Genomic DNA, 72,089 nt, shown 5'->3' on the forward strand with positions numbered 1-72,089 from the left:
AAAAATAAGTATACATATTTATAGTAGGTGGGCATAAGTGCTATAAAGATAAATAAAGCATGGACTATTACCCAGCCATCAAAAATGAAATTTTGCCATTTGCAAAGATGTGGATGGAACTAGAGGGTATTATGCTAAGCAAAATAAGTCAACTGGAGAAAGACAACTAAATGATTTCACTTGTGGAATTTTTTTTAAGAGATTTTATTCATTTATTCATGAGACACACACACACACACACACACACACACACACAGAAGCAGGCTCCATGTAGGGAGCCCGATGCGGGACTCGATGCTGGGACTCCAGGATCATGACCTGAGTTGAAGTCAGATGCTTAACTGCTGAGCCACCCAGGCATCCCCACTCATGTGGAATTTAAGAAACAAAACAGAGGAGCATAAGGGAAGGGGGGGGGATAAAACAAGATGAAATCAGAGAGGGAGATAAACCGTAAGAGACTCTTAATCATAGGAAACACACTGAGGGTTGCTAGAGGGGAGGGGGATGCATAGGGTACCTAGAGCATGGACATTAAGGAGGGTACAGGATATAAGGATATAATGAGCCCTGGATATTATATAAGATGATTAATCACTCATCTTTACCTCTGTTAATTGAATTTAAATAAAATTTTACAAAATAGTCCTAAAAAAATAACTAGTTTTCCCTTATGTTACTGATGAATCACTGAACTCTAGTTCTGAAACTAATAATACACTATATTTTAATTAATTGAATTTAAATTAAAAAATAGCCTGTTGATAAAGCAAGAGAGAGAGAGAGAGAGAGAGAGAGAGAAAGCAAAGTGATAGGGCTGATTTGATGGGGTACTTTTTGAGTAGGTCTATTTCAGGTTGCTTGGTCACTGAATACCTTTGTAAGGTGGGAATATTTGACCAGGAGTACTGGTATTGTCTTTGTCACAAAATATAGACTTCTCTTCCTTCGTTAATCATACTTTTATCCCATGGAATAATTTTCCCAAGAGAGCAGTTGGCATATATTACTCTTTAAAAAATCAAATCCCCCAAACTCAAAGTCCAAACAAATAAAACCGTAAACCTGCAGTGTCTCCTTAGTATGTAGAGGATAAATTCTAAACCCTTTATTTAAGTGTTCAGGGCACTCATATTCTGGTACCTGCTTCTTTTGCCAACCGCATCATTTACCTGTTCCCAAGATATAACTTCCATGTCAAACATATAGATTTATTTCTTGGCTGTGAACATGTTATATTTCTTCTTCAGGCATTTCTTCCTTTTTTCTTCTGTGATGCCTTCCTTTCTACTTTTCCAAATATCTATTTTTAAAGACTCACCTTCAACCCACTTTCTTAAATAATTATTTATTGAATTTGGATTTATGAAGAATGATTTTCTTTGATGGTTATTCTAAAGACATTTAAATGTATTCCTTTATCATTAAATATATGTTAACTCTTCTTAAATATCCATAATTTGCTTCTTACATTCTTAAACACATAAATAGTAACATCATTTAATCGGTCTTAGTGAAACTATGCTGATTTATATCTTAGTAGCACTTATATCTTAATTGTTCATTTGGTGGCAGTTTGTCTGTCTGTATAAATATTCATTCACCTTCACTCCCTGCATCTATTCATCAACCTGTAATCAATCCATCCACCCATTCTTCTCCATCCATTCATTCCCCCACCATCCATCATTCTTTCTATGCATCCATCCTTGTATGCATCCATCTATCTATCATTTTTTCTGCTCATCATTTATTTATCTATGAACTCATCAATTTACCTCTACTAATACACACACAGTCACCCTACTTTGGATATGAAATATATTATAAAGAGCACTTATATTTTTCTCTATATTTTAACCTTGATATAATTACCACAGGCGTCTGTGGTCTCAGCTTCTAATACAGTGACAGGTTTGTATAATAAATGTTCAATGAGTATTAGTAAAGGATAAAAATCCTAAGTGGAAAATATTAATGAAATGCTAATGAAATGTTTGTGAAAGGACCTTCTCTGGATCATCTATTTTTATTTAAATTAATGACTTAGGTCCTGTTGGTATTCAGAGGGAAGAATAGAACTTTTCTGGTTCTATGATCCAGTGCATCTCACAGTAGCTGGTAAAAACAGTACTAGTCACTTTACTTCTTAGTGCTTCTTTCAGCCCATTTGTAAAATAGGGATACCTATCTTTTATCTCATCTCATAGAAAGATGGAAGGAAAAGATAAAAGGGTATGCCTAAAAAACCCATTAGTTCTTTAGACTAGAATAAGTAGGTGCTATAATACCTATTTAGCCTCACAGAAAATTCACTCTTCTAAGTTAGTGCTTTTCAACTTATTTTCTGCAAAGCCTAAGGATCCCTTTCCTTGAAGAATCTTCAAGGGCAACTAGGGGTATAAATAGAGGGTTGGGTTTGAATGGGATATCCACTGTCTCTTGAAACAGAACAAGCACTCATTGGTATGCTGTATGTATGCTTCCATAAAAGTTCACCTCTGGAGAAATGCCTCAGTTTCCTCTTCTGTAGAATGAAAACAAATAGTAATTGACATTCAGAAAGCTGTTATGTGGATTAAATGAATTTTTATAGGGAAAATGCTTGGAACAGTGGTATGTGGTGTTAGAGGAGGGTTAGCTGCCATTATAATTATTTACACATCTTTATCTGACACTAAATCTCCTCAGCTTCATGTGTCTTTTTGATGTTTGCCACTAGAAAGTAAGCCCTGCAAGAACTGGATGGCATTTTTGTTGTTGTTGTTGTTGCTCAGTGATTGTCCTCAGTTCCAAAGCAATGGTGGCACATAGTAAACACTCAGTGAGAATTTGTTGAATGAATGAATTTTATTTTCTCTTTCCTTCCTGGGTAGCTCTTCCTCTCTCCCTGCTCTCATTATACCTTCTGACAGCCTTTTCCCCTTCTGACATGATACTTTTATTGTGTTATAGGCATGGTATCTAGATATATTGGACTTTTAGAGTTGTATGTAAAATAAAAATATTTTGCACTTGACTTTAAACTTCATGACAATAGAGACCCTTTTTGCTAATAATTTTATGCCCACTGTTTGCACAGAGCCTGGCCTACAGTAGAGCACATGATTTATTTTTAAAAAAAGATTTTATTTATTTATTCATGAGGGAGAGAGAGAGAGATGGAGAGAGAGAGAGAGAGAGAGAGAGAGAGAGAGAGAGAGATGCAGAGACACAGGCAGAGGGAGAAGCAGCCTCCATGCAGGGAGTCCGATGTGGGACTCGATCCTGGGTCTCCAGGATCAGGCCCTGGGCTGAAGGTGGCGCTGAACCACTGAGCCACCAGGGCTGCCCCGCATAATTTCTTTTTGATGAATAAAGAATGAATGTGTCAATAAATGAAATAGAGTGATAATCTTCTTGGCTACTCAGAAACTGAGTTTTTGGCTGTGTTTCCCAGAGGCATAGCTTTGAGAAAGAAAATCCCAGATAGGAAAAATATTGTAACTACAAGATAATACTATTATTATGCATATTCTGCTATATATTGTGACAAATCACCACAGGAGAAAGTTTACAGAACTTGGAACTTGTCTACTTGTTTCACCTTTCATTTTAAAGTTATTAAATATTCTAATTCCTAGCCTCGATGAAAGTAAAGAAGCTTAAAAAAGAAGTTACAGAATATATAAAATGTTTCCTTCTGGAGTATCCCTAAAAGAAGAGAGTCATAAAATGTATGTGTGAATCCATCTGTTTTTGCAAATTAAGTTGATTTGACATCTTAAAAGCAGAGTGATTGTTTCAATTTACAGGGCCCAAAGACAGTAGTCACTCTCAAGGGAAAGTTCTTCACTTAATATGGCAGAGCCCAAGAATCTGCTAATTAGATACTTGACTCCTGAAGGCACATTTGATTTCTAAGTGGTGAGGTTGTGTGGTTCCCCACAATATTCCAGGCATCTTCAAAAGCTGACGGGCTTTAGATTATGCAGTGATTGCTGTTTACAGTAATGTGGCTCCTCAGGAACAAAGGCCCATCCCACATATGAAACAATCCTGCTGAAGGACTCAGTGTATTCTGGGTCACTTCTGGTTTCCTTTAGCACTTTTCATTCACTTAGGAGGGTGTTTCCTGTGTCTCTACTCATAGCAATGTTTCCTGAATTGTTTCTGAATATCTAGTCTGAAGGGATCATGAATAATTAAACCTAATAAGAAAATTCACAATTAAGCCTAAGAAATCTGATCCTGAATTCTTTGTGCTTAAAAGCATTCCACCCAAGTTTCTGAAGAGATGAGTTAAATGGTTAATTTAAAAGCTTTGAATGCATAAGTGAATTAAAGTTCTCAGAATATTTTTCATATATGCTCCATATATGTACATGCACTATGAAATGTAAGAATTAAATTCATATGGGAGAAAAAATGTAATGAATATTTTATCCAGAACCTATTTCTTTTTTAAAGATTTTATTTATTTATTCATGAGAGACACAGAGAGAAAGAGGCAGAGATGCAGGCAGAGGGAGAAGCAGGCTCTCCGCAGGGAACCCAATGCGGGACCCCATCCCGGGACCCCAGGATCACACCCTGAACTGAAGGCAGGCACCCAACCGCTGAGCCACCCAGGCATCCCACTGGGACCTATTTCTTTTGTCAAAGTAAAGTTATCTAAAGAGTGAGGGATGCTGGGACTATGCTGTCAGAGAGAAGAAACTTGGGAATATAGCATAGGAGAGAGGGATGCTAATACCCTTCCAAGTGATGGAGTCTGGAAACACCCATTAGAGTGAGGGATCCCAGAAACACGCTTAGAGAGATCTGCTTCTCCTCAAAGCACTAGGGCCTGGTATTGCCGATCCATAGAGTACTTAATCAGAAGTTTAAGTGTGTAAAGGGAAGATCCTGAGATCTTTATGGCATTAAATATTACAGACAGGAATATTCTGAGAAGTTTAGGGGTGATGGACTTTTAATCTTATACTTATTTAAGTTCACATTGTCTTTGAGTAATGTTGATCTTAAAAAAAAAAAGAGAGAACTAGCTATTTTACCAGCAAGATGAGTTTATTTGGGAATAGCAGAGCATTGCAATTTGGGACAAGAAAATTATTGTGGGCCACAGGCAGGGCTGCACTGGAGGAGGAGTGATTGTTTTTATAACGAAAGGGAGGAAGCTAGGAGGGTCTGTTATGGCTTCTCATTGGCTGAATGTGGTTTCCCATTGGCTGGGCTGTTGCTGGACCAGGAGAAATTCTTCATTCCTCCTGATGAGTTCTGTAAAGTAAACTTCTTTTTGTTGGGGAATACAAGGTATATTTCTTACAGCAAGTGGTAGTGCATGAAAGCCCTCTCTCCAGCCCTTTCTGACTCCATTTTTGATGCAGTTTCTTGGTTTATTTTCACAATAGCCAGGTTAAAAAAAGGAAAAAAAGTTATCTAGAGGGATCAAATGCAATGGAAAGAATCAGGAATCCTAGATTTCTTTTCCTCCACTGATCAACTTTTTATTTCTAGTAAAATATTTAATCTCTTTTATCCTAGGTTTCAAATAAAAATGATATTTTTCTTATTTTTGCCATAGTCTGTTGGGGAGGAACAAGTGAGGAAAAAATGCTTATGGCAATTTTTCCAAAATGCTATACAAATATAGTCATTTTATCAAGAAGACGGTACTGGAATATCCTCACCCTACTGACTATCCATGAACCATGCAGTACAAAATAATAGTCCTTGTAAAAACGTTTGAATTGTTTGCTTCTTTCCCTAAAGCTGCACTGACATATGTTAGATAAAAGCACAGGTGAAGTATGAGTGAAAAGTGTTGGTTCAATACAATGACTTTCAAATTTCAAGGGTACAGAATTCTTTGTCAAACAACATTTTTTTGTGGAAGTCAAATATAATCTACAATAAGCAAAATTGTTTTTGCTGAAGGGGCAAAGCAGGCATTCAGGTGCTCCAATTAGTCTCTTGCTACCTTGCTACTGAATTCAGTTTGAAAACAGCATAGTCTGAAGAAAGGCCCCAAGTTATAAAGCCACTCTAAAGGGCAAGTTACAGTCCTGTGGTCAGGACAGGACTCTGCCTCCCTTGTCTGACAATCATACTTACTGACTGAGCTGCAGGCTTTCTATTGTGCTTCCAGATAGCATATCTCAAAGTGCAAAATCTAATAACTCAGAACCACTGTTAGGTATGGCAACATTAGAATTTAATATTTCAGTCAGTAGTAACTTAACAAGCATCCAATCTGGTGGTTTTCAGACTGTCCTGGAGGAGCCTCTTTGGGATCATGTGAGGGTTAAGGAGAGATTGGCATGGGGACTGCAATGACCTAGACCTGTTGTATAGTTGGTATTCTTGGTAAGGCATTAGTTGAAAAATAGGTTCTCCTGATTGATGAAAAACCACTGGTATGATCAGCTTCCTCTTTTGACATATAAAGCTAGGGGGGTCCAGCAGGTTATTGACTGACCAAGGTGACAGACTTCCCAGGAGCCATCCAGGTGGCTGGACTCTCACTTCACTGCCCTTTCAATTGTGATGGGATGTTCAGACCAGAAATAAGAAATTTGGTCATTTTTAAAACAATTTGCCTTCATCTTCATTTATGAGGGCTGGCTAGGAATACCAAAATTAGAAGACTTCATTTTCTGGCTAACGTACACTTTTCCTAAAGGAGAAGTGAATGTAAAGAAAAGATGAAAGATGCCAGATTTGGGAAAGATGTTAAGTTGTAGTTATAATGTGACCAAAAATATTCTAATTTAGCATTGGCTCAACTTCAGTTCTGTTTCCTGGCAGCTGCTTTTTGAAGAGGGATTTTGTTTTTTTCAGATCGTGTCTATTAAGATTTTCATCCCTGAGGTGCCACTCTTTCTAATATTAAGCAACAATGATAATAGCTTTCATTTGGGGAGAGGTTAGATAATAGCTAAGGACTACATGTGTATTTTCTCATGCTCCTGCCTTATAAAGCATCCTGGAGGTAAATATGATTACCCAAGTTTTAGAGATGAGGAATCTAAGACTCTGCTAGTCTCATGAGCTTTCCTAAGTTCTGCTGGCTAGCAAGTTGGAGAGTCTGGAGTCAAACTGAGGGGTCTGCCCTCAACATCTGGGCTCTTAGCTGTGATGTGCTACTGAATTCTATGTCCTATTAAGGAAGAGGATCCTCAGCAAACAACTAAACCAAAATCCTCTTGAATTGTTTTAAAGATAAATACTACACTACTAAATTCTTATAATACCTATTTCATTGCAGCTTAAATAATTTTTGATAAAGGAGCTGAATGACTGTAGGAAATATAGAGCAGATCCTTAGGTATGTGCAGGGATCATTAAGGGTTGGCAGTTGTGAAAACTAAGTCCAAGGGCCAGTGCAAATTGGCACATAGAATCCCTGTTCTGCCTGACTTGTTATAGAATCATTAATCTGACTGGAAGAGTGAGAAACATGATAAATATTCAAGAGCCAATGGAAACTCCAGTATTCCCTTGACACCAACTACAACTTTGCCATTGTGTTTGCAAACTAAACTTCCCCTAATAATTATGATATTTGATTCTCACAACTTTTTACATGAATTAAACTAACTACCAGCACTACCACAATAATAAACCTTCAGAAGAAGTTGAGATATTCAATGGATGGAGAGTCTTGCATTTGAGGAAGTACCCAAATGATATACCACTATCTTATAAGGTTCTAGCACTTTTTTTTACAAACACAATATGAAATATGTGTATAAGACATACTGAATAACAAATGCTTGCTACCTTCTGTTCCCCAGAAAGAATAGTATTTTCATCACCATTCTTAATATCATTAAAATTGTATTAGAATTTTCTCTCTTGAATAAAGTCTGTAATATCCCAGTCTCTATTTCCTAAATGGTTGCATTGTGTTCTAGAACACATGTCTAGAAAATATATGTTTATCTAGAAATAAAGGAGATAAAGAATTATTGAATAAGTGGTAGAAGATGGAGACTTATAATTCCCTAACTTGAACATGATTAAACATAACATTGTTATAACAATTAACATTATATGTTATAACATTAACATTAATTGATTCTATCCTATTGAATATTCCACCTTTCTTTGACAAATACATGAATAGTATGACATATTAATTACTGAACCAGTTGACTAACACAAAGAGAAGCAACTGCCACCCACATGTCCCGACTTTCAGTGTCATTCATGAACATTTGAAAAGAGCTGGGGACGCCTGGGTGGCTCAGTGGTTGAATGTCTGCCTTTGACTCAGGGCATGATCCCAGAGTCCCGCAATCAAGTCCCACTTCAGGCTTCCTGCATGGAGCCTGCTTCTCTCTCTGCCTGTGTCTCTGCCTCTTTCTCTGTGTCTCTCATAAATAAATAGATAAATAAATAAATAAATAAATATCAAAAGAAAAAATTAAAAAAAAAAGAAAAAGAAAAGAGCTGATATACCTCACATAATGGCTGACTGGTCCAAATCTACCTAGCACACTTTAGTATAGAATAGATACCAACTTTTCAGTTTGAGTGTGTAGCTTTTCAGCAAGCCATTCCTTATACTTATTGAATAATATTATTTCATTAAGTATTGTTTTTTAAAGATTTTATTTATTTATTCATGAGAGAAGAGAAAGAGAGGCAGAGACATAGGCAGAGGGAGAAGCAGGCTCCCTGCAAGGAGTCTCATGTGGGACTCAATCTCAGACGCCGGGATCACGCCCTGAGCCGAAAGCAGATGCTCAACTGCTGGGCTACCCAGGCGTCTCCTCGTGAAGTATTGTTTTGTTTTGTTTTGTTTTTTTCTTATGAAGTATTGTTAAAGTTGAATTTGTTTCTAAAACTATAGAAGGATGGAACTGTATTATAGGTAAGATGGCATCATAGAAAATGGCCTATTATTTTGTAATTTGTATTATTTTGTAATCAGTGTACTTTCTTACTGATAAACACATGCCTATTTTGGACAGTCAGGAGACAGTCTTTAAAAACAAAATTAGGCTTGATTTCAAATAGTTGGTCAGACTCCATATTTCTTTAGTACAAGAATTATGAACAAAAACAATATTCTGAAAAAGATTGTGTTGTTTTTTTTTCATTCAATAAATATTTATTGAGGGTCTGGGTATTAGGCATACAGCAGCAAACATGAAACATACATTCTGGTGGAATTCAATTTTTTTTTTATTGAAGTTTGATTTGCCAACATATAGTATAACATCCAGTGCTCATCCCATCAAGTGCCCTCCTCAGTGCCATCACCCAGTTATCCCATCCCCCTACCTACCTCCCCTTCTGAAACCCTTTGTTTGTTTCTCAGAGTTAGGAGTCTCTCATGGTTTGTCTCCCTCTCTAATTTTTCCCACTCATTTTCCCTCCTTTCCCTTATAATCCCTTTCACTATTTCTTATATTCCCCATATGAGTGAAACCATATAATGATTTGTCCTTCTCCAATTGACTTACTTCACTCAGCAGGATAATATCAGGGTATTAACCCTCCAGTTCTATCCATGTTGAAGCAAATGGAGGGTATTTGCATCTCTAGTGGCTGAGTGATATTCCGTTGTATACATATATCACATCTTCTTTATCCATTCATCTGTTGAAGGACATCAAGTCTCCTTTCAGTTTGGCTATTGTGGACATTGCTGCTATAAACATTGGGATGCAGGTGTCGCTGTGTTTCATGACCTCTGTATCTTTGGGGTAAATACCCAGTAGTGCAATTGCTGGGTCTTAGGGTAGCTCCATTTTTAACTCTTTGAGAAACCTCTACATTGTTTCCCACAGTGGCTGTACCAGTTTGCATTCTCACCAATGGTGCAATAGGGTTCCCCTTTCTCCACATCCTCTCCAACATTTGTTGTTTCCCATCTTGTTAATTTTCACCATTCTCACTGGTGTGAGGTGGTATCTCATTGTGGTTTTGATTTGTATTTCCTTGATGGCAAGTGATGAAGAGCATTTTCACATGTGCTTGTTGCCCATGTCTATGTCTTCTTTGGTGAAATTTCTGCTCATGTCTTCTACCCATTTCATGATTGGATTGTTTCTTGGGTGTTGAGTTTCATAAGTTCTTTATAGATCTTGGATATTAGCTCTTTACCTGATAAGTCATTTGCAAATATCTTCTCCCATTTTGTAGGTTGTCTTTTAGTTTTGTTGACTGTTTCTTTTGGCGTGTGCAGAAGCTTTTTATCCTGATAAAGTCCCAATAGTTCATTTTTGCTTTTGTTTTCTTTGCCTTCGTAGATATATCTTGCAAGAAGTTACTGTGGCCAAGTTCAAAAAGGGTGTTGCCTTGTTCTTCTCTAGGATTTTGATGGAATCTTGTCTCACATTTAGATCTTTCTTCCATTTTGAATTTATCTTTGTGTATGGTGCAAGAGAATGATCTAGTTTCATTCTTCTGTATGTGGCTGTCCAATTTTCCCAACACCATTTATTGAAGAGACTGTCCTTTTTCCAGTGGATAGTCTTCCCTGCTTTGTCAAATATTAGTTGACCATTTCTGAATTCTCTATTCTGTTCCATTGATCTATGTGTCTGTTTTTGTGCCAGTGTCACACTGTCTAGATGATCACAGCTTTGTAATACAGCTTGAAATATGGCATTGTAATGCCCCCAGCATTGGTTTTCTTTTTCAATATTCCCCTGGCTATTTGGGGTCTTTTCTGATTCCACACAAATCTTAAAATAATTTGTTCTAACTCTCTGAAGAAAGTCCATGGTATTTTGATAGGGATTGCATTGAACACGTAAATTGCCCTGGGTAGCATAGACATCTTCACAATATTTATTCTTCCAATCCATGAGCATGGAATGTTTTTCCATCTCTTTGTGTCTTCAATTTCTTTCAGAAGTGTTCTGTAGTTTTTAGGGTATAGATCCTTTGCCTCTTTGGTTTGATTTATTCCTAGGTGTCTTATGGTTTTGGGTGCAATTATAAATGGGATTGATTCTTTAATTTCTCTTTCTTCAGTCTTATTGTTAGTGTATAGAAATGCCACTGATTTCTGTGCATTGATTTTGTATCCTGCCACATTGATGAATTGCTGTATGAGTTCTAGCAATTTTGGGGTGGAGTCTTTTGAGTTTTCTATATACAGTATTATGCCATCTTTATGAGGGAGAGTTTGACTACTTCTTTGCCAATTTGAATGCCTTTTATTTCTTTTTGTTGTCTTATTGCTGAGGCTAGGACTTCTAGTACAATGTTGAATAACAGTGGTGATAGTGGACATCCTTGTCATGTTTTGGTCTTAGGGGAAAGGCATTCAGTTTTCCCCCATTGAGAATGATATTTGTTGTGGGCTTTTTGTAGATGGCTTTTAAGATATGGAGGAGTGTTCCCTCTATCCCTACACAAGGTTTTGTTATTTATTGGAGAATCAAATAATTAGGTGCCTAGGTGTATGGCTGCCATTCTTTTTTCCTTATAATATGAACTATTACATTTAGAGCACAATGATTTACCCATGGTAAGTGCCCCAGATGCTAGTGATGATGGCAGTGTAATGTCAGCCTCACATAATCATCTCATGCGTTTTCCATTTCTGTGACATATGTGGCTGAAGACGCAACTGATTTCCACAAAGAAATATACCACTCATGTGAGAGATGAAACATGAATTTTGATTGACTGCATGGTCCCAAAGTATTCTGTAATGTGTTTCATTAACTCTAAAATAGTTCCAGGTATAAAAGCAAACCTAGGCCTTTCCAGCATCTGGAATGAGTGAATCACTCACACACTGCTGGTGTAAATCGATATAATCTCTTTGGAAAACAGCTTGGCCATATCTAGTAAAGCTCAAAATATACATAAAACATGGTCCAGAAATTTCACTTGTAGATACATGCCCCTTGAAATGTATGTCCGTGTGTGTAAATCTATTTCTCTGTCATTCCTTTTTATCTAATGACATTGACTAGCATAGCCCCAATTGGGAAACTACCCAGAGACCCATTAATAGTAAGATGGGAGAATACACTCAGGTATATTCACACAATGGGGAGCAATAAGAATGATTGGAGTAAAAGGAGACTATAATTAGAATAAATCTCAAACATGATATTGAATGAAAGAAGCCAAGCACAGAAGAAAACATACTGTAATTAATGTCCCCTTTTTATAAAATACAAAACCATGCATTACTGCTGTTAGAAGTCAGGGTAGTAGTTACTCTGGAGGAGTAGTGGCTGGAAATAGTGACTATGAAGGTGCTCTCTTGGGTTCCTTACTCTGAGAAGCAGTTCCCTGAGTGTGTTTGGTTGTAATAATTCAAGTTGACACTTATGTGATCTTTCATTATGTGTATCACATTCTGAACTTGTTCTCTTTTTCTCCGTAGATATTACTGGGTGAACACCATGATAACGATTCTAAAGTCTCCCAAATTTACTGCACTGAAAAAGAGATGTTTGGTTTTACCAAACAGAAAGTTGATTAAGTAATTACTTGAATATTACCTGAGGTTTGACCTGTACTATTTTCTGCTACTCTGTTTATTTGGTTGTTATAGTCTATCAGATGTTGAGATAACTTAAAATGAAAAAACAAACAAAAACAAACCAACACTGGTCAGTAAATGCAATTGAGGATTTTTATCTCCTATGCCATGGGAAGCATGCAGTATTCCCTCCTAAGTCTGAGTCAGGGAGGTAAAGGCTAGTAGGGTTCTACAGATGATATCTGCTCTACATTGTAATGCGATGTCTGTCTTCTCTCAGTCCACCCTTCTCCTGCACCAATGCCCACCCTCTTGGGCAATTACAGTAAAACCTTTATAAAACAGAAATCTGAGCACATAACTTTCCTATTTCAAATTATCCAGTGGTTGCCCATGTTCAGGTCTCTGTCCACTTTGATCACATTTATCTCCCTTTACTTCTTGTTTACTCCCCGGAGTCATTCTAGCATTTAAATATGGCCTCTTGAACCAGCCAAGCTGGCTCCCACCTCTAGGATAAAGCACTAAGGGCATGAGAATGCCCTTTTTTTTCAGGTCTCTCTAGGCCTTCTCCTCATTCAATCCTCTATGGAGAGTTGCCCTTCCTGGAGAGATCTTCCCTGACTTCAGAGTTTCTAGTAGCAGCCTACCTCCCTGTGACACTCTCATATTTTACATGCTTTTAAAAATACTAGATAAAATCATCTTAGTTCTTTAATTGTTTGTTGTCTGTATCCTTTAACTCTCCACTTTTCCAATAGAGCAAAGATCTAGGAAACTATCTTTTGTTTTCTGTTGCATCCCAAGGCGTAAAATAGTTAGTACATAGTAAATATGTAATAAAAACTTGTTAAATGTATGGGTATGTTATAATAACAGTGGTGAGAAATGTTTCTGCTGTTTGTCATTTTGGGTTTTGTCTAACAAAACCATTTGAATTTATTAAGTTTATAGACTCTTAGAATCTTATGTTAGATGCTCATGTACATTGTCTAGCACCCATATATCAAATACACTGGATAGGATTATTCTTTGTCTTTCCCTTAATTATACCCCTATTCATGGGAGGCAGTAACAGACCTTGAGTAAAAGTACTCCCAGGCAGAGGAACCTGTATGTCATTAGCTGATAACTAACGGAAATGGAAGAGCTGTGAGCCATTACATAAACCTAGCCAGAACTTAAACTCTGGGGGAGAATATTAGATCCCCATTAAAATTGGGGAAATGTAGTTGATTGAAAATATGTTTATTTTCCATACAAACCATTCTGTCAAACTTACCTCATTTCTCACTGAGTGCTCCCTTAGAAATGTTGCAGACATTTACAAAATGCAGAGAATATAAATATAAATACATATGTCATATATTTAGATATTATTATATATTTATATATATAAATATAAAATGCAGAGTTTGTTTCCCTCTGCCTTACTGCCTTGTCTTTGCATCATGTTTTGTATGTGTTGATTATTTAGCATTAATTGACTAGATGACCAGTTAGATTGGTCCAGTTAGATTGTTTGTTTTGGATTTGTTTGGGTTTTATAAAATGTGTCATATTAAATGACTGGTTTACCCAAAGGGATAGAGTGAAACCTGTGCCAGGATCAGATGTTCTGCCTTTTATTTATATAAGATGGGTCTTCAAGTTACAGTCACTAAACTCTGGGACTCTGCTCTGCTTATAAATACCATTAACACAAATTTTTCTCATGTCTGGCTGTTAATAGTCAAATACGGTAGTATTGGTTGGATAATGCATAAGTAAAATAGTTTTGTCTATGGGGTAAATGGCCATCTTGGTAGCATGGGATGATGGTGCTGAAGTTTGCCCCAGACATTCTTAGGTACTTAGAAATAAACTTTTGGGCCAGAGAAACGCATAGCGCTATGCTTCTTCTAGTATCACCTTGGGCTTACCTGAACCTGGCCAGTCAGCATAGGCTTACCCTATCCCTCTGTGTAAATCAGTCATTTACTATGACATATTTTATCAGTACTTACAAACCAAAAATAAAGAATACAATTGGTCAATTGGTCATCTAGACAATCACTGCTGACTAGTCAATGCAAATAAAGCATGATTTTTTTTTTTTTTGCTGGTCACTTGCAAGGACAGAGGTCACTCTGAGGTCAGACTATCCTCAGCAGAATGAGACTTTCTCTCAATGCATGCTAACAGACAGTGAATGTAAGCTGGCTATAAATATCTTTATTGTCTCATCCATACCAGCACATACAGAAGGATGAGTATATTAGGCTTCCCGGAATGGTTGTGGTAAAAATAACAGCCATCATTTATGCAGTGAGTTTTCATGTGCCATTGTAAGAATTTTATTTTTATTTATTTATTTTTTTTTTATAAATTAATTTTTATTGGTGTTCAATTTACCAACATACAGAATAACACCCAGTGCTCATCCCGTCAAGTGTCCCCCTCCGTGCCCGTCACCCATTCACCCCCACCCCTCGCCCTCCTCCCCTTCCACCACCCCTAGTTCATTTTATATCTATTCTCTGTTTTAAGAGTTTTATGTCTATTATTTAATTCCCAAAACAACTCTATGATAGGTACTATTGTTATTACAATGTTGTAGTTGAGGAAACATAGGCAGAGAAAGTCTAAGCTTCTAGCAATTTTAAGATGGTCTTCAAGGTTGCCGCTCCCTTGTGTACATGCCCTATATAATCTGCTCCCCTTGAGTAATATCATGTGATGAGATATCACTCCCTTTATGTTATGTTAAATGGCAGAAAAGACTTTCCAAATGTAATTAAGGTTCCTAATCAATTGACTTTGAGTTAATAAAAAATGAAACTATCCTATGTGCTTCTAAACTAATTGAGTGAACCTTTGAAAGAGGTCTGAGGTATTGAAGGCAGCAGAGATTTTTCTGCTAGTCTTGAAAGAGCAAACTGCAATGTTGTAGAGAGGGCCACATGGCAGAGATGGATTCTCAGAACTGAGAATGGTCTCTGACAACTATAAAGAAAACAGAAAACTCAACAGAAAACCATCTTAAAATTTTAATGAACTAAATCAACCAACAACTATGTGAATTTGAAAGATTCCCAGATCCAGAAAGGAATGCAATCAGGCCCATGCACTGAGTTTAGCTGTAAGACTCTGAGCAGACTGTAGTGATATGAGCCATGATGTGCCCGGTCTTCTGACTTACAGAATTGTGAGAAAATAAATGAGTGTTGTTTGATACACCTAAGATTGGGGTAATTTGTTATGCAACAATAGAAGATATGACTTTTCCTATGTGATAGGGTAGTTTAAGTCCTCATGAGACAGACTGTTAATAAATAACTCATTTCTTAATCTTGCTTCTCTGTATTCCTGACTGGACCTCTCTATGAAAGTACTGAAAAGTAATCTCCTGAGACAGTATATTCTAAAAATTTAAGTAGGAAGAACAGATGTTCTTAACCATAATATAAAGCAAAGGCTGCCTCTCTACAATGCAGACAGTGCTCACATTATTATGCAGCAATTGAATCCCCCGCCTGGTAATTATGCCCCTTGGGTTCTAGCTGAGTCATATTTCTCCTAAAAGCCACTCTCATAGCTACACAAGTACCTTGAAAGAAACTTTAAAATACTTACCTGTAAATCATTGATTAAGTTCTTTAGCAAAGATTCATACTTCTCCCCAATCTGTGTGTGTGGGTTGGAGTGGGGAGGGAAGTTTATTTCAGTTGGTAGCATCATATATGATCTCTGTGCACACATGCATACATACATAAAGATATGTTGACCTTTACCATCCCACCATGAATTAGGTTAAGGTTTTTATTACCTTTCAGTATTATTTGGGCCTTAACCATTCCTTATAAAAGCAAGCAATATATTTGAGTCTAAAATTCTATTATTAATCATGGGAAGTTAAGTACACTGATGGAACTGAAAAACAATATTTTCTTTGGCATTTGAGCTACTAGCTTTTGAAGTACTGTATCAGGTGAGATATTTTTTTTCCCCTAACTGGTAGAGAAATGTTTGGTTTGTAGTAAAATTAGTGTGGGGCATATAAGTGTTTTGTTCAGATTTGCTTTGTTTTAGGGGCTGTATCAGCTCCAAGAAGATGAAAAGCCAAGTGTGGCCTAGTTTATTGAGTGAAACACACAGCTGTGAAACAAGCCCGAGGTTGTTGGGGCGAGAGAGTGAGCAGCTGTGAAGTGAACTGCCAGGTAGGAGCTGAGACTGCCTTGCTGGTACTGATCCCAGTCCTAAAAGCCCAATGAAGGTGAGATTAGGGAAAGTGCCCAGACACCAGTGGGAGAGGATCTCAGTTACAGCTCTATCCAAGGCACAAAATAAACTGAAATTTTAAAACAAAAACCCTCTCTATGATTAGGAATGGGTTTGGATGCATGCAAAGGATCTTTGGATGGGAAATTTTCATGTAAAAGTAGTCCCAAAATAGTTCCATCATTATTGGAGATGAAAAACCTTCAGGTGTTTTCAGTAGGGGCAGTAGAAGTGATGAGCACAGTGCCTGGCACGTGGCAGGTACTTAAAGAATTTTTGGTAACTAAGCGAGCAATGTCTGAGGCTTTATCGTGTTTTTTTTTTTTTTTTTAATTTATGGTAGGTTGATAGGAGATCTGCTTCTCAGTGCAAAGTTTCTGTTTTTGAAACAACCCCGATGTTTTGTCAAATTGTGTGCTAAAATGAATAGAACTTAATACGGAAAATAGAGTGAGGATGAGAAAAGGCCACTCACACAAATGCAACTTTGTGACCGGAATACAAACCAAATGAGCAATTGGTTATTTGAGAGATAGCAGACCACTCAGGCAGGCAGGTTAGTACAGCTAGAAGCTGTCCCAGAGGATATGAAAATGTACAGGAAAAAAAATACAGTGGAAATGCTGGCGACTTTTTAATTAGCCAAGGGCGGGCAGTATGATGCAAGCAGAGATTCAAACCAGTAGGACTGCTCTGAACGTGTGTGCAGGGAGGAGTGCAACCTGTCCTAGGAAGAGCCATGGAAGGCTGGAATGCTCCCTATGGAGGGAGTGCCCCGCACAGGACTTATTTTAATTTTTTGAAAGTAGAACTGAAAGAGTTCCTGTTGCCTGAGCAAGCATGGGCTGAGGGCTTTATCCTTCACTGTTGTTGACAAAACACATTCTATAGTAGAGCAGACTTTTAGTGACCTGGAATTTTGCAAAGAATGAATCAGACCCCTTACTATTAGATGCATGGGAATCCTAGTAGCCATTTAACAAGTCCTGATTTACAATTGAAGCAAACAGAGAAATTGCCTGCTTGATGCAAGGCCCCTATAGTAATTTAATATTTACTAAATTTAAAAAAAAAGTAAAAATCTATAAGACTGGGTGAACTTTGCAAACTTATGTTGGGTGAGAGAAATAAAATGGAATGTTAAAACCTCTAATTAAATGAATTCATTTCAAAAGGAATTAATAATTGCCATTTTGTACAAATATTCTGGTTTTCTTGATGGCTTTATGGACTACTGAAGCAAAAATTGCACTGGACCAACTTAAACAGGCAAAGGGGGACTTTATTCAAGATTATTTCAATATGGAAGAAAGGCAAACAGCCTGAGCCCAACTCCATGGGAACAAAGGGCTGGAGAATTAAGAGCCTTCTGTGTTTGCTGATTAGCCTCACACAAAGGAAGAGTAAACTGTCTCTTATCATTGAAAAGGAGGCAGTTCTGGCCCTCCCATTCTGACTGAGAGACAGAGGTGCTGTCCTTGATGATTACCTCCAAAGGTGGTTCCCAAGGTCCTTGGGAAAGATAGTCCTGGATTGTAAAACTGGCAAGAAGCTTTTCAGAAAGATGTACCTCTCAAAGGGTCAGAGAAAGAATTTACAATTCCAAATTTTCTAAAGTAAATGATCTGAGGAATGGGAAACCAGGAGGCTAGAATCAGGTCTTCCTATCTAAAATTTTGTTAAGCTGAAGGAAACATGGAAGCCACTTTTATCAGCTGTTTGCAACTACCAGCTCTTTCTATGACCTGGTGTTGACCTTTTTGGTGTCAGGTTTGATCCGATTAGTAGTGAAATGAAATAGAGGGGCCAGGCAAAGGTGTGTTGAGGCAAGCTTTTAATGGAGGTGCTCTTGGGCGAGGTTCCGCAGCCCACAAGGGAGTGAGACCAGGGAAGTCGCTTGCAGGGATAATACAGGTAGGCTTTTATAGGGAAGGGTAGAGAGGGGCCCGTAGACATAAGCAGCCCATATAGCTGCTTATGTCTATATATGGTATGGATTAGGTACGGTTGGGTTTCTGTTTTCATGCATAGGTCCTGTTCTCCCCATGATGAGGTATCCTTAGGTGGTCTGCTAGTGGCAGGAAAGTCCCGAGGGAGGATGACAAGATGGAGGTCCACTGCCATTTTGTTGGTGCCTCCCCATCCCCCTTGATCTGCTGGCCCAACATTTGGGACTGTCACATATTCTCATTGTTTAATTATTCTAGCTCTCTCTTCTTTAATATTAGGTCTAATGGTTATGTATTTATCTGTTACAAAAAGGGACTTGAAACTGTCACACCTTGCTGGCAAGGGGATAAATTGATATAATCCTTTGCTAGGACAATTTTTCCATGTGTCAAAAGCTCGAAAAGTCTTCATACTCATAGCCTTTTTAATTCTACTCTAAGAAATAGCCCTAAGTAAATAGTCAGAGACGTCCTTAAATACATTCACATGAGTTTAATGATTGCAATAGTTGTTATAACTCTGAAAAGCTGGAAATGAGAGGTTCACAAATAGAAGATAGCTCAAAGGAAAAAAAGGTAAAAAAATAAATTCACATTCATATTACTGATGCCTCAGGCTGGGTCCAGGAACACAGAGCAGGTCCTGCAGGGCCAGCCAAGAGGGTCCTTGACTTTTGAGCAGGATGGAAGTCAAACTTGATCCAGCAGGATGTGAGAGCAGAGTTTATTGAAGATATAGAGAGACCAGATACAGATGGAGCACTTGGGAGGCTCAGAAAGGAAAGGAGCATGAGTCTCGTCTTTGTTCAGGGCCTGGGGTTTTTTACTGAGGATAGTGGTCCGGTATACATGTCCTAGCAGGAATAGAAGCAGGAAAAGGAGTAGAACGGCAGATTTTTATGGAGTCCTTCAGTTTCCCTGTCTCAGATTATGGAATTCTTTTCAGCTATTAAAAGCAGAAAATAGAAAAGCACTTGAAAACATGTTCATATACTTTACATAAAAAAGAACAGAATTTCCTGGGATGGCTGTGTGGCTCAGTGGTTGAGCATCTGCCTTTGGCTCAGGATGTGATCCCAGGGTCCTGGGATTGAGTCCCACACTGGGGTCCCTGCGGGGAGCCTGCTTCTCCCTCTGCCTATGTCTCTGCCTCTCTCTGTGTGTCTCTCATGAAAAAATAAATAAAATCTTTAAAACAAAGAAGAGCGTTCCCTCAATGTTGTTGTGTATTTATATATACATATATAATATATTCTATGATAATGTCATATGGAATTTATAATATGATCGTACACTTCCTGAAAGTTTATATTCTCATGGTTCCTTCCTTTCAGATCTGTTTTCTGTAGAACCCTAATGTTTGCCTTCTGCTGTCCTTTTATTTCACTCCAAAAAATTGTGGAGCATATTTTGATTTCTCCTAAGCATAATCAATATTAGATAGCTGTATATCACAGACCACTTGTATTGAATGTTTGAGGACAATTGAGAGGGATTCTAGTACATCAAGCTCTCAACCTAAAATTAAAGGATAACATTCCTCTTCTGAAGGTCTCTTAGCCATTTCTTCCACCAGGCATTTCTCATAATTTGTTCCTTCACCTTGGGCAGTTGCTTCCTACTGACCTCTTCGCTCTTCTCTCTAGACCTCTTCAGCATTATCCTTTTCTAGACACCTGCATTCTTTTTTTTTACAGATATGTTTAGAAAACTCCAGATTCTTGGTAATGCAAAGCAATATAGCTCTCTCTAGTTTTATTTCTCTGGCTTCTGGAGCATGCCCTGGGGGTTACTATTAGCAAAATGGCTCATTGGTTTCCTTTCTTAAGAAGAGAATAGAATTTTTTTCCCTACTATATACAAATATACTTCATGAGTTTTGACAGCCTGTGCAAGCATGTGGGTACAAATGGACTCACAGTTACAGTACTGATCTGTATTTCTCAGGTTCTTTCCTTTTCTCTGAAATAGGACACTGCTATTACTCCATAGTCTTCTTTTTATTTCCTGGAGTTCCCATGCTGCTGATATATTACAGCTTTTGAGGTAGCAGTGCTACTGAGTGGTCTGGGATACTCAAGGCCAAATGTGTATGTCAAAGTCAGACTTGTTTTTGCTGAAGTAAGAATGTCCTCCCTCATTCTTAATGTAATGCAGTCAGTTGGAGAGGGATCAGAGTAGAACAGTCTTGCATCCTCAATATCTTTATGTGATCCTGGAGAAGGTAGTCTTTAGTCATTCATTTGTAGCATCCTGCTTCTTGGGATTCATTTGGAGCTGGACCAGGGAACACACCTAAGTGACAGCCTCCATTCCAGACCTGATGTCCCTCTTTGCTGTCTACTGTTTTTTTTGGTAGGTCTAGTTGGTTTTGGTTCCTTCCTTCCTTGAGATACATTATTCCCAGAAGCTACATAAATGTTCTTAGAAATAGAATCCTGACTACTCTACCCTACCCTACCCTATCCTAACAGTTTATTAGAGAATCCTGAAAATGTCTGAGTATTGGTAGTAGTTAACCTTAAAGACAAGAAAGAAATACATCAAATCTTTGAGTTATCTTCATTTCTTCTCCTCCTCCTCCTCCTTCTTTTTTTTTTTTTAAGTGGGGCTTGAATTCATGATCAAGGTCTGAGCTGAGATCAAGAGATCAAGAGAGTTGGATGCTTAACCAACTAAGCCACCCAGGGTTGCCATCTTTAAGTAGTGAGATCATGAGTAACTTTTAAAGTTTTATGCTTTACTCTATTTTCCATATTTTTTATGTTGAACATATATTTATAATCAGAATAGTTTAAACATAGTAAATTTTAAAAAATTAAAGTACTTGAAATATAGTTTGAAAATTTTGCAATAGTTTGAAAGTGATAGATGATATTCCTTTACATGCAACAGCAACTAGTCTGAGCATAATTTATGCTACTTACTCAAAGATAGGCTCTATGGGCAAAGATTTATGGTCCATTAATCCAAAGGATTTTTTTCTTTATAATTCCTGAGGAAAAATTATTCAGGGATAATTATGGGAAATTATATATTTTGGCAAAACTGGGGCTCAATTGCCAAAACCATTGGAGTTGTGTTTAGTAAGTCTGTGGGAACTAGATGTCTCAAAAAAGGGACAAAATTATATTTCATCAATTAAAAATAAAAACAAATGCTCTTCCTTAACTTCATTTTTAAATTCCTTTATTTTCTTACTCGGCTGTTGCTCCTTGGGATTAGTCGTAGCTCTGAGGCCACTGGTGATATGATGTGCTCACTGCTGAATTTCACACTAAGGGAAATGGCTGTCTCTACTTTCTTTCACTGAAACATAATGGAATTGTTATAGATGTAGAGAGAAACAGCATCAGATGAGTGAGATAGAGGATTTTACCTCCCACCTGCCATGAAGCATTTGGATGACTGACTCATTGGCTATGGTTGATGTCTTGGTGCTATGAATACTGATGCTCTTGACCACCAACTCTAAAATATTTTGATGGCAGTGGCAGCTGTGCTTTGAGAGTCTCTCAGAAACTTGTGCATTTACTGAGAATCCAGAACCTTAGGGAGCCTTGCAGTGGCCCAATTAAAAGACAAGAGTTTAGTTAAGCCCTAATTATATATGGGGACACATTTTTTCTGTGAAGTCACAACTTCACAAAATTCAAGAAGATTTTTCTCATAGTGACAAAATGGGGGCTTGCAACCATATTCTTTTTATTGTTAAAAGTCCAATGATCTTATTTTGTACTCCATGCTGAAGATGGGAAATTTTGGTTGCACCTGAAGCATTCATGCCTATGATATGGCCTATTTCATCATTTTAGAGCAGTGGTTGGAAAACATGAAAATATCAATACTTAGGTGTTGAATGCATCCTTAAGAGGGGTTCCATGGTATAATGGTTAGCACTCTAGGCCCTGAATATATTCTTATGCAAAGCATTCTGCTAGGATTTTGTGGTAAACAGAGATTAATGTTCAATGTTTCTTTTTTCTAGAAATTTCCAAAAGCATTAGTGCCTATTGCAATAGAGGTACGTAACAAGTTCTTTGGACAACAATGATAGTATTTACCTTATTGAGTAGCCGTAATAAATAAATGAATTAATTGTTTAAAACAAGTAGTTCAATTGTTGAAACATAGAAAGTTTGATAAACAGTAGCTATTATTATTAAAGTTACAGGATTTTCTAGATTTACTGAAGGCAATTTAACAAGAGCAGGTGCAATTAGTACAGTGCTCTGGATACAAAGAAATAATAATTTTAATGAAAGTACTATGAGATGGATATAGCTGTAGGATGTAGAAGAAGATCCACGTATGAAACATAACTAAGATGATGAAGGAATGACATCATCAAACAGAAACATGGCATTGTATATATTTAGGTGTATACCTTTGGAGACTTTTTGATGTGGACCACTTAATTAGATATTTTATCTACATGTGTTTTTTCTGCATCATGCTATCTACAGCATTCTTCTCCCTTAGCAAAATGTCACATTATCTTTTTAATAAATATGTACTAAAATTCATGCATTTTGTATCCTTTCAGAAGAAGGATATGTATTTTTGCCAGGGTCCTGAAAATTAGTGTGTTCAAAATGGCAGGGACACATATGCATGCACGAGAGAGAGAGAGACAGAGACAGAGAGGAAAAAAAAAGAACACTGATTCTTGTTAACATGTGGATATAGCCTACCATGTGCTAAGCCTACTCTTATGAATCAAAAAGAAAGAGTGGAAAAGACATAATATCCATATGTGGTGGACATTTAATCCTTTTGAAAGGCCAGTCTCTATGACTGTGGTACTGTTGGAACTCAAGGACTTATCTCCCTTGGGAATGCACTACAATCTTTAGAATTGACCTCATCTTTGTTGGAAAAGTGATGAGGAGGATCATAAAGGAGAAAAGAGCATTACCTCAAATTTCTCCCCAGGAAAGAAAGTTTTATATTTGTCATTTATTTTCACCTATTGTGGATGGTCTGTTGATTTTCTTAGCCTTTATTCTTTTGGGATATTCATTTTTATATTGAATTATATGTACTCTTTATATATTTATAAGTATTATTTATTTGCATATCACATAAGTTGAAAGTATTTATTCCCAGGTTGATATGAACTTTTATTTTGCTTATAGGGTTTTTGGATGTACAGGTATTAAAAATTATACTACTGTTGTATATTCTACTACTTTCCTTTATGATTTCTGCCTATAGTGTTACACTTAGAAAAGCTTTTCATTCTTTAAGTATTTAAGAATTTATCTATATTTCTTTCAGTCTTTCCATTAAAAAACATAGGATAGTTCTCTATTTCAAGTTAGCATTTATATTCCTTGATAACTTATTCTCAGGTATCTGATACACTTTCTTCTTTTGGGAATGGCAAATTATTTCCCTGGTTTTTAAAATACATTATTTGAGCTGTGAAAGAAAGATGTGGAGGTATCTATATATATATTTTAAAACTGGCTACTTGAGTGAGCTAGTTATTCAAATAATTTTTCTGTTAAATATTTTGAGACTTCTCAAATAGATAATCATTTTATCTGTAAATATTGGGAACTTTGCTTCTTTATTTTTATTTCTTCTTTCTTATTTCTTTCCTTGGTTAGTAAATTTTTTTTTAATGTTACAGCCTTTTCACTCTTGAGTTCTTTTATTTGACTTACCACCTCCTCTAGGAAATGTTTTGAATTCATTTTTATTTTAGGAAGGACATGTGAGTTGTACACTGTCTGAGGGCTTGAATATCCCAGAATATCTTTATTTCGTCTTTGAACATCAATCTCAACTTGGTTGGTAGCAGAATTTCAGGTCACAGCTTTTTGCCCTCAAGTCAATGTGAATCTAGCCTCAATACCTCTGCCATTTTCTACTGCAGAGGTATCAAGTTTGATCTTTTCTGACTCGTACCATTAGTACAACAAAAGAAGTTATTTTTTTCTCAGATAAATCACCTATGACACTAACAATCTTTAGAACATTTGCCCTTTGTCCCATTAAGAAAAGAGGACCTTAAGGAAATCTTTAGAAGTTAGGATGAATGAAAGTCTTCTGTCTGTGGCATGCAAACTTATCTCCTTACCCTTTGTCTGCTTGTGATGCAGTTAAACTGTTTGAAGAGCTGTTTTGAAGATGATGATGAGGAGAAGGAGGATCAACTACCTACTAGGCTTTATTACATTCCATGATCCTTAACTGTTTTAAGATGATTATCTCATTTATTTTGCTTTTGATGTTGATTCCTTCCTTATGACACTATACAAGTCTGCAAATGCAAATAAAATGGATTTTTGTGCACTTTTTAGTGAAGATTTTTAATAAATTTAAGAATCAAGAAATATTTGAGCTCTTCTGATTAGGACAAAGACCTTCCAGTGATTCCACATTTATTGACCAAGATGTGTTGAATACTTTTCTGGCTATATTCTGGAGGATGAGCACCAGAAGTCAGAGTAATCCCTGAGTAGACTTCTTAGACCTGACCATCTGGAATAATACTAAAAAAATGTCAAATAGATGGAGTAAGTTTTACTACTTTATCTTTAAAGCAGCATGCTATAGACCCTAGTCTCTTTTGGGAGAATGTGGCAGAAACATTATTTTTGTTTTTGCAGTCAGGCTATTAGTCTGTGTAACCCAGATGGAGAAGTATCCAGATACAAGCTAGGAATTAGGGTCTAAATATTTTTAACAACTGTGAGCTAAATTAGGAACCTGGAATATATCTCCACACCTCTTCAAATGACCAAGAGAATGAAATATTAAACCTTTTCTGCCTGACTGTTATGGAATCTTTCATTTATTCCTTAGTACTTTTTAATTATCTAATTTGAAATTTTTTATTATGAGTTAGGTAAGATTTCACTTTTTCATGATTCTGATTTTCTCAGATCCTAAGATGCAACTTGAGCCTCTAAAGATTTAGGCTTTTCATTAACTAAAAACAGTTTTTATTCAGTTGTATCTTTGATCTTTCTACTTTATTCTACGTTTTATCAATACCAATTATTAGTAGATAATTGGTATTATTTTTCTTCCTCCTCTACTTCTGTCATCTCTTTTTCATAGTTTTCCTCTGTGTTATTTTTCTTTGCCTTTGGAGAAGCATTTCAACTTTGTCTTCCATATCAATAATTCAGATTTCTGCAGTGCCAAGTCTACATCATGCAGGTGGATTTGCAGGTTTATATTTTACTATGCATTTTGGATTTTAACATTTTTATCAATAAAAAAAGAAATACCTATAGCTTAACTAACCCCTTATATTTACACAATTGCCATATCATCTAATTGTTAATCTTTTATTTTCATAGAATTGATGATTTCTTGAATTTCATTTAGCAATCTCTTTATTGCTTTATTCAGCAAATATCTGGGAGCCTCTTCAGTGTCAGGCACTGTGTTTAGTACTGTGACTGTAACAGGAGTTTGCAGTGGTAGTGGTAGTAATGGGTACAGATAATTTGACGTTTATAAAAGTGAAAGGATATGTTGTATGGCCATTTTAGAGGTTATTTAGGTTTGAGTAGTCAGGAAATATATTGTAGAGAAAGAAAGTTCAGAAGAATGGGAATATTTGATCCAGATGAAGTCAGCAGTAAGGGTAATAGAATTAAGGTGGAATTTGGTGGCAAGATAATATCATATGGAAAGACCCAGAGATAAGAGACCTGGTTCAACACTTTAGCTTGGCTAAATGTTATGATGCAATGACAGAGAAGTAGAGAGACGTGAATGAGGAGAGCTTGGCAAGGTCCAGATCATGGAAAATATTAGTGTTGCTTAAGAGGAAAGAAGTGCCACTGAGAATTTTAAATAGGAGCACTGGGAGGATCAAATTTGAATATTGGAAAAACCATCCTGACTACAGTATGAAAAATGGAGTAGAGCAGAAAAACCAATGTAGTCTGGCAGCCCAATAGGAAGTATATTATTCCAGGTTAGAGATATTGGAGTGTTAGAAATAAGATGTGAGAGATAATGAGGTGTTGGGAAGATGTGAATGGCTTTAAAAAAAACATTAGGGAAATAGAATCTAAAGGTTTTAATGAAATGCCAAAAGAACAAGCAACAGAGACAAAAATAAACAAGTGGAACACATCAAACTTAAAAGCTTCTTCACAGTAAAACAATCAACAGAATGAAAAGGCAACCTACAGCATGGGAAAAAATATTTACAAACAGCATATGATAAGGATTTACTATCCAAAATATATAAAGATTGTAAGCAGGTCAATAGGAAAAACACAAATAATCTAATTTAAAATGGGCAAAGGACTCAAAAGGTATACAAATGGTTAACAGATATATTAAATGACACTCAACATTATTAATTATCAGAAAAGGCAAATCAAATCTTATCACAAGAAAAGAATTACAACTATGTGAGGTGATGGATGTGTTAACTAAATCTATTGTGGTAATCATTTCATAATATATCTATATATCAAATCATCATCTTGTATGTCTTACATTTATACAATGTTTTATATCAATTATATTTCAATAATGCTGGCAAAAAATAAAGACCCTAGTGATTATTTGTATGGAAAATATGAAAAGCAGAAATCAAAGATGGCATGAATGCTGGTGCCATTTACTAAGGAAAAAAACACAGATAATTGACTTTCTGTTTTTTATCCTTACCTTTTAATAAGTTTCAAAAGTTTTCTCATGGTATGTGTGTGTGTGTGTGTATTTATTGCTTATTTATCCTTAATAGAGGCAAAATCTAGCCTAAACTGTTAAGTTATTCATAAAATTAGTGGGAGTAATGCAGCTAAAGGGCATGTGAGGGTAGTTTGAAGGGGAAAAGGTCTCAAATGGTCATTTATTGTAATTACCAATAAGCAAGATGGAATCTGTTTTTTAGTCCTTTCATCATCATAAATATTGTTTGATGTTTTTTCCTTTCTGACTTTAAGTTCATTAATGATTACATCTCGTGTTCCAACTGACAATGTCAGTGGCCATGGGTTAAATGAGACTCTTCCACACTGAGGATTATACATTATTCCACTTCTTTTTTTTTTAATTCCACTTCTTGATGATCTTGCCTTGTACAAGAGAATGTATTCGGGAAAAATTTGAAGGAGTCTTCACTTGTTTTCTTTGTACTATTCATATAACTTTTCACTGTTTTTCTCTCTTCCTTCTATTAAGCAGTAGTGTACCCCAAGCAGTAGTGTACTGCTAATTTCTCTTATACTTCTAGCTATATGGTATTACATGGAACTGTCATCTCTAAAAGGATGGAAGAATGAGTAAAACTTGAGAGGTAGAGAGGCAAGGGGATGAGTTGTAAACTGGTATTGGTTATTTTCAAACAGAACTTTTGCATGCAGAGATCTTTCTTGTCCTCTGGATATTTTAGGTCCATGTCTCTGAGGATAGGTCACAAAGGATATAGGCAGATGAAAGTCTTTCACCTTGCTTTCCTGATTCTGACTGGGTCTCAGAATCTCACCACCTCCACACTAGAGGTGAATGCTCATCTAGGGTTCTTGAAACCTATTGAGACAGGTCTCAAAACTAGTGCTCTGTGTTGTATCACTACCTCTTGTAAGAATCTTCCTTATTGATTATACTATTAAAAAACTTGTATTAAGATTTTTGGGTGGGAATGGATATAAATGAACATTATTCTGTAGCAACAGAGATTTATTTTGGATCATGTTTACATGTTCTTGGAGCAAGGCACTGTTTGTGATTGTGTGTGGGAAGGAATCATGTTGGATTCTTTTTTCTCAGTAACATGTACCACGTTTTGGCTGCAAGTTATGGGTTCATAAATCTTAGGCCTCCTAACTCAATGTATTTTTCCCTCATTTATAATTATTGCCACCTACATTATTTCTGGGATTTCTCTATGTCTAATAATTGTAGCCAAGTAGGACATCATTTCTTCAACAACTCTCTCTCTGCCCACAGCAGCTAAGTATATAAGACATTTTTGCCTTACAGATTTCATTGCTAAGTTCTGAGGAATTTGAAGGAGAAAACTGAAAAAAAAAAAAAAACTTTCTCAGAAGTTGAAAAATGTTGTCCTTTGTTTGAGCCTTCCTTTTGGGATTGAGTACGGATATGTGCAGTCCTGTTGGCTGTCAAGTTTATGTGAGATGGTTGATTTTATTGATCTTCTCCTCTCACATATACTCTTGTTCTCTGCTGGGGCTCTATCAATCTCAGTAGATACTTTGCTGCATTGGAATAATAGGTATGAAGTAGTGTTGATCAATTACTTTCTAGAAACCTGTGGACAATTTACTTTTCAGAGAAACTCTCAAATAGGTGACTGCTGTATGAAAACTTCCTTTGCTATATATGAAGGAAATTCTTTCTGGTGGGAACGTTAGAGCCATTCACTATATTCTGTTCCCCAGAGGTAGGTTGAGATTTTTCTTTCAGGGTTATTTTAGCAATATGTTCAACAGTTCATCTCTCTAAGAGTTATTCATTATTCCCTGCCCTACCATACACATCCATATACATCCAGCCAGTAACTTCTTACTATTCTCTTACAATGGTCTCTTTATTGGGTTTAATTCAGTGGGTTTGGAAAAAGCTCTTATTTGTGTCAGCTTACTCAATATTGCCAGTATCTTAATGACTATAAAAATATATATATATTTATAGTCATTAAGTAATATATATATATGTATATATATATATACATATATATATATTACTGTGTACATTAAAGGATTAACTCAGCAAATCTGCGTGGCACAAATCATGCATATTCCAGAGAAACGTCTGGCATTTATCAGGCTCTTAGAGGCAACCTCTAAGTTCTTGGAATAACTCACTTAATCAGAATGTCTGTTTATCTGGGAGCCATGGACCATACCTGATAGTATATGCTGACAATGTGATATGTGGTAGGGGCCTTAAGTCACATGGCATCATCTTGACCTTTGACAATTAGCCTACATGACTCACCTGCCAGTGAAAACCCTGGACCCTGGATGCTCAGGGGAGGTTCCTTGGTTGGCAGTACTCCATGTACGCTGTCACACATTGTTATACATTGTTATTGGCAGAATTAAGCACAGTCCACATGATTCCACTGGGAGAGGACAACTAAAAGCTTGTACTTGATCTTTCCTGGATTGTGCTCTATCTGCCTTTTGCCATTGATGATTTTAATCTGAGTTGCTTTGCTATAATAAACTAACCATGAGTTTTGCTGGGAGATTTGCTGAGTTCTGTGAGACCTTCTAGTGGATCATTGAACCTGAGGATGATTTTGTATATCCCTGAACATGTATATTGCAATTTATATGTTTGGGATAGAAATATTCTTTATGATTTCTTTTAAGAATTTTTTTTTTAAAGGGAAAGGATAAAATATCACATTGCTATTACTCTAGTGTCAACTTCCCTACTGTGGTTGGATGAAGAAAAGCATTTGTTCATTCAATCATTTAACAAATATTTATTGAAGACCTACCTGCTCAATGCCAGGATATGTGCTGGATGCTGAGGACATTGTAAAGAACATGATTGAAAAGGTTCCAGCCTCATGAAGGGAAAACATGTAAATAAATAAGGTAAATATAGTTGTGTTAAGTACTGTGAATGAACTTAATATGAAGATACAAAGAATGCATGGAGAAGTTCACTTTAAGTCAGAAGGCTTCTCTGAGAAGACATTTTAATGATTACAGAGACTTAGAATGATGCAGACATTTTAAGAGCACTGAGAACAACCAATTGCAAATGCCTTAATTTAGGAAACTACTTGCCCTGTTCCCAAAAGAAAAAAAGGCTGGTGTAGCTGGCATGTACTGACAGAGGAGAGAAATGGTATGAGACATGATTAGAGACATGGGCAGGAACATGGTCATGCAGCTCTTGTAGATAAAAGTAAGAAGCTTGTAGTTTAAGAGCAAGGGGCAGACATTTAAGAAATGTAGTTAGTTTTATATTTCTACAACTGCACTTAATTTTTTGAGACCCTATCAACTATGTATAAAATATGCAATAACCCCATCATCCTGGGAGGTTTTCTTATATTGTGCCAAGGTATTTGGGAGGGGGGACTGAGGTGTGATAAGTTCCCTCAATACTTGTATCTATTTTTAATTATCTTCAGAGAGGGAGAAAGGGTGGAGGGAAGGGCTGAGGAGTTGATGAAAGAATCCTACACAGGCTCCATGCCTAGTGCAGAGCCTGACATGGGGCCCATGGTGGCTGATCAATACCATGACCCTGAGATTGTGATCTGTGCTGAAATCAAGAGGCAGTTACTTAACCGATAGAGCCATCCAGGCACCCCAGTGCTGGCATCTATCAAGGTATGTTTCTTTCAATCAATCTGTCCTTGGTTATGACCCAGGAAGACTGCTTCTTATTGTCCCATACCTCACCAAAGGGATTCTATCTCTCTGTGTTTTGGGGGACATAGGACATATATTTGGTTGCTTGTTTGTGGTGGTCCAGAGATGAGGGGAATTTTGAGGCTCTTTCCTGTCCCCTCCTGTTTAGATATGACATGCAGCCTTTACTCCTTCTTTACTCCTAGATGATGCTGGGCTCAGAAAATGGGATTTCCAACTGTCTCAGGCCCTCTTCAGAGATAGAACACAGGGTTTCCCAAACATATCCAGAATTGTTTTCTCCCCTCCTTGGACTTAGCCCTATACATGGGCTCAATGTTTTCTCTCACTGTCCTGACCAAAGAATCTTTATTTAGTCTAGCGCTGGGCAGTATGGTTTTTCATTTGTTCTTTTCTGATCATATGTTTACAGTAAAAACTTTCTGCTTCGAAACCTTAGAAACTCAAAAATGTCTTTTTTATTTTTTTTAAATGAATGCCTCTGCCAAGCATTTTGAAAACCTTATTTCCTTGATGTCATTCTTTCCCTGAGGCAATAAGCATAAAATATCCTAGCAGCTGCCTGAGTTAGGATATTACAGAAAATATGGAAAAAGCCACTTTGGTGAATGTAAAATAGCGGTTAGCTTACTAATGTCAGGAACCCATCTAAACATTTCACATGTATTCACTCACTTAATGTTCAAAGTAATTCTGTGAGGGAAGTACTGTGAACATGCTTGCTTTGTAGATGAGAGAACGGAGGCACAGGAGAGTAAAGTAAATTGCTGATGGTCACAAAGGTAGGAAATGACAGGTTTGGAATTCAAACCCTGGAAATAACATGATCTGATTTACATTTTTATGTTATTATTTTCAGTGCTGAGTGAGGAGTGCCTTATAGAAGAGTAAGAGTAAAAGCAGGTATGCTAGTAAACTGACTATTATACAAATAGTAGAAAGTATTGGTTGTGTGTGTGCATGTACACATTGAGGCATGGCATACTGAAGGAGAAGAATTCTTTCATAGATGGCTGATGGAGATGGAGAAAACATATTTGCACTAGTTGTAGTTTGATGTGGGCCAACTCTTAATTCCCCCTCTCCCTTTTTTTTTTTAAGATTTTATTCATTTATTAGAGAGAGAACACATGAGCAAGGAGGGAGAGGCAGAAGGAGAAGGAGAAGCAGACCAGCCGCTGAGCAGGGAGCCCAACTTGGGGCTCAATCCCAGGACCCTGAGATCATGACCTCAGCCAAAGGCAGATGCTTAACCAACTAAGCCATTCAGGTGCCCCTCCCCCCCCGACTCTAATTTTTAATGACAGCCAGTACATACACATTCGACAAATAGGAGACCATAATTTAAAAAATAAGTCTTAATTTGTTCAGATTATTAGCAAATATTATTTATTTTTCATAAAATTCAGAATATCTAGAATGTTAAAATGGTTCTGTAAAAATTTTCTTTTTCCTTTGGTGTTGCTGTGGCATTGATTATATTCTTTTTTGATATTCCCATAGGAAATAATTGTATTGTCAGGAATTGGGGAATACTATGTGGTATCCCTAAAGAGCTTGGAATGGAGAGTATACATGTAACTTTCTGAGAGGTAGAATAAGAAACCACACATAATGGGTAAGAGTGAATTTATTATTCAGGGTATATTTCCAAATCCAGCATCTGCCAAATGTATCAAAGATATATTTATGGAAAGCATGAATGAACTAAAGTCATCTTATAGAGACATAGTGGCCCTCAATCCTCCTATAGATTTGACTATATAAATATAAAAATTCTAAAGAAGAAATGTGCCAATCAGAGCTGTGTATGTGGAAGTCGTTTGGATGTGGAGGGGGACATAGCTGTTGCCTTGAAAACTCAGTAAGAGTCAGATAAATTTTGTCCATGTAGATTGGGATACTTTTTAAGGATAGACTGCTGTGGCCTATGTATGACTGGAGAGATCATAAAGGCAACAGAAGATGCTCAGGCTATGTTAGTCTAATGTTATAAAATATTTGATAGGATAATTAACTCTCTTCTATCTGAATCTAGACTTACTAAGCATACTTTTGGATGTTTGATGATAAGTTGGTTTCTCATGAAGATGCTACAGTAAAAAACACAAACCATAAGGAAGACAGTTATCCAACCCTCCTGACCACAATACATATTATTGTATTTTAATAAATTAGCACTCTGGATTTTATCATGGATTCCTGAGCTTTGTGTCCATGAGTCCTTCTTTAAAGTGTGGATCCAGGTTCCTAAGACAGATTCCTAGCTGAAAGGATGAAAATAAGACTTTGATTCATGTTAAATGCATCAGGTAGTTCCAACCTGCAAACTGGCAGGGTTTTCACAGAAAGTAGGATATAGCCCAGGTGGTTCAAGCAGAGACACTTAAAGAACCTGCATTCCCAGATCCATTTGGGTTAAGAAAATGAACAGGGAACAGTGAGATAACCACAAAGAGTTAAATGAAAGGCCTTCCTCACTCTTAGGGCCAAAGGGACAAAGAGAAGAAATGGAGTTTACTGGAATTGTAAAAAAAATTGGAACCATTAAGGAGAGTTTACCTATGGGAGCTGTAATCATGGAGGAAAGTAGCTATCTTAAAAGGCTGGCCTCTAGAGCTGAGAACAGAACAGAACAACCACAACTTCTCTCTCCTCCAGTCTTCTGATCTGCTCCTGAGTTCTTTGGCCTTCATGAAGCTGGCCAGCAAGAAAGATTGGGAGATGCCATCTGAAAGTTTCTACAGCTGATAACAGGAAACGAAGGGCAGAAATGGATGAGGTGGCATGGGGTGGAGCATGATGAGGGAGATGAGGGGGAGAGGAAGCAGCACAACCTTTGAGAGAGAGCCTCCAAACTTAAGAGACAGTCTAGATGGGCAATAATCTCTATGTTTTTAACAATCAGAATTTATTTTATTAGTTTCTCATATAAGTTTGATAGGACATATAAAATTTACTGTTTACTTGTTTACAACTCTGATAAATCAGAATTCTTGGTTCTGATCAATTCAGCAAGGTTCTTATTCTGAGAGCAGCTCCTGGGCTCCTTTGAAGTTCCGGTGTTCCAAAGAATTCAAAACAGACTAATTTTCTCTGGTATTTGTTGCTCTTTGAGGTGCTTTAGGGAGAAGGTCAAAAAGTAAAGACTTCACACTGTGCATTTCGTACAAAAACATAAACTCCCATACACAAAGATATATGTAGAATATTTAGAACAGAATATTGTGCCTTGCCCATTATAGAAATGTATTACTATTCAGTAAATGCAATGCCATGCTTGTTTAAAAGCTGGCTGAGGAAAATCAGTTGGCCTTTCAAGTACAGAAAACATCTTTACCTTTTTGGTTTATATGGAATGTTTGAAGGTCAGCGATAATTACACCGTATCTTTAGCATTCACAGAACTTCCATATGAGTTTTGTATTCACTTCTGAATTTCATACTTTAAAGGGATGTAGAAAAGTTTTAGAAAAAGTTCGCCATCAAAACTTTCCCTTCAACCTCATAAATAAGAAATAAAAAGAAATGACTCCCTAAAAAAAAACCCAAACAAAAAAAAACAAGATACCACCTTTTAAATTCTAAGAACAAATGAAATCATGACTTAAAAGCAATTTTGCTTTTGCTACAAAAAAACTACTCACAACTATTACCCTTCTTATTTGTCAACAAGATCTCCATTTTATTACTCACTATTGTGTATCCCAAGGGTTGAGTGTCTGTTAGTCTAAGTCAATCACAGTAATTTCTTCTCCTTTGGCAGCAATTGGTTTAGTCAGTAAGATGTAATTCCAGTAACAGATGTATACTTGGGACCTTATGGAAAAGGGACCTAAAATATCGTGTTGGCCCTTTCAGCCTTTGGACATTGTCTGGGAATGTGTTGTTTGGGAAAGTGGCAATTAATGTGGATCCATGAGAAGAGCACAGAAGTCTATGTAGAGTCCTCTCTACACTGAATTACTGAAGTAGCCCACCCTGGAATCAACTCCTTGGGCACTTATGAGAGATGAGGAATTTTACTTCTTGTTTATGGCATTTTTCTTTTCATATGTCATTACTTAATAGTGAAATCATTGGAATGATATATCTCTTCTGCTATGACCCAATACTGCATTTTCTTAGGACATTCAGAATTAAAGTAAATGTTTACTTTTTTTTTAAGATTTTATTTATTCATGAGAGATAGAGAGAGAGAGAGAGAGAGAGAGAGAGAGAGAGAGAGAGAGCAAAGCAGAGACACAGGCAGAGGGAGAAGCAGGCTCCATGCCGGGAGCCCGATGTGGGACTCCATCCCAGGACTCCAGGATCAGGCACTGAGCCATAGGCAGGCGCTAAACTGCTGAGCTACCCAGGGATACCAAATGTTTACTTTTTTACCTGTCACCCTATGTAGAAAGTTTTTTTCTTATTTGTCAGAATCACTTTTGTAATTAGTATTTTTTTTCTTTAGGAACAACTCTGAAGTTCTGTTAAATATTCATTCTGTTGTTATATCCAAGAGTAGAGTAGATCAGTATGGAAAGAGATCAAATGGTTAAAAGTGTTCAAATGTATTTATATGGTAGAGTGTGCTTGTATCACTTATTAGAGAATATTAGTTTTTTTGTAGCAACATTTGGATATAGGTACTTTCTGCATTACTTGGGAGAACGGCAGTATGTTTATTAGCCTTCTCATTTGAAGAAAGCAAACCAACATTCAGCAAAGTTTTCATGGAAGAGATTATTCTTTTCACTCCAGGGAGGCCTCAAAGATCTGTGCTGTGGATCAGAAAACTGAACCAGGCAGCAAGGGCTCCTTTGGAACCTAATTTTACTTGTTGAGATTCTGTCAATTCAGGCTTTATTCTTTTTTCCTCACTCTTGATGATTCTTTTATTCTTCCTTTGTTTTGAGCAGGCACTACTGGAACTTTATCTATTCTGATCTTCCCACTCAGTGCCAGATCTTCTCTGAACAGTGTGTTAATTCATAGTTAAGAGTTGTCCTGCATAACTTGAGCATGTCTTCATCTGATCAGGTGAAACCTGGAATTGGACTTACAAGGCACAGTTTCCTTTACTTTCATGGTTATTTAAGACTAAGGGTGTGGTAAATTAACTGGGGTCCAAACTCAGTTGGAACCCAGAACTTGAGACACAGTGATATATTTTTTTAAAGTTTTATTTATTTATTCATGAGAGACACACAGAGAGAGGCAGAGACATAGGCAGAGGGAGAAGCAGGCTCCCTGAGGAGAGCCCAATGTGGAACTTGATCCCGGGACCTTGGGATCACGACCTGAGCTGAAGGCAGACACTCTCAACCACTGAGCCATCCAGGCATCCCCATAATGTATTTATTCAAGCTTAAGCTTCATGAATTTCTGAATGAGTAAATTTTTCAACTTCCTCAAATAATGAATATTATTTGAAATACCTTAATTTAAATTCTTCATTTAAGGAGAAAGACACAGGAACTGACTTGTATTTTGAAACCATTATTTATGCAAGACTTCTCATAAAAGAGAGTTAAAAATTTTTAATACCTTCTTTTTCCTGTTATGAACATGATTCACGTCTATTTAAAAATTTGGAAAATACTGGGATACCTGGGTGGCTCAGAGGTTGAGCATCTGCCTTTGGCTCAGGGCATAATCCCAAGGTCCTGGGATCAAGTCCCACATCAGGCTTCCCATAGGGAGCCTGCTTCTCCCTCTGCTTATATCTCTGCCAGTCTCTCTGTGTCTCTCATGAATAAATAAATAAAATCTTTAAAAAAAATTGGAAAATACTGAGATAATGCAAAAAAAAAAAAAAGAAAGTTGCTCCAAATTACATTATCCAGTATAAATTAATCTTAATCAATGAGATAGCCTATTTTTTTCTACATGTGTGTTTGAATGTGCATATGATGTCTATGTGTTTGTACACACACCCATCTATACCTACATTATATATAGATAAACTCAGGTTGGTATTTATTCTACTCACTGGTTTTTGAGGTAATTTTTTTGTTAATATAATTTTAAACTTACATATAATTTGTAATATTAATACAAAAAGCTCTACTATACTCTTGACTCAGATTCAACAACTGTTCACATTATCTCTACTGTGATCAAAGTTTTATAACTTGCTCTTTTACTTAGCAAATATAACACATTTTCTGGCATTTACTAAATATGAATATATTGTGTCATTCTAATGATGATAATGGGGATGAATTAATGATAGTGACTGCTGGATGCTTATTAGATACTTTCATGTGCCAGGCACTGTTCTAAGTAAGTGCTTTACATGTATTATCTTACTGAATCCTTAAATACCTCTGGAGGGTATACATAATTATTACCTTTCTAGAATGAGTATTAATACCTCTAGAAAGTATCACATTATTAGGTTAACATAAATCAGAGCACAAAGAAATGAAGCAACACAAAACTTGTAGATGCAAAAGCAAGGAGCTTGTTAAGGGAAAACCCAACCCTCATAACTGAGGTGCTTAAAGTAGATCATGATACTCATTGTGTCCAAACAAGACAGTTTCTTACTTTTAGCACAGAGAACAGTAGGAACATTCGCATGGTATTGCCAGTTCTCCTGACCCTGTGTCTTGTGGGATGATTTAATGGCCTGGATGATAGCTATCCACACAATTATTTGCGCTGTATCTCAGGAATCCAGGGCTAAGGACTTAGCACCTTTCGTAGCAAACAATAAACAAGCGCCTCTTGAGCAGTTTCATAGTAGCCATGCTGGGGTTGCCTTGACCTACTTAATTGCTTATGTGCCTAGCTATTGAAATAGTATCAGGTCAGAGGAGGTTAGATCTTGGTAGCTGGGCACGCTGAGAAAGGATGTGTGGTGATACTCAGAGCCAACTCAGCTGATTTGTAATCAGATAAACTGAGTCCACATATTGATTGTATTGTGATATCTTCTATCTCATTTTATAAATTTACTATAGATTATTTGACTATTTTCATGGGTTGGGCCATAAAAGGTGTTTCTTTTTTTTATTACCAGGGAAATAAAGCCATAATAAATATCTTTCACACAAATACTGGCTCACATCTCTAGCTATCTACTTTGAGTAAATTCCTTGAACTAGAATGATTGTATCAAAACGTGTGTATTTTAAAGTTTTTTTTTTTCCCATATTGCCAAATTATACTCCTGGAAATGTTGCATTACTCAGTTCTTCCAGCAGCTTTACCTACAAATAATAACATTGTCTCTTTCTTTCTAGTATTTATCTTCAATATATCAGATAGCCTTTTTTTTGTTTTGTTTTGTTTTACTGAATTGGTTAGAAAATCAGAGCAATGTTATTGGGCATATTTATCTAAGAAAAGATCCATTTCTAATGGAAATTTTATGTTTTCAAGTGATTTATTGCCTATCCAGACAACAAGCCTTGTTAAAAACCAAATTTATTTGCTCACCTGTTTTGTCTCCTCTAAGGATCAGAACATTGATGAGTATATGGAGGGATTGTTAAAGTTAGTATTTTATAAAACAATAAAAAGAATATTTTCTATCTTGTGCAATAGGAGCTATACATAGTGGCACTGGAGTGAAAACTTGTTTAATTTATATTCTATACTTATGGATTCTCAGCAGTGGTGCTATCATCAGCTTTCATTTTTGTTTTGTAATAGAATTGCTAAAAATCATCAGACAGTGCGAACAAAGGAGTGCTTTGTTCATGTTTAATTTTCATGTTTCTTCCTAGTCTGCTGACCATCTTCTGTGCCCTGTCCTCTTCGTGCTCCACAATATTTTAGTTCTATGTCAGTTGGCTCCAGGATGTTATGCTGTGACTGCAATTTGCAGAAGATTTCTCTGCCTGTGTCTTTGCTCAGCATTCATTTGAATTTGGGTTTTTATCGCTGCCTTACCAAGGAGTTTTTATTTCTCTCCAAAATACTCTGCAGAATGTTGCTCTTGATTACTCATTCCCTGGGAACAGCTTTGCTCTCTGTGAGGCACCAGAGTTCTGACTGTCTTCTTTCATTAAGAAGACTTTTGCTGCTGCTGGCCTTTTGTATTTTGAAACCCCTGTGGCCAGTGGCTGCCACGAGAAGGTCAAATCTGTAATGTGACTAAAATGACTGGTGGAGTATCAACCTGAGAAAGTATTGATCAGTCTCTCCATGAGATGGCACTGAAAAATGTGTGTTTTTAGCATTTATCTTGACAAAAATTTGAAATTTTAACACTGTCAGGGATAAAACAGAATTTAATAAATAGTATAGTTTACTTAATGTGACTTCCAGTTGTGGCTCATCACAATGTGATACCAAAATTTTTCTGAAAGACCTCTGGGCCCTGAGATGAAGCCTGCTCTAATCTGAGAGAGAGGGACCCACCAGTTCATGGAGTATGGAGTTCATACTCATGGAGTATTGAATCTGTTGACTGATTTCTAATTCTAGCCACTCAAATTATGCCCACCAGTGCAGATGTCTTTCAGAAACATTTTCAAGGGCATATTGGTAGTATCTCCAGAGGATTCTGTCCATAGTCTGCAGGAATCTAGTCTGGATGTGTCAGCATTCTTGGTAGTTACATTGAAAACAAAAATGAAAACAAGAACATCTTGGTGTTGAATTTCCTATCTTGGTTTCAGTCATTCATGTTGTGTTGATCAGGTTGAGATGTTTTGTTTTGTTTTGTTTGCTGGAATTAACATTCCTGTAGACTTTGGTGAAGTTCTCATTGGTATTGTTTGGTTTCAGGGAGCTCTGGTTTGCAGTAAACCAAACCAGAAAACTTGATGAATCATGGTGCTCTGTGGATTTGCTTGGCTGCGCTGTCACAGCTGGGTTAATTATTCTTATCAACCTCCCTTTCTGGGATTATGGGGCTCCCTATATATCTGCTAATGGCCTTAAGAAGGCCTAGAAGAAAAACGGTGGCCAGCAAGGCGTATTTTGTTAATCTACTCTAGTTTTTCCTTCCTGAGGCATAATATCCAGTTTAGCTTTCAAGGTGTTTGCTTATTAGGTTGAAGCCCATAGTATGGCACATAATGGGGGAACTGTTTAAAGGGGTCCATGGATAATGATCCCATTCTTCAGCTAATTGCACATAATACCTTCTGAGTGTTGGGATACTACATCCCCTCCCCACCTCCCCCACTTACAGATATATGATTATTCAAAAAATTTTGGATGCTGTGTTTTGTCAAGGCACATCATTTCTTGATCTGCAACACAGCAATCTGAAGGTGCTGACCCCATTTTCTTCTCTATCTCTAGACAGGAAATTCCTTTCTCAAATCTGCCTCTTTTGCTGTATTTTACAAGTTGTAATCTGCATAGTCTGATGTCTTTAAGTTGACTATGACATTCTTTAAACCTCACTTTTTGTGGAAATATAGTATGAATTGTCAGGGTTAGCAGATGATAGCTGAACTATTTTGTTACTGCCAAACAGAAAGTGCTGGTTTCCTATTCCTTGGTAGAGGAATCAACATTGCCCTTCAACCTGTATACCAATTTATCTAGCTTTGCATTATTTTTTTAAATGTGGATTTGTTAATTGTAACTTCGTTTCTCATACTAATTTGTGTTGTTTTTAAGAATATTTTGGCTGCAAATAAGTGAAACCCATCCAAAACAGCTTAAATAAAAGGGAAGAAGTTATTAAATGTACACTGATATCTCACAGAAGCCTATGGCAGGAAGTGTATTGGGTGTTGGAAGTTAAAAAACAAGCCATCCTCTTTGTTTCTAAGTTGATCTTCCATCTTTTTGTATCTGTTTCATTCATTTTCCTCTATAGACCAAAATTTGGCTACTAAGCCGGTTCTGGCATGACGTGTATTCCACCGCGGTGTCTGTGTCACAGTCCCAGCCCATAGATGATAAGGATCTGACTGGTCTAACTGGGTTAATGATGCATTCATGTCCAGTCAACTCTGGTGTGAAAGAAGGTCACTTAGGACAAAGAAAGTTGTATAGCCATAAAGACCCAGGGGGGGCAGAATATAGAATGGAGGATTATGGTCTTATCGATATCCAAAAGGTAATTAATTATAGCTTACATTGGGTAGGAAGATGGATGCCGTGGACAGCCTTAAATATTGTCTCAGCTGAAGAATCTGAGTTTAATAATTTTATCTTATTGCTGTGTAAGCTACACCTGGTTTCAAGGATAACTTCAAACTTTGAACTCAAATTAGCATCATTTCATTTTTATTCTCTAATATCTGCAATATACTACTATCCACATGTGGCTAGCCTTAGTTCAGTATTTAAATTGATTTTTAAGCACATTTCCATTTAGCTTTGTCTCTCTTGGTTTCTTTATTTCACTTCATTCTTTCTTGACTGGATTTCACCTGGTCAGCAGTTTTTCAAATCAAGGTTATGGGTGCTGCAATCTCTGAAGCCCTGTCTACTTGAAAATGTCCGTTTTCTCTATAGGTGAAGAATAACTTGGCCAGCCATAGAATCTTTGGGTCCTGTCATCTTTTCCTCAGAACTCTGGAGACTGTGCTTCAATTTCTACCTGCCCAGGGTGCTGCTGTAGAGATCTGAGACAGTCTGTTTATTTCCGTCTTAGTTGGGCTGTGCTTTATCTAGCTGAAGATCTATATGATTCTTTCCTTATAATGAAAGTTCAATAAATTCACCAGGGTATATCTGGGGATTGATCATTTTGTGCCAGTTTCTTCTCTAGGATATGATGTGCTTATATTTCAGGGAGAGTCTCTTGTTAAACATCTTTGATAATTTTCAATTGATGAGTTCTTTTTTTTCAAGAATAATAAATATTCATATTTTGGGTCTCCTTTATTGTCATTTTCCAGAAAAAGGCAATCTATTTTTTTCCTTCAATCTTTGTTATTTTCCATTTTATTTAATTGTATTTCCTCTAACCAACACATAATGTTGCTTCCTGGATTTCAGTCATGCTTTTTTCAAATTTTGTTTATTTGCTTGAGAGAGAGCGTGAGTGAGCGAGAGAGACAACACAAGCAGGGAGGAGCAGAGGGCTTAGCTACTGGCTAAGCAGGATCCTGACCTGAGCCTAAGGCAGACACTCAATTGACTGAGCCACTCAGACGCCCCTCAGTCATGTTATTCAAAGTCAATTAAAACCTGGATTTCTTTTTGGTGATGCTTCTGCAGTGCTCTTTCCTTTTTTTTTTTTTTTTTAACTGAGCTCTGCCAGTTGATTTTTATTTTTTTTCAATCTTCTTATGATTTCATCTTTGAAACTTTTTATCTCTTCTTTGTCCCTCTGTTACAATTTAGTTGAGGCTGGAAAAACATGGAGAAATTTTGTGATTTAGTTTCCTTGTATACTTTTTCTTTTCATTACCTACTCTTAGTTTTGTTTTGATTGTTTTTTGAATATTACTCACGTTTAAATGGGATCAGGCTGTTTTATTTTGTTTTGTGTGGTGACTGAACTGATACAGTTCAAAGTGTTGATTTAGAGCTTATGTCTCAAATATGTTCTTACCAAATTTGCTATTCACTTTGCATTAGATGTGCATCTCCTTTAAATTTTTTTCTTTTCTTTGTGTGTGTGAAGTTAATGGTTTGTTAGTAATACTCATTGAATCTTTAGTTTTCTTTCTTTTTTTTTTTTTTAAGATTTATTTATTGATTCATGAGAGACCCAGACACAGAGAGAGAGAGGCAGAGACACAGGCAGAGGGAGAAGCAGGCTCCTCATGTGGAGCCCAAAGTGGGACCTGATCCTGGATGCCAGGATCATGCCCTGAGTCCAAGGCAGATGCTCAACCGCTGAGCCACCCAAGTGTTCAGAATCTGTAGTTTTCTAACTTAAAATCTGGTTGTTTCTCCTTAATTGTATCTTCCTCCTGTTCTTCACATTGGACTAGAGTTTACTAGTGAACTTCACACTGAACTACTCTTTGCCGATGTGTTTATATCCCTGAGTATTTTCACCTTGGTCAGTGATTGAATAGGCCCTGGAATCCTGTGCCACTGACTTTTTTCCTTTAAATTTTTTAAAAATCAACTCTATTGGGACATAATTCAATAATAAAATACACATATTTTAAGTGAGAAAAAGTGAGGTGGGAGCATAAGTGTTCAATAATAAAGAAGGGTGACATGGAGGTGCATAGATTAAAATAATGAAGTGAAGTTGTGGGTGACTATTCATCAAAGGAGCTGCAGTTTAAGAGTTGAATGGAGAGGGACCCCTGGGTGACTAGTGGTTGAGCATCTGCCTTCAGCCCAGGGTGTGATCCTGGAGTCCTGAGATCGAGTCCCACCTTGGGCTTCCTGCAAGGAGGAGCCTGATTTATTTATTTATGTAATCATGAATTCATGAAACATGAATCATTTACTCCTGAGAGGTGTAGAGGAAATGGGGTTCTCTGGGGAGGGCTGCATTTCAGTTAAAATAGGATTATGAACAGTGGAATGGGTCTCCGCTGATTATAGAACAGTCCTATTCTCATATACACTTAGATTTTTTATTTTACTTCTTAATTTCATATTCATCAAAGTAAGACTTGTAGATATTTTGAAAATTGGAAGGACTGTAAGACTTACAACAGAAATAACCATCCAATTCCCCACCCCTTTCCATCCTGAGATTATCTTTCCAAGAGGCAAGAGTTTCTTCTGCTATTTACTTCTAAATTTTGAAATAATATGCTTCTTTTGCAGTTTCATAATTATTTTTTTACTTATGGATATTTTTCCTGACTTTTTGTACAACTTCCTCTCACATACACCTTTCCCTGCCATCCTCCTTATGGAGTTATATGAAAATTTGGGGGTTAATATGCTTTGCATATTATAATGACTATATAAGCATTATTCAGCTGGGTATATAATATACTAAAATTTCTTTTGCTTTCTTGTAAAATTGTCTAAAATTGTCTTCCATCATTTTAAATTTTGTTAATTTTTAATATACTGATTAACAATCCACTCATAAACTCTTTACTCTAACTGTAAATCTTCCAATACATTCGAATCTATAAATAATATATCAGTTTTTTTCTTCTTCCTGAAGATGTCCATCTTGGAGTCCTCTCTCCTCGTACTCCAGTCCAAACAGCATGTAGCACAGCTATCCTCCTAGAATTTTTCCTTTGCCTCTTTCCTCTTTTGGAGTCCCTTATGTTTTGTCTTCCATTTTCCATCTTGTTGGTTTACTTTCTAATTTTGGTGCTACTCACATTATCCTGTAGTTTATTAAAACACGGTGTATTGGATTACAATTTTGAGAGGTTGTCTATTTGAAAACGTCTTTGTAATTCCATGAAACTTGATTGATAATCTGGCTAGGTATAGACTACTGGATTGGAAATAATTTAACCTCATAATTTTAAAGACTTTATAATATTTAAGCTTCCAAAGTTACCATTAAGAAGGTAGAAATTAGGTGACATTTGGATTCCCAGTCTTTGCATTTAAATGTTTTTCTTCATGCTTTTAAAAGCTTCTGATTATTTCTGCAGTACTCAAAATATTCATGTACTTTAGGTCTGGAAAAACTGTATTATTTACTTGAGAATGTTTACCCTACAAATTTTCTTTTCTTAGGCTAGAGTTCCTTTAGTTTGATGTTGAATATTGTAAACTGCCACAGATGTTCTTATCTCTTTTATTTCCATCACATATCTTTAAAAAATCCTTTTGAGAGATTTTAACAAGTTTACTGAATTCAAATTATTACTGTAATCATATTTTTAATATCTAAGTAATCTTGTTTTTTGGAATGCTTCTTTTTAAATAGCATCACTTTTAAATGGATTCTGTATATGTTAATTACTTTGTATTTGAAATATATCAATAGATGCAAAATATATAATTGTGTATATATGTATCTATAAGTTATATTTACATTAAATGTATACAAAATATTACAGGTTATAATATATTTGAAGTTTTCTTTTGATCTCAGCATAGTCTCTCTTGTCTCTGGTTACTTGTTTGTTTTGGTACCTACCTTTAATGATATAATCTTTCCAAGATTGTCATGTGATACTTGGTTGTTGTTTTTTTATATTTCAGGTTGATACACTAAAATTCTGACTGCAAAGTCTGTGGCAAGGGCAGTACTTGTTGACTACTGGATTTCCCTGATTTCACTCCTGGATTTCACAGTCAGAGATTGGTCATTTCATTAAGGGGTCCACAATAATCAATATTTATTGACCTTCTCTTTTATCCTAGTCAGTTTCTTCTAAGGGAATATCCTCAATTTTAATCCTGGAGATATAAATCAAGGATCCCTAGTGGATATTACTCTGCATACTTAATATTTTTCTCATTTTCCCAGATGGGTTCTGGCAACTTTCCTTTAGCTGTGCCTGATGTCTTGAGTCAAGAGGCATTCAGCTCAGTCTCATGAGAGAGTAAATGGCCAGGCTTCCCCGGCTGAAGAATTGCTTGCCTGTTTCCAAGTGACCTATGAGTCAACTGCATCCTATAAAGATCTTCAACCAAAACTTCTGAAACTAGACAGTATTTCTGCTTTCAGTGATAACTCTAATTCTTGAACTCCTAGTACCTCTAAATCTTGAGACTTTCCAGGATCCCGAGATGTGCATTTTTAATTTCTTGGCTTCCTTCCACACTCTTGAGCTCCTATATAACATCTTTCTCTGGGCAGCCTGGGTGGCTCAGTGGTTTAGCACTGCCTTCAGCCCAGGTTGTGATCCTGGAGACCAGGGATCAAGTCCCATGTCGGGCTCCCTGCATGGAACCTGCTTGTCCCTCTGCCTATGTCTCTGCCTCTCTTTCTCAATCCTCTCTGTGTGTTCTCATTAATAAATAAATAAAATCTTAAAAAAAAACCTCTTTCTCTGTTCTGTGCAGCTAACCACTGATGAGCTCTCTTGCTTCAAATATTTTGTTAAATTTCTTGTTTTCTGAGATATGCTCTATCATTCTCATTGTCTTTATGTATTAGTATCTTGTTAATTCCTTCATTATAATAGTAGCAGGGTTTTAAGAAAAGTTGGTAATACATGCATATATTCAATCTATAGTGTTTTACTAGAAATTCTTATCTCACATTAAAGACCTCAATCGTTTTTTAATAAAAAGAGAGAACTTTTCAGGGTCTGTGTGAAATGGATTAGAGATAGTTTTCAAATACTTTGTGTTGTGAGAATGATAGGTATAGTTAATCCTGCTGAGGATCAAGTATGTTTCTATTAAATCTTATAGTTTCAAGAATGAAACGTAGAAGCGAAGGCTTTCTTTGGTAATGAAAAACTATATTTTATTAACTAAACAACTAGGAGTTTTCCCAGAATGCTTATTCAGTAAATTATTTCCATGTTCTTGGCTTGAAATGCTGCAGGAGGGTAAAAGGATATGGTATAACTTTTTTGCTGGTACCATAAAATTATATTATTAAATTCAGATCTGCTTTTATGGAGAAAGGATTATTCCATCTAATCATAAATTTTTGGAATACATCTAAACTCTGTTACTTTGTGTTTTCCTCATTTTTTGGTTTCTCTTTACACATGAACACTGAAGTAAACAATTGCACAACTGTGTAAACAATTGTCTTATTTTTGTATTAGCAACTGGAAGGACTTTCTAAAGTTCTGATAGTCTTAGGTAGCTTTTCAGAAAAAACTAAGATTTGTTGACTTTTATTTGATGGTTATCTATTAAGATTTTACATAGCTATTTTGTCCTCCTGAAGTTTTCTTTTTGTTTTGTTTTTGGTAAATAGATGCTTTAATGATGATTTTAATTCTAGATTTCTTTGGTACTAAAATGTAGTTTGTAAATATAGGCCATTGCATATATTTTTTCATATTTATTTAATAATGAGAAAAAATCCATTAAATATTTAATAAGTGAGGTAAGATACTTCAACATTTCATAAATATTTGAATGTAAAAATTGTCCTACATTCTGTGAAATATAATAATTTATATGAATATTACCTATGTATGTATAATAATTTCTGTTATCAAACAATAAAAGAATATTATAATTTATGCTCTCTGATAAGCAAATGATTAAGTGTTGATTATCATGAAATCCGTAAATGTTTTCTAAATAACTTAAGTAATCGAATTTATTATAAATTTATTGCTTTCTATTAAGAGTCAGGATTGCTACTTTATGTTTTATTCTCTATGTTATTGATAGGATATGATTTAGGACAAATGAATAGAAAATATTTTGAGTTTTTTTCTAAAATTTATAAATCTTGGAATGGAAATTACAAATATTCTGCTTTTTTAAATTTTTTTTTTTCCCTAGGAAGACTGGTATTTCTTTGTATGCATGTAGCATTTTTCTAACAAAGATTATAGAAATGTCCTTTTTTTAAAAAAAGATTTCATTTATTTATTCATGAGAGAAAGAGAGAAAGCGAGAGAGAAAGAGAGAGAGACAGAGACACAGGCAGACATAGACAGAGGGAGAAGCAGGCTTCACATAGGGAGCCCATTGTGGGACTGGATCCCGGGTCTCCAGGATCACGCTCTGGGCCGAAGGTGGCGCTAAACCACTGAGCCACCCGGGCTGCCCAAGATTACAGAAACTTTCTTAGTAATTTGATTCTGAATTAGAATTAATTTTCCATCTACATAATGCTGTACTTTCATGTTGCTTTTCACTTTTTAAGAAACTTCACATAAATTGCATCATTGGCATTTTTTTACGGTATGTATAGTTATATCTATGCTTTGAATATTTATACTTTTAGATTTATTTTTCTGATTGTTTCTCTTTTTTTTCCTTTTTTTTTTTTTAACAATCAAAGCTGAAAAGCAATGATTTCTTTCTCCCTTCCTTTCAAGTTACATGCAGTCAAGGCGTGGTTTTTCCTAAATACTTTTCCTTTTCACATGTTTTGGCAGGGGAGGTAAGAAGGTGGGATGCATATTATTTAATGTGATGCTTTCCCATATAAAATTATATCAATTATATAATCTCTAAAACAGATTTCACCCTCAAAGCATTCCTTGTGCAATAAAATATTCCCAAATCTCTTCAGCTCTTCACTGTGACTACGGAAGAACTCAACTTTGGTCCATTTCAGGGCAATATCTTTCTGTATTACTTAAGTGTATTTCCGGTACTAAAATAAATATTTTAAAGGCATGTATAAAGCAATCTGAGTGCATAATCCCTATAGAATTTTGTAGATTTCTTGCCACTTTTATAGTTTTCTTTCATATCTAAGTTCATAGCACTTTTATTTTAGTAAGGCACCTGTATTAAGCTTTCCCAAAAATTCAATTTAGTTTTCATAGAAATAGATAGATTTAGTATTTAACATTTCCCCAATTTGCGTTATAATTAGAATAAAATGAAAAGGTGACATAGATTTATTTGGATGAAAACACAGTTGACTCTTGGAAACTAGAAGTATGTAATTTGCCATAGTCCTCATTTGCAGTATGTTCCTGAGGAAATGGAGAGCATTGGTTAGTCTGATGAGTCAGTTATGTAAAGGTTGGTTAAGAGATCTCCTGCCAGAACAGAAATCTGAGCATGTACTAAGAGTGAGGAAGTGACAGAACTAGAAGAACGTGGTGATATTTCAGGTTTTACCTGAAATAGGGCAATTTCTTTCATTGATACATGAATCTTTAATAGATTTAACTCTTTTGACTTCTGCTTAAAATGAATTATGAGATATGCATACTATGGACTGTTGTTTATAAAATAGCACCATGCATCATGGAGCCTAGCTAAGTCCATGAGTTATAGTTAAGTGTATGCATATGTTTATGTGAGTTAGTTTAACTGCTTGGGAGTGGGATGACAGTGGATATGGGAGAAAATTTACTCTTTATGAACTTCAAATAGTTTGTGCTTATGTTACAATCAGCATTGCTTTTACAATGCTAAAGAAAAGAAAATATAAAAAGAAAGGTCCTCGGGCTCTGAGGGATTTATCTTCCCTTTTGTGATATATATTTTTTAATTCCCTTCCCTAACCCCATCATTGCTGCAACAGTTAAAGAATCCTTCATACTGTTTAGTTTAGATCATTCCAATGGGAGCAAGGTAATAGAGAAGATTTGGGAGCAGAATTTCATGCTACAAATGTCTTCCTTGGTCAAATGGAAAGAATAGTACTTTCCATGAACAGTAGTTAAGAGGATTAAATGAGGAAATGTATGGAAAGTGCTTAGAATTCTCTCTTGAACATAGTAAGCACTATGTATGTGTGCAACATTATGAATAGTATTGTTGTTGCTGCCACAATGACTAGCCAACTCTGTACAGCTAGAAGTTCTGCCTCTGATTCCATTCTTGGCATATCTGAGCCTTGAGAGGGGAAAGAGTATGAACTCTGAAATCAGACAGATCTGGTTGTGAATTCAGGCTTCGTCTCTTACAGCTATGTGTTTTTGTGCAAGCTATTTTAGTTCTCTGTGCTTCAATTTTTATTTCATGAAATGGTTATTATAATAATTACCACCCAGAGGTTGTGACTATGAAATGATTTTAAGGGATACAAAGCCTTTCACCCATGGCAGGCAGCCCAGAGGTCTTCAGGGATGCTGCCTTTCTCCCTTCATTCCTGTACTCCTCTTTCTCTCTATTCCTTCTTGCTTTTTTTTAAAAAAAATATTTATTTATTTATTCATGAGAGAGAGAGAGAAAGAGAGAGAGAGAGAGAGGCAGAGACACAGGCAGAGGCAGAAGCAGGCTCCATGCAGGGAGCCTGACGTGAGACTCGATTCCAGGTCTCCAGGATCACGCCCTGGGCTGAAGGTGGGCTGGCCCTTGGTTTTGTCTTCATAACTGAACCATCTTTCTTCCCTCCTTCCTTTCTTTCTTTCTTTCTTTCTTTCTTTCTTTCTTTCTTTCTTTCTTTCTTTCTTTCTTTCTCTTTTCTTCTTTCTTCTTCTTTATCAAAAGGAGTTTGTATGCTCTTTCTTAGCATTTTATTTGTGTGATAACCCCTTCACAGAGACATACCAGAGATTGTTATGGTATTTCAAGATTATAGATATAATTGTGATATTTATTATCAAATTTTATAATACAATTTGGCCTCTATCTAGAGAAAATAAACATTAATAACAATCTCAGTTTGTGCTTTCCTGATCTTCATAGATGCAGAATTGGAGTACAACTTTAATTATTCATTTCTGCTCTGATGGTTCCATTCATTTTTTATGATTTTGGGAACCATTTAAGACAGCTACTTCACTTCTCTACAAATGGAAGTCCTTTTGTTGTTATACCACTGACAACCTTCAAATGAGTAACATGCCTAAGTGTACTTTTTACCTTGTAAAAGTGCCTGGAATTCTAGAAAACATTCAAAGAGATTTTTTTTTCCTCCACCTTTCCTTTAATAAAAAAACTCTCTTTAAAATGGTAATCTGGAAGGCAAAGTTAGGGAAAATTAGGTGCAATTTATTGAAGCTCATGTTGGTATAATTTATCAATACATTTAAACTGAATATTTCTATATTTTCTGTTCCTGGAAATAAACAGTCCTCTCTGTGCTGTATACATGGCATGTAAGACTGATAATATCATATACACAAAGTACTTGTATCTTTTATTTTATATTTTAAGGGACTACTTTAAGTTTTATATTACATGCAGTGTTGGGATTCCAGTTTTGCCTTGTTGAAGATTATACAGTTGTTGGGGGCTTTCCTTAATAAAAGGAATACAAAACTTAAAATACAAAGTTAGATGCAACTGTGAACATTCATATGGAATAAGGAAAAAAGGACAGCCTAAAGTTTTTAGAAGTTTTTAAATATTTATAGAATATTATAAACATATTCTAGAATTCTACAACTATTTACAAATATTTTTATGAATATTCTACAAATATTTAAAATTTGAGAAAATAACTCACTTTGTTTATTAATTAACTGCCTCACAAAACTCTGTAATACTATTCCCTATAAGGTTAGTTGTATGTTTTTTGATTACCTCATGATATAACAAATAATTTTGTAATATTCTCTGTAGAGACTACAGAAAGATAATTTAGCTTTTTGCTATCATGGCTGATTAAAAGTTGTTTTTTAGCATTAATAATTGGAATGTAGTCAATATGAGATTTTACAATGAGCTGTACTTACTATTTGTAGTACTGCTTTTGGTTTGTGCAGTACAAACATGAATTCTAATAAATTGTTTTTGGAGAGATTCCAGTAACATGCTGTATTAATAATTATATATGCCACATTATTGAGAATATTCCTGAATGGATAGAACTTTCATTTTTGATTGCTGTCAATGAGAACTGAATCTTCTGCTTAGAATTTACATATTTGATAATTAGAAGAATTTTCCACATACTAGCTTTTTGCTCCATGCATTTCAAACCTTATTTCTTCTCTATACTTACAGATGTCCTGTAAGTATATTATAAGACATTTTCATATCACATTATGATCTCTGGATATACAGGTTGACTTCAGTGATGGCCAGTGAGTCAGCAACAACTTAACCATACATAGAAAAAACTGTGAAACATACATATATTGGACCAAATAAATATAACTCTAAGCCAGCTTTCTTTTAGCCAGATTTTTTAATTAATTTATTTATTTATGAGAAATCAGAGAGAGAGAGGCAGAGACATAGGCAGGGGGAGGAGTAGGCTCTGCTCCTGGACTCATTCCCAGGACCCTGGGATCACCACCTGAGCCAAAGGCAGATAGATGCTCAACCACTGAGCCACCCAGGCATCCCTCTGCCAGATTTTAAAAGGCTCATGGGCACTCTGTTGCTACCTAACTCCAGAGAGTTTATGATGGAGAAGGGAAGAGACAGCAGTTTTCAAAACTTTAGAAAAACCCGTGATTATATGAATACATTGCAAGTGGACCTCTGGGGCCTTACAAAAACCTCATCTAAATGAAGTGCACTAAAGTTAAGCTTCATTAACTTCACAATAAATCTGCCTCTGATTACAGCAACTTCTGAGTAAAACGCTTGCCCTAGAGGGGCCTGCTTTTTTCAGATTCAGATATGCCACGCTTGATTTTGTGTTTGGTTATATGTAACTATTCAGCTTTTTTCTCAAAAGTTACAAGCAAATCAAAAGGCACTGAGGTTGTGGCCTAAGAACTGTGCACTGGTGTGTGGCCTAAGAACTGCTTCTTAGTGCACGAATTCTGTATGGACTATTAAAAATTGAATGACTCACAACACGACAGACAACAAGAATTTAGCGGGAAGCAAAAATGTGTACTGAGCTAAAAAACAAAAAGGGAAGAGGTTTAGTTCAAATTGTTGAAGTAGAAAGTTGAGTGTTAGAAAGCCCAGGAATTTCAAAAGACACCTCCTAGCTGTCTAACAAGATGTCTATAATAAGTTAAAATTGTTCACAATCTTGTTCTCAGTCTCCCATGAAAAGAAATATAGTTTTTGTTAGTCGGTCTGAATTGAATAGATGACAAGATGTTAACTTAGAATAACTAGATTCTCTAGAGACTACAGTATAATTCTGAATGCCAAATGGTTAATTTATAGTAAAATGAAACTCCACAGACTGAAATTCTTTTGTTAGTATGACCAGGTTTCTCTCTCTATAGACTAGCTTGAATAAGAAGTCTAATTGTAAACAAAAGGTTACTTGGTGAGTCTGGAATGAGAACCTGGGGTGTGTTTTAGTTCTTTCAGTCTGTAATATCAAATCCCACAGACTGGGTTGCTTGTAAACAATAAAAACTTATTTCTCACAGTTTGGGAGGTGGGAAGTCCAAGATCATGGCACTGGCAGATCCAGTGTCCAGTAAGAACACATTTTCTTATAGACGGCGTCTTCTCACTGTAATCTCACATGGAGGAAGGAGCAAAAGAGCTCTCAAGGGTTTCTTTCATAAGGGCACTAATCCCATTTACAAGGGCTCTGCCTTCAGGACCTAATCACCTCCCAAAGTCCCCACTATCTAAACCATTACCTTGGGGTTATGGATTTCAACATATGCATTTTGGTGGGGGAAACAAACATTCAGACCATAACAGAATGCATGTGGTCTTAAGCAAAGTTTCTCAATTAGTATATATTGAGTCACTCTTCCCCGTGTCTGTTAAGTTTTGATTTTCTTTTCATATTGATAGATGCACATTTGCACATTTATCATATATGATACACGCTTTTGTCAACTCATATTTATGCCATTGTTATGAGTATAATCCAGCTCTGGCCAAACTGGAAGCTATTTTTAATCTTTCAGGTGACAAAGCATACTTTTTTCTATATATTTTAAAGTTTTTACAAAAGTCATACTCCCTTATGGTTGACAAATCAGAGGGCTTACACAGTAGGTGTAGCTCACTACCACGTCATTACCATTCACAGTTCTGTCACTTGGACATTCCCCACGTATTTGCAAATAATATGTGTAGTAGAAACTCTTGATTGTCAGTTCTTGGATATTTTCTTCTCTTTTTTAAGTTTTTATTTATTTGAGAGAGAATGAGCAGTGGAGAGGGGCAGAGGGGAAGCTCTAGAGAGAGAGAAGCAGACTTCCTGATGAGCAGGAAGCTTGATGCAGGGCTCTATCCCAGGACTCAGAGATTGTGACCTGAGCTGAAAGCAGATGTTTAATGGACTGAGCCATCCAGTCGCCCCTTGGATATTTTCTATTAACAACTTGCTAAGATAGATGAGGATTTAGCCCACTTATGACTAACCGATCTTCCTTCTTTCTGAAATGGCTATATTATCATTTTGTTCCTAAAGTCTTATATTTATAACATTAAATAACATTCTTATACCTTTGCTTTTTATTCTGCCAATTATAAATACTATTTTTTATCCCCTACTTTATAACGTGTAGATATTTGTATCTGTAACTCTTCCTTTTAGCACTTCCCTCTTATAGTTTCTATTTGTACTTTAACTTTTGTCAAGATCGATAACAAATACCTACTACATATTATATGGAAAAGAGAACTCCTTGAACCCAAGACTACTAATATTTGCATTCTACCCATGAATTGTTAGGAAAAAAACTGATCAAGAAAGATTTTAATAAGCAATAAACATGGTCTTTCAGAGCCTGTACCTTGCTTTGCTTAAAAACTCCAGACAAGGAAAGGCCAGTCAGGTCCAATCAACCCATTCTATTTTTTTTTAATTTTTATTTATTTATGATAGTCACACACAGAGAGAGAGAGAGGCAGAGACACAGGCAGAGGGAGAAGCAGGCTCCATGCACCGGGAGCCTGATGTGGGATTCGATCCCGGGTCTCCAGGATCACGCCCTGGGCCAAAGGCAGGCGCTAAACAGCTGCGCCACCCAGGGATCCCCCAATCAACCCATTCTATATGTGATAAACAGCCTTTCTGGGATTCTGTATAAAATCCTCTCCCAAAGGTCTTTTGAGAACCCATGTATTCATTTACTTTCTTGAATACATAAATGTCTTCATGCCCATAGGAAAGCTATACAAGCCCTCAATTCAGATATTGCTGGTTTCTTTGATCCTGTAATTGAGAAAACTAATAATGACAGTTACATTTGTATGATCACATAATTACATTCACTGAGAAGTGTCTCTTTTCCATTTCTGGTTCAGTGTTTTGTTTTCTAGTTGCCCTCTTCTTTCATCACTATTTACCATCATTACATAATCTTTTCTTCCCTGCTACACTTCATATCATGCAGCTGCATTCAACCAGAGAGGATAAATATAAGAATAAAAATTCTCTACTAGGTGAATCATAAGAACTCTAAATTCAACATATTAAAAAATGAATTCATTATCTTTAATCCAGCTTAGCTCCTTCTCTGTTCCTTATCAAAAGGCACCCAGTCCCAAGGCTAAAAATCTATGTGGCATCCCAGTTCTTTGCTCTTATTCTCCATATTCTGTGTGTTGTGAAGTCATATGTGCTATGCTTTATAAAGAACAACTGGATTAGGGTAGTTTTTTCTGTCCTCACTACTGCTATCTTGGTTTGATCTGAACATAATTCTGAATCCTCTCACTGAGGAATTCCTGCAAAGTCCCCTAACTGCTCTCCTTGCCTCTAATCTTCACCCATCTTCAAGCCATTTTCTGTTCCCAGCGTAATCGTTCTTATACTCAGATCTGATCAAATACATTTTCTGCTTAAAAATCTTATTGCTTTCTCTTTGCTTACATGATAATGCCCCAAATCTCCAACATGATATTCAAGGTCTTTCATTACCTAGGTTCTGCTCACCTCACCAGCCTGGTATCTTAGCTACCTCTCCACATGGAACTATTCCTAAGTGTCTGCTGTGCTACTTCCCTGTATAACTTTAGGCTTTTGCATATTTGGTCTTGTCTCACTGGAACACACCTTCAATTACTCTTTCACCTGGCAAACTTGTGTGTCAGGTCTCTGTTTATATGGTAAACACTTTCTTGAATATCCTCTTCCAGTAATTAAATGTCAATTTCCTATTTCCAAAGATAATGTCTTAACTGCTTCTCAGAATGCATATATTATGCTGAAATTATCTCTACCTATTTTGCTCTCTAGAATACCCATTCTTCATGGAGATGCTATCGAATTCACTGTGCATCCCTAATGCCCAGTGTAGATGCCATCATTGCCTGGTATCTATTTGCTAAATGAATGAATAAAATCATCCAAGTCTTCTGTCATAAATTCCTGATTCAAACTATTTTCAGTGGAGCAGATAACTATTTCATGAAGTGATATAATTTTACTTTAAGAGAAATAAGTGGATCAGATGACATCTCCAAGTTGCTTTAGGGTTAAGAGAATATTAAATTTACTGTCTTTATGTGTTCTGAAGCGAACATCATTATAACAGCTTTTATAAAGCCCTCCTTAAGTTACTAAGATTTACCTGTAGTTTACAGCAATTGCCACATGGTTAAGAAAGCTACTTTTGTATACACTTTAATTTTCTAACTACATCAGTATGAGAAAAGCAATTTATGCTTGTATTTTTAAGAGTATAATGATCTCTGTGGTTATTCTGAGACATATTGCACTATGATAAGTTTGCTCTGTTTTAATTTAAACTCAACAACTGATTTTACCCCCAAGAAAGCTATTTAAAATCTTATTTTGCAATCAGTTCATTTAAAAGATACTTCCAAATGGGAAATTTGTTTTCCAATTCTTTGATTATATGCATTATATGCATCTTAAACTATTTGTTGGCATTCTCTTTGCAGGGATTTCAAAAAATCTCTAGGCCCTGTCATTTGGATATGTCACTGAGAGCTGTGCTCCTCTGGAGGGTTGGATTTAGTGTTCAAGCTTCAGTTCATCCAAGTCTTCCATAGTATTACATCTACTGCTAACAGAGATTTTCTTTTCCAGACATCCTGTGTGTTGTTCTGAACTTTCCTTATAGATTTGATCTTCAGCTTGTTTTGTAATGATATGTTTAGTGTTTGAGAGAATTTTGGTTAAATTGTCAACATTTAAAATTATTCTTAAAATCATATCATCAGACTAGAAGTTGGCAAAAGGCAGTGCAACAATTGTAACAACTATAAGTCTTGCTCCTTCATTTGCTATGAGACTGACTCTGTCTATTGGAACACTGGACTTCCAGCTCTTTCTCTTGAGGTCCCAATTTCATGTATGAGCCTTAAGGTTGGTGGCAGGAGGAAATTGGGACAGTGCCCCCCTCCCCTCCCACACTGAACCCCAATAGCTTCACATTTATTTATATATGTTGAACTTCTGAATAAAATTTCATTTGGAAAAAAAAAGTGAATAGAACATATTGCTACAAAATATTTTGAAAACAGGTGCCATAGATAGAATCTGAGTGAGACTTACGGGGTAGATACAGTGAAAATATGCCTAAAAGTAGATTTTGGTTCTGGCTATCTCCTGAATGGCCTGAATATCCAATCCATTCTGTGTACAGACTGCTAACTAATCGACCCTTCAGGCATTAAACCTATGACTCATCACACTCAGGGTCTTCAAGGGCAATTCACATTCATAATGGATCCAACATTCTCCCTTTGCAAAAACTGCCCAGTGAGTGCCTTGGAAACTTCCTCCCCACCTAGGGCTGAAGGAGCCTGGGCTTCTCATCTTGACAAGCATCCTGAATTAAATCTATCTTTTTTTTTTTTTTTCCAGATACTATTTATTCCTATCTCCTTCCAGTGTGCTCCTATCTCCCTTGTCCCTTGTGGAGAACATTGCTTGTGTTTTGTTAACCAGAGGTCCTTGCATGTCTTTTGGAGACAGCAGCACTCTCTCCTTGGGGAAATGTTTTTCTCCTACTCCATGGGTTCTGAAGAGGAGAATTTCAACACAACCCCCTTGTGCCTGGCCATAGGTGAGTCATATGAGCAAATAGGCTAGTCAAAATTCCCCTAAGGTATTTATACTTTCTTTAGGGGAGAAAGAATTGTCTTTCTCCTGGAATTTACCAGTGAGATATGAGGTAAGCTTGAGTAGTTCTTGCAGACTGTTCTTAGTTAGCTCAGATCTGCTCTGCTTTTGTCTATGTGATAGAAGGGCTGACTTTTATACTCTCATGGTAATATTCTTGGGGTGGCAAGAAGTCTATCTCCTTGGCAGGATGCCTTTAGCATAGCTCTGCCCAGGAAACAGATAATTTCTATAAAATAGAGAATTTCTATTTCTGAGAACTTCAGAATTTTAGTCTTTCCTTTTCTTTCTTTTTTTTTTTTTTTTAGTCTTTCCTTTTCAAAACACTGTCATCTTTCTTGCTTTAGAGAAAGTTTGGAAACTAAAGCTAAAGTTTTATGACAGATTCCTGCTCCCATAGCTTCTGTGGCTGAGGCAGAAGCAAACAAGCATTTAATGGTTTTAACTTTTTAACTCTTTCCTGTCTGTGATATCCTGATTAAGTACATATAAATTGGGGCACCAAGCTCAGTCAGTTAAGCATCTGCCTTCGGCTCAGGTCATGATCCCCGAGTCCTGGGATTGAGCCCCATGTAGAGCTCCCTGCTCAGTGTGGGATCTGCTTCTCCCTGTCCCTCTGATGCTTGCCCTGCTTGTTCTCCCTCTGTCTCTCTATCAAATAATAAAATAAAATATTTTTTTAAAAAGTACATATGAATTATTTCTCTGTGCAAAGTGTCCACTGCAAAATATATATTTTTCTATAGCCTGCTTGCTTGTATTAATTTCATAGGTCTTTTTTTATAAACATCTGCATTAAAGGGAATTACAGCAATTATTAATTTGAACCTTTCTAGTTGTGCTACCTTCATATTTCTTGTCCCATGAAAACGTTATTACATAGCTACCTTTATATTCAAATTCTTGTTTTTTATGTCTTTGTTGTCTAGTTTCTACCTTTCAAACCCAAGTGTGTTGAATAGATTCCTTTCTTCTCCCTGTAGAGTGGGAAGGACAAATTGGTAAGAATCACACTGATGTCATCTACTATCCAGATGAGAGATAGGCCATCACTTTGGTCGAACTTGTCTCTGTCTTCCTTTTGGTCATCCCTAAAAGACTACAGTGGTTGAGAATGGGCACCATTATAACAGAGTGCATTTCATTACTAATAAAAATGAAACAAAGCTTTAGGAGTCTCTTTTTCTAAAGACATAATTGAAATATACATAATTTTATTGTATTACTTCTCCAATCATTGATTACTTCTTTGCTGCTATAAGGGTAGGTAACTGTTGCAGTAGCATATTGGGTACTTAACCTGAGATTCCTTTTTATTTCTGGGATTGCTTCCACTCTGCTAGGACATCCTTTTCTCATCCATCAGGTAAAGGGAATCCAAAATTTGGAGGTAAAAAGGCATATTTAAATCATGTGTCAGGCAGCCTGGGTAGCTCAGTGGTTTAGTGCTGCCTTTAACCCAGGGCCTGATCCTGGAGACTTGAGGATCGAGTCCCACATCGGGCTACCTGCATGGAGCCTGCTTCTCCTTCTCCCTCTGCCTGGGGCTCTGCCTCTCTCTCTGTCTCTCTGTCTCTCCTCTCTCTCTCTGTGTCTCTCATAAATAAAATATTAAAAATAAATAAATAAATCATGTGTCATGTCTAAGCATTTCAGATTTAAAGTGGTTTTGGAATCTAAATCTTAGATATGTTAAAATGACACATGATTTAGACATAAAGGATTGTAATACTTCCTTCCTAATGGTAAAGATTACCTAAGAAAATTTTTATGGTTTGAATTAGGTGTACTGCCCCCAAAACAGTTATGCTTATAGTTCAGCAAATTATTTAGCTCATGACAAATGAAAGAAGTAACAAGTGTTCAAAATATACCTTTTAAAGAGGCTACAGTGTTTAAGTCTTAAAAATTGTTTCCTGGTAAATTTTTCTAGGCAGATTTTATTAAAATTTACTTATGTAAGGGATGCCTGGGTGGTTCAGTTGTTGAGCATCTGCCTTCGGCTCAGGGCGTGATCCTGCAATCCCGGGTTGGAGTCTTGTATCAGGCTCCCCCCCAGGGAATCTGTTTCTCCTTCTGCATATGTTCTGCCTCTCTCTCTGTGTGTCTCTCATGAATAATAATAAAAAAATAACTTATGTAAGAGAAAAGAAATATTCAGCAACACAGATATCAACTATAGGTGAAAGGAGAGCCATCTCTTAAGAGTTAGGGATTCTCACAAATTATATAATTAGAGGACAAAGTAATAAATCTTACAAAAGCTAGAATGAGGTTGTAGTTATTGAAAACTCAATTATGGTGTGTATTCTGAAAGAATTCACAGGTACTGCAGTGAAAGTTCCTGCAAAGTCATTAAATACTTCAAGTATAAATGGTATAAGAACTCCCCACCAAGGTTATGCCCTGTTTGCATTAACAAATAAGAATGCAGATACTATTACCAGATATGCTTACCATCACTATAGACTGCTCATTGGAAAACCAATGCAGATCTATAATTATCATTATATTCACATGCATTGTGTTCTGTATGTGTAATTTCTTCTCGTTCCCTAGGCAAATATGCATTGTGGTATTCTAGAATTACATTATGAAAACTTCTTGAGTGTACAGAATGCAATAAAATGTGAACAAATACCATGAATATTTTTAAGGTTTGGAGAAGAAGAATTTGAGTTGGGAGAAAAAGAACAGTGTTAGAGCTCTATGTTATTTTCCGAAAAAGACATGTGTGTAGTTTAAATGTCTTTTAATAGGGCAAACTTAATTTAATGTTTGAATCCTAAAGCGACAAAGAATGAAACAGAAAAGTGTCTATCTAGTCCATTAACTACATTAATTAAAAAAACTACTTATGAAATAACCTATCTAATAACTTCATGGATCATTAAAAGTATGTGAGAGACTTATCTGCAGTCTGGCTTTGAGGTTCTTTGACTTAGAATCCTTATGGGGGAAGGAATGCAACACTCATTTTGGTAAGTTCAAAACCATTCTTTCTTTGGAATTCTAGTCTTTACATTTGACTTTTATTGAGACTTGGGAAAGAAAGAAAGGTCATATTGTGACACTCTTGCTTTAGGAAAATGCAATTCACATGACAAAAAATTTGTTTTTGACTATCCTTACCTCTTATTCTGAACCTCAGTTTTCAAGGCAATGGTGGTGAAAGTGAAAAATGGATCTCCATTTTTTTACATTGGGTGCTAAATACCTTCCCTATCTCTTCCATCAACTCCCCATGCCTCTCAGATCAGAACTCTCAATTCGTCAATGCCTTGAATTTAATGATTAATTTGAAAGATGATCTTCCATGTTTTCTTTCCCATATACAAGAATATGTACACTTTCAAATTTATTCTAAATGATAAAATGTATTGATTAGGGTGGAGGGTTCATGGTACAGTTAACTGAACAAACAAGGGATCTAGGTCTGTTTATCTTGTTATTTACTTGTGTGTTTGAAAATTAGATACCATTTAACTGTTCCCTCCTCAGAAGGGTTGTGGTGCTTTGTTCTAAGTGAATTGTGACTTGATTATTAATTACTTAATTATTACTACTACTTATTTTCCACCTTAATTGTAATGCTAGTTGATATTGTACTCAAAAATGAATTCAAATTTCCAGGAAAAATGGGGACATAAGAACGGGCTTCTTACCTTCTCCTAGAAAATCACCAAAATAACAAAACATAATAAAAAATGGGATAATGTCTTTATCAGCTCTGAAAGTAGGGAATGTGCCGTCTCTCTCCTACATGCTTGAGATATATTTTTCCCACAAAAATGTACAGATGTCAGCAAATTGATGTAGATAATAGGTCTCACTACATATTTCCCATTTTGAAAGATTTTATTTATTTATTCATGAGAATACACAGAGAGGAGAGAGAGAGAGAGGCAGCGACACAGGCAGAGGGAGAAGCGGGCTCCATGCAGGGAGCCCGACGTGGGACTTGATCTCGAGTCTCCAGGATCATGCCCCGGGCTGTAGGTGGCGCTAAACCGCTGAGCCACCGGGGCTGCCCGTATTTCCCATTTGTTTAAAAGATTTATTTATTTACTTATTTACTTAGAGAGAGAGAGAGAAAGTTAGTGGAGGAGGGACAGAAGGAAAGGGAGAGAGAGAATTTTTAAAATTATTATTTTAAAATATTTTATTTATTTATTCTTGAGAGACACAGAGAGAGGCAGAGACATAGTCAGAGAGAGAAGCAGGCTCCCTGTGGGGAGTCTGATGCAGAACTGGATCCCAGGACCCTGGGATCACAACCTGAACTTATTAAAGGAGACACTCAACCACTTAGCCACCCAGGAACCCCTAAATTATTTTTTTAAAATTCAATTTAGTTAACATATAGTGTATTATTAGTCTTCAGTCCTCTTCCTGATTTTATGTGGGTTTATATTCTCAAAGGTTCTGCAGGCAGGTTCCAAAATGGGGGAGGGGAGCCCTCTAATGTGGAGGAGTGAGGTCTAAAGGAAAAGGTGTGTTCTGAGGTGGGAGCAGAACTTGACTGACCTTCTTACATCATTTTAGCAGCTGCAGACCCATAGCAGTAAGGGCAGCTCTGACAGGAATATCTGGGACATGTGAACCTAGCTGCATAATGTGGTCTTACTTGCTGCTAAGCAACATAAAATGTTCAGGCATAAGACGACAGGCCTATATATAGTTAATAAATTGGGAAAGAAATTATGGCATATCACACAATAGAATACTACACAGCAAGGAGAAAGAACAAAGTACTGCTATATTCAAAGCATGGAAAAATCTAGATGATTCATCTTGAATGAGTCAGACACAAAAGAGCATGTGCTGTATGGTTCCATCTCTTCAAAGTACAAACACAAAGAAAAGTAATGTAATTGGTAGACAAGAATAGGAGTTAACTTTGGAAGGAGGTAATAACTAGGAGGTGGCAGGAAGGAGGCTAATATTCCCTATGCATAATGGGTATAAGGATTGTTTGCTTAGTCAAAACTAATTGAGGGATTCACACTTCATTGTATGTATATACAACTTTATTATATGTATATTACATACTTTATTATATGTATATTGCATGCTTTACTTCAAAAACATAGCAAATCCCATTTTGTGGCAAGGAAAAGAACTAACTGAAGGTACTTTAAGGAGAAGGGGGACTCTTTACAGCTGCAGAAGGACTTGTACTGGAAATAGGGAAGTCCTTCAGCAGACCATCCTCCTCTCCTGCAGTGTTTGACCTTTTCTTTCCTTTGTGCATCTGTTCTTTTCCTACAGCTATCTCATAACTGCAACTTGTGTTTGCTTTGGGTTTTCCACAGCTTTGGATCAATATCATGGCATTCTTCCACCTTTAATAGCACCCTCTCAGCATCCCAGTCTCCCTTCTTCTTTGAGAATGTCCTGAGAGGTGGCTCTGAATCACGGGCACACCCACGTGAGGTCTGCCCTTGGGAAGGTGCCCACCTGATATGGAGTATGGCTACTCAAATGTCAGAGGTTGAGACTTGGATGAGTTCCCTTGGGAAGTGTGTGGGCAGGGCCAGCAATAATACCAAACTCCAGCCCATTCCACCTGTTTATCTTTTCTTCACTGAGACAATTTCAAAGATATCTCCTTTTAACTTTGTCAAACTAGGACTCCCGTAAGTGAAAATGCTGCAGTGGCATTCTCTGGGATGTGAGAATCCAAGTTACTTTTGGTCCCTTCTTTGTGTCCTTTTTATAGCCCAAGTTGTTACAATTAGCTTGTAATCATTTTATAACTAGAAAAAGGCAGTTTCTATTAAGAATAAAATAAAATGGTTTTAAAACTGGTCAAGAGGATGAATCTTGCTTTTTTACATGATATTGAAAAGTACATGCATAGTTGGAATTTTGAGACACAATAGTATTTGGTATTATTGGTATGCTTTAGTTGAAGAACTAAATAAATGGAGAAAAACCAGGTGTAGAAATTGCAAATATGTCTCAGAGCCTTAGATTCCCTTTCTGCCGGTATTTTAAGTTATCTATAGAAAGAAATGGTTGGGAGATGGTCCGTGATGTTTCCTCAAATCTCTGAGAATTTGATGCTGAATAGAATCCTCCTGTGACTCAAACTCAAGGAATTACAAAGCATGCCAGATCCACAACAAATGGTGCACAGCTACCAAGCACCTATACCCCATCCGAGGGATAGGTTATTGAGTAAGTTGTATTGCCATACTGATGAAATAAATGAGAATTAGCTATACCAGAGAATGAGAACACATCCTGATGGGGCTATGTGACTAACAATGCATAAATGTTTAAGGGAATTTATTGCTAATGGTTTCTGCAGACTGGCAGACACTCACACTTGCCTTTCCTAACCACAAATGTTTTGAGTATAGTCATAGAGCCTCTGTTGTGGATCCTTATGACATATTACCTGTCCTGGTTTTTCCTTATCATTAAATAACTTGGTATTGGGTGAAGCATTGTTGGGTCTCATGGCAATTTTGATGATTAATCCAAATCACTGCTGCCAACTGAGCAGTAAGTGTTGCAATGTATACTAGCAAGTTCATTTCCTAAGATCCTTCAAGGTTTTAAATGCTTAAATATATTTGAAATTAAACCTTTGGAAAAATATTCAGGTGTAAGCTCTTCAGTACTTTTTGGTAGAAAATGTGGCTTCCTTTTGCAGAAAAATCCAATGGTTTAATTATTGTGATACAACATATTAACACATCATAATAAAACTTTTATATTGAAAAGATCAGTTCTTTCAAGAACAGAACATCAAGAGAAGCAAAATACAGGCACTGACTTTTATCAAATTGGGTGGAGACACTTTCAAATATTAGTTTTTATCATGACTAGGACTTGAAAAATAAATAACCTTTTTTCTTTTCTTAAAGGAAAAATTATTTTCAATTTAATTCAGTGACTAAGAAGGAATCATGATGTATTTAAAAAATAGCATTTTCTCATTTTCCATTTGACTTTGTACTCCTCTTTCCACCTATCTTTTACAGATAAAGTGATAAAATGGAACAGTTCAATTGAAGCTTTGAATATAATTTAAGGAAGCAAAAGTTGCTGGCATACATGTTTTGAGGAATCTGGGATACTATAAAAAATTATAGAGTAGTGGCTACCAATAGATAAAATGTATATGTTGCATCTTTTCTAGGAGCTCAAAGCACCTTACACATATTTTGTCATTTATCCTCACAAATATGGGGAAGCAGAAAGACAAAACAGTGCCTTTGAGGTATATATTACATGGGCTGGGGACCCCTGATAATACTTGTCGGGGTAGGAGAGGTTTTTATTCATGATCTGAGCTTTTAGAGTCTGCACTTTTTTTAGTACAAAGGTAATGTTTTTGTATTTTTATAAACTATATTTTAAAATTTATTTTGTAGAAATATAGTATTTTGGGAATTATTAGAGTACCTAAGGTTTCTCTGACATTTACAAATTTTTCTTATTCCTATTTCTTGTTTTGTAAGAGATGTTTCTGAATGAGTAATAAAATCACAAATGCCTCCTTATTGAAACTTTTAAAAAAATTTATTTAATTTATTTATTTATTTATTTATTTATTTATTTATTTATTTATTTATTTATTTATTTATTTGAGAGAGAGAGAGAGCAAGAGGAGGGGGAGGGAGAGAGTGAGAGGGAGAAGCAGGCTCTTTGCTCTTGTTGGAGGGCTCGATCCCAGGACCCTGGGATCATGACCTGAGGTGAAGGCAGACACCTAACTGACTGAGCCACCCAGGCACCCGCTCCTGTTGAAATTTAAAACAAATATTTTGTGTATGACTTCCTTTTCCCAATGAGAAGTATCAAATGGGGTGTGCAGTTACAGTTAGGATTTTTCAGTTTTCACTTTATGAACATTGCTTTGTAATATAGCCCCTGGGGTCAATAACAGTTTACATATGAGTCAAAATGCCATAAACAAGCTTTTATTGAACTGAAAAATAGATACATTTTAATTTTGACAGCATAGAAAATATCCTTTCCAATTTTCCTATGTTTTAGTTTATGTCCAGCTGTCACTGTTTACATCTCCTGCTATTTTTGCAGTGAATAATCGCCTGAACCTTGAGAAAACAATTTCTTTATGAAAGGAATTAAAATCATCCATCATAAATATATTGTTATTTCACTTGTGAAGCTACTGTTTGATAAAAGTTTGGAAAATCCAAGCTAAATTTTCTATGCACCTTGGCTCTATGGTCAAAGTATGATGTATAAGCAGTAATGGCAGATTATTACTCATTTTTTCCTGTATCTTTTCTTTATTGTCATAATCCCAGTTCTTCTCTTTCATATGCTTTCCAATGTTTTCTTTCTTCTTCAACTTTCCTTACACCAAGCTTGAGTTATTTCATTTCCCAACCTGTGTTGAAATTTTAATGATTCATTGGAATGTAAGGTGTTTAGAAGGAAATTGAAAGTTCCAGTGAGGGACAGTTATTAAAAACAACAACAAAAACTACATCCACTCCTGTTTTATTTTTTTTTTTTATTTTATTTATGATAGTCACAGAGAGAGAGAGAGGGGCAGAGACACAGGCAGAGGGAGAAGCAGGCTCCATGCCCCGGGAGCCCGACGTGGGATTCGATCCTGGGTCTCCAGGATCACGCCCTGGGCCAAAGGCAGGCGCCAAACCGCTGCGCCACCCAGGGATTCCCCACTCCTGTTTTAAAACTTCCTCTAAATTCAGCTCTAGTCATATTATTAGATATAACTGCAGTACACATAGATCCATTCTGAATATTAGCTTCCTTATCATTGGACGGTTCTTGAGTGTGTTTGGTCCATTAGTCTTGGCATTAATCTGATCAACTGTTAATGCATTGTGGTGTAAGAGAGAACTTCCATACTATGGACAAGAAAACTGAAAGGAAGATTAGTTGTATACCCAGGATGATAGATGGTGATGGGAGAAATCTATCTTCTACTCCCCTTGCTAGCCATTTGATGTACTAGCAATTGTGCCATGACCTGAATGGAAGCTTGTTTGATGCTTGAACTCACTGGCTCTCAAGTTGATCAAAACAGTTGGAAATATGCAAAATTATAGGTTAGGTACTACATGAAGAACATTTCAGTACAGAATATCATTGGTGAAATTAAAAACTGAGAAGTTCTTCTTTAAAACATATAGAAAACAGGGACACCTGGGTGACTCAGCAGTTGAGTGTCTGCCTTTGGCTCAGGGTATGACTCCGGGTCCAGGGATCAAGTCCCACATCAGGCTTCCTGCAAGGAGCCTGCTTCTCTCTCTGCCTGTGTCTCTGCCTCTCCCTCTCTCATGAATAAATAAATAAATCTTTAAAAACAAAACAACAAAACATATAGAGAACAATCTAAGAATACTTGCTATGGTGGTTTTGTCATTTATCATAATATGCAAAAAACACTACCTACTTATTTTATTGTTTGATAAGCATTTTAGCTTGCGATATGCTCTTTGATAGCAATAAATTTAAAAACAAAAGAGCATGATTAATTAAATATTAAGGACTGAATTTTCAAATCTCAAGAAAGTTGATGACGATTATAATTTGTACTCATAATGTCTATGAGTAGTTAACATCTGTGGTACTTTATGATCGCATAAAAATCAGAAGACACAGACACACTAAAAAAAGCAGCACCTACTTAAAATGTTATAATTTATTTTAAGAGAATTATAGAAAAAGACTAATTTAACACATGCAGTTGCAGAAAGTACATTTGCACATCAATCTATGAAACATGACTTTTCATTTAGATTAACAGTTGTATTTTTATTTGCTTTTTTTAATTCTCAGTTTTTATGTGTATAGCTGCTGTGTCTGGTTTCTTCATCAGAGGAAGAGCTTCACAAATGTTTAAGAGATGCTGGTTTTATATCAATGTCAATAGAATAGAAGTTGTAGAAATAGAAATAAAAACCAAGTAGAAAAATCAGTTAATTTTAGCAATAGTAAATATTTTTCTTCTGAGACTTGGAATCAAATATACCTAAGGGCTCACCCTGTTGAAAATGAAACATTGATAATTTTGTGATTGCTATTGTAAATTTGGTGAAAAGTTTAACATTAAAGATAAGTATATTTATTTTTGTAGAAATTATTGGAATGTACATTTTGGTGGGCTACAGCATTATGGTAAAAGTAATGTTCTTGCTATATTAAAGACTCCTAACTCTGGGAAAAGAAATAGGGGTGGTGGAAGGGGAGGAGGGCAGGGGGTGGGGGTGAATGCGTGACAGGCACTGAGGGGGCCACTTGACGGGATGAGCACTGGGTGTTATTCTGTATGTTGGTAAATTGAAACACCAATAAAAAATAAATTTATTAAAAAAAATCTTCAAGAACTTCCCATTGTATTTAAAATAAATAAATAAATTAATTAATTAATTTAAAAAAAAGAAAAAAAAAGAAATCTGCAGGCCAAAAATGAACTTGGATTTGGCTCATCTGAACATCTAATTCATAATTACATCTAAATAATTACTATGCTAATTACTGATGAAATTAGCAGCTGTATTTACAAAACTTAAAAATATTTTTACATATAAACAGAGTAACTGAACTATAAAAAATATTGCAGCAGAGCAAAACATGTTTTCTCTCTTGGCTGCTCATGTAACATCAGATTTTAAAAATATCTGAGACTTCATAAAACACTTTACTGATCAACCTAAGTACCTGATAATAGTATTAAGCATTTTCTTTTTTTAGATTTTGTATTTATTTATTCATGAGAAACACACAGAGAGAGGCAGAAACATAGGCAGAGGGAGAAGCAGACTCCCAGCAGGGAGCCTGATGTGGGACTTGATCCCAGGACCCCAGGATCATGCCCTGAGCCAAATCCTCAACTACTGAGTCACCCAGGTACCCCAATAGTATTAAATATTTTTATAAGTGAGTCATAAATATTGATTGCATTTTGCTCAGCCAGGTGGAAATATTTAATCAAAATATTAAATGTGTGTTGAGAATTTCAACTTTTGAATATTTTAAGCTAATTGTGATTACTGAACACTAAGTGTACAGACATGAAGACATTGAAATCTCTACCTAAGAAATCAAGGGAAGAACTCAACAAACAAACAATGAGAGCACAGACTGTGTAAAAGTTTTAATTTTGAAATTCTGAAATTTTAGTTAAAAATCTTATTTGTGGGAAGATTCTTGACAGAGCATCTATTTTTATGATAGTATGATAAACATTTGTTGGAGAGAGATATTTGAACAGAGGGAAGACTACATATAAAAACATTTGGATTAAAATATACATTTAAAACAAAATTTAGAATTGAAAATATTCTTTATTTAGCAAAATTTTCACTGAGTTTTACAGTAATGTGGCAAAAGAGTTTTATTTTGATTAAAAATACTATAGTATACTGAAAGTAGTCAAAGGTATCAATATATGTAAACTTATTAATTATATAATTCAAATCTGATCAAGGCTGAAAACAAAATATATTAAAAATTTTAATAAGATCCTATTTAAAAGTACATTCTTCAAAAAATTGGTTGTAACATATTAGGCACACATGAAGTTTAGAAACATTATAACACATGAATGTGTATCAAGATTTACCATTCTGCTTATAATTGTTTATAAACAGTACAAAGACTATCTGGTTTTTTTGTTTGTTTGTTTGTTTTTAAAGATTTTATTTGTTTGACAGAGAGTGAGAGAGCACAAGCAGGGGAAGCAGGAGGCAGAAGGAGTAGGAGAGGGAGAAGCAAACAGGCTCTGCACTGAGCAGGAAGCCCAGTGTGAGGCTTGATCCCAGGATGCTGACTGAGCCACCCAGGTGCCCCAAGACTGTCTGTTTTTAATGCACACGGTTACACACGGATATGTGGTATTTTATTTTTTATAAAATATTTCAATAAAAAAATTAGTTTTTGAGGAGAAACATTATAAATGAAACCTGTTCTGTAGCATTAAATCTTTTAAGCCTATCACTCACTTTTTCACTAAGATATGACACTGTAGGGATCCCTGGGTGGCGCAGCGGTTTAGCGCCTGCCTTTGGCCCAGGGCGCGATCCTGGAGACCCAGGATCGAATCCCACATTGGGCTCCCGGTGCATGGAGTCTGCTTCTCCCTCTGCCTATGTCTCTGCCTCTCTCTCTCTCTCTCTGTGACTATCATAAATAAATAAAAATTAAAAAAAAAGATATGACATTGTATACTGACTTTAAAATTGTTACAATAACCTGGAACTTTTCATTGTGGTTAACTTTAGGCTTTTAAAAGCCTTTTCTGGAGATCCCTGGGTGGCTCAGCGGTTTAGCACCTGCCTTTGGCCCAGGGCGTGATCCTGGAGACTCGGAATCGAGTCCCGTGTCGGGCTCCAGCATGGAGCCTGCTTCTCTCTCCTCCTGCGTCTTTGCCTCTCTCTCTCTCTCTCTCTCTCTCTCTCTCTCTCTCTCTCTCTCTCTCATAAATAAATAAATAAATCTTAAAAAAGAATAAAAGCCTTTTCTCCCTGAGAATTAATATGTGCTGTTGACACTAAAGTGGTGGTTTTGTCATGGTGCTAACCAAGCTCAGCAGGCAGATGCGTTATTGCAGTCAAGGTCCATACAGAGAAGTATTTACACAGGTAATGGGAGAGTTGGGGAACCAAATAGGATGGTGAGGTAACCCAGAGATTAGCAAAAAAAAAAAAAATCTAATATCACCCCCAGATCTGGGAAATACAGAGGAGAATTGGTGCTACCAGACTCCAGAAGCTAGGAGGCACTAGAGCCATGGAGGAAATGGCTGTTCAGTCTGAAAAATGCCAGTTAAAGCAGGTTTGTGGGCAGCTATGAGAAAACCTTGTTTTTTGCCTTTCAGCCCATCTTCCAAGTGCCTGTCTTGGTCAGATCTACTCGTGAACAGTCCAGGAGAGGAAGTGAGAATGAGTCAGGGAGCACCTATCTGGCAACTCCAAATAATACAGAATAATTAGAAGTTTTTAAAAATAAAAGTACAAAGCCAAGCATTATATTCACAGGCCTTTACTCACAATCTAATTATTTACTCTAATTTTGCACATAATTATTCTGTGCACTATTTGAAAGGAGGCCAGACATAGTAGTTTAGAAAGGTAAAATGGGCTGCGGGTGTAGACAAAAACAAATCCAAAGTTGAAATATTTACCAATCAATAATGAGGAAGAGAACAGAAAAAAAAAGAATACCCTACAAAATTGAGACAAAATAATTTAAAAGTTTTTTGTGATTGTTTAATATAAAAAAGCAATCTAACATAGCCAACTTGAGAACCCTTGAGGGCAAGCCCCTGAGATGTGAAATCTTGCATTTATTGATATTGCTAAAGGTTGAACATGAATCACTGAGAAAAGGTTAAATTATTCACACTATCAGCTATTTAAATGGAGAGAATATAAAAAAGTTATATAGCTTTGCAAACTCAAGTGGTATCTCTCTCTTAGTTGAAAACAATTGCACTGTTAGGGATTTACCCCAAAGATTCAGATGCAATGAAACGCCGGGACACCTGCACCCCGATGTTTCTAGCAGCAATGTCCACAGTAGCCAAACTGTAGAAGGAGCCTCGGTGTCCATCGAAAGATGAATGGATAAAGAAGATGTGGTTTATGTATGCAATGGAATATTACTCAGCCATTAGAAACGACAAATACCCACCATTTGCTTCGACGTGGATGGAACTGGAAGGTGTTATGCTGAGTGAAATAAGTCAATCGGAGAAGGACAAACAGTGTATGTTCTCATTCATTTGGGGAATATGAATAATAGTGAAGGGGAATATAAGGGAAGGGAGAAGAAATGTGTGGGAAATATCAGAAAGGGACTCAGAACATAAAGACTCCTAACTCTGGGAAACGAACTAGGGGTGGTGGAGGGGGAGGAGGGCGGGGGATGGGGGTGAATGGGTGACGGGCACTGAGGGGGACACTTGACGGGATGAGCACTGGGTGTTATTCTGTATGTTGGTAAATTGAACACCAATAAAAATTAATTTATTAAAAAAAAGAAAACTAATATATTTTGAATAGTTCAAAGTGTCTCGATACCAGATAGATAAATAGGTAGATGATAAATGGATAGATAGATCTCTCATGACTAGAGTAAGATATGTAAAACATTAAATGTGAACAAGGAAGATTACTGTAAGGAAAACAAGTGAAGTGTTATACAAGTTACCTTTAAACACACTCACGCACATATCCCCTTTTCAGAATGCAGAATCCAAGAGCAACATTCATTTATTCTACAAATATTTATTGAGTACATACTATACATCAGACATATTTTAATTATGTTTACTTTGTTGAAAAGTGACTTCGTTTCCAAAAATCATCTCACAGGGTAAGTATGTAAAACTTAAAAGAGCTAATGAAGTGCAAATACACTTTTAACTGCATCATTATTTATTTTGAAATTGACTTGTGAATGCAACTGGTCACATGTGAATGTGAGACATTTTCTTGGTTATTTACTGATACTGAAATACCCAATTTATTAGGGACATTTTTATCAACTGAGATAGATTGATAATCCATTTTAAAGATAATATCAAGGGTTGTTTGTTGATTATTGTCTAAAAATTTAAAAGAGAAAAGAGGAAAAAGAGTTCTTTGCATGTTATAACTATAGCCAAAGAACTATAATGTTCAGAGAAATATGTCTTTGTGAAGCTGTTTGAAAGAAAAAGTAGGAAAGCAGATAAGACCTAGCACTAGAGTTGGATTCCTGACTCCACTGGTGTAGTGTTGCCACCAATTTCACCACCCCAAATTTACAAAATGTGTTTACGTTTCACTGCTTATTTCTGGAGAGAAATCTCT

The sequence above is a fragment of the Nyctereutes procyonoides genome, unplaced genomic scaffold, assembly GCF_905146905.1.
Source record: "Nyctereutes procyonoides isolate TBG_1078 unplaced genomic scaffold, NYPRO_anot_genome, whole genome shotgun sequence".
In the NCBI taxonomy this organism is placed as follows: Eukaryota; Metazoa; Chordata; class Mammalia; order Carnivora; family Canidae; genus Nyctereutes; species Nyctereutes procyonoides.